The sequence below is a fragment of the Humulus lupulus genome, chromosome 5 (genome assembly GCF_963169125.1).
Source record: "Humulus lupulus chromosome 5, drHumLupu1.1, whole genome shotgun sequence".
NCBI lineage: Eukaryota > Viridiplantae > Streptophyta > Magnoliopsida > Rosales > Cannabaceae > Humulus > Humulus lupulus.
Genome location: NC_084797.1, coordinates 47,084,150 through 47,156,238, shown reverse-complemented (window position 1 = coordinate 47,156,238; position 72,089 = coordinate 47,084,150). Strand labels below are relative to the sequence as shown.

Sequence of the window (72,089 nt, the reverse complement as noted above, 5' to 3'; positions counted from 1 at the left end):
CGGAAATTTCATCCTCAAAATTTTATCTGAACAACTTGGGATACTGAGTCTGCATATCTACCTCCAGCTCCCAAGTCGCTTCCTTGACCTTGCTGTTGCTCCATAATACCTTAACTAAAGGTATAGTCTTGTTCCTTAGGACCTTGTCTTTCCGGTCTAAAATCAAAATCGGTTGCTCCTCATTGGACAAGTTTGCCTCCAGTTCTAGATCCTCATAACTCAGAGCATGAGTCCCATCTGACACATACTTCCTCAGCATGGAAATATGAAATACATTATGCAGACTAGACAATGCAGGGGGTAAGGCCAACTTGTATGCCATCTGACCGATCCTCTCCAGGATCTCAAATGGACCCACAAACCTAGGGCTCAACTTGTCCTTCTTCTTGAACCTCTTCACCTTTCTCAAGGGTGAAACCTTAAAGAAGACATAGTCTCCAACCTAAATCTCCACATTCCTCCGCTTTGGATCTGAATAGCTCTTCGATCTACTCTGAGATGCGAGCAACCAAGCTCTAATCTTCTCAATAGCCTCAGTGGTCCTTTGAACTGCTTCAGGACCCAAATATTTCCTTTCACCCATCTCATCCCAGTGAATGGGCGATTTGCACTTCCTACCATACAACATCTCATAAGGTTCCGTTCCAATAGTAGACTGGTAGCTAATGTTATAGGAAAACTCTATTAGAGGCAAATATTTACTCCAAGACCCTCCAAACTCCAACACACATGCTCTCAGCATGTCCTCCAATATCTGGATAGTCCTCTCAGACTAACCATTGTTCTGAGGATGATAAGTTGTACTGAACTTTAGCTGTGTACCCATCGCTCTTTGTAAACTTCCCCAAAAGTTGGAAGTAAATATAGGGTCCCTATCAGACACGATAGACCTTGGAGTCCCATGAAGGAGAACTATCTCTCTCACATAGAAATCTGCATATTGGTCAACCATGTAATTCTTACTCACTGGTAGAAAATGAGATGATCTCGTATATCGATCCACAATGACTAGAATTGCATCACGCTAGCTCACTTTCCTAGGCAATCCTACAACGAAATCTATCGTGACGTCCTCCCACTTCCACTCTGGGATATCCAGAGGATGTAATAGCCCTGTTGGCCTCTGATGCTTAGCCTTGACCTGCTGACAGGTTAGGCGCCTTGCCACATACTCAATCAAGTCCCTCTTCATCCGAGGCCACCAATATAAAACTTTCAGATCCTGGTGCATCTTCGTGGTGGCCGGATGTGGAGAATAAGGGGTAGTATGAGATTCATCCAAAATCTCCTTTCTTATCCCAGTGTCCATCGGAACGCAAATCTGATCCTTGTATCTCACCAAGCCAATGCTTGACACCGTATAGTCCTTAGCTACTCTAGCTAGGACGTTCCCTCTAATCTGCCCCAACTGTGGATCATCTAATTGCTTTTCCTTAATCCTCTCCAAAACAGTAGACTGTAGGGTGATGTTGGCTAGCTGGCCCACCACTAACTCAATTCCTGCTTTAGCCATATCGTCAGCCAACTTCCTTGATATCTGCCTAGCACTATATAACTATCCCGGACCCTTTTGGCTTAAGGTATCTGTTACCACGTTGAACTTCCCAGGGTGATAGAGAATCTCACAATCATAATCCTTGACCAGCTCAAACCAACGTATTTGCCTCATGTTCAGATCCTTCTGGGTGAAGAAGTATTTTAAACTATTGTGGTCACTGTATATCTCACACATCTCACCATACAAGTAGTGTCGCCACAACTTCAGTGCAAAAACCACCGCTACAAGTTCTAAGTGATGTGTGGGGTATCTCTGCTCATACTCCTTCAACTGATGCGATGCGTAGGAAATTACCTTCCCTGTCCACATAAGAACACAATCCAGACCTTGCCTCAAGGCGTGACAATAAACTACAAACTTGTTCCGATCTTTAAGAAGGCTCAAAACCGGAGCGGTGATCAAACTCTTCTTGAGCTTCTAGAAGTTGTCTTCTCATTTGTTTTACCATATGAACTTCTGATTCTTGCGTGTTAACTCAGTTAGTGATAACGCAATCTTGGAAAACCCCTCCAAAAAGCGTCTGTAATACCCTGCCAATCCCAAGAAACTCATGATCTCTGAAGCGTTCTTTGGTCTTGGCCAATCTCTAACCACCTCAATATTCACTGGATCTACCTTAATTCCATCCTTACTGACTATGTGACCTAAGAAAGTCACTTGTGGCAGCCAGAACTCACATTTCTTGAATTTCGCATACAACCTGTGTACCAATCTGAGGTGCTACTCGTGTTCTATCTCTATTTGAGAGTATATCAATATATCATCAATAAAAACGATCACAAAACGATTCAGGGAATCTTTGAACACCATGTTCATTAGATCCATAATGACATCACCAAAAACTCATAATGCCCGTACCTGGTACGAAAAGCTATCTTTGGTATATCCTTCTCTCTGATCCTCAGCTAGTGATAACCAGAGATAATATCATTCTACCTTGCAACTGGTCAAACAAATCATCAATTCTTGGCAGTGGATATTTGTTCTTGATAGTCAACTTGTTCAGTTCTCTGTAATTGATACACATCCTCAGAGAACCGTCCTTTTTCTTCACAAAGAGAACTGGTGCACCCGATGGCGGAAAACTGAGCCTGATAAAACCCAAGTCTAGCCACTCCTGTAGTTGAACCATTAGTTCCTTCAGCTCAGCTAGAGCCATCCTATAAGGTGCCCTAGATATTGGCTCTGTTCCTGGCGCCAATTCAATCACAAACTCAATTTCCCTATGTGGAGATAACCCTGGGAGATCCTCTGGAAACACGTCCAGAAACTCACAGACTAATCGGGTCTGTTCTGGTCCCACTGGCATGACCTGAGTGGTGTCCACCACACTAGCTAAGAATCCTATGCATCCCCCCTACAATAGGTCTTTAGCTCTAAGTACATATATCATAGGTATTGGCGTCCATACATAGTGCCAAAGAATACTAAGGGGTCCTCATCTTCAGGCTCAAAGGTTACCATGTTCTTCTTGCAATCTATCGTTGCCCCATACTTCTCTAACCAATCCATACCCAGAATTATATCAAAATAATTAATTACCAATTCTACCAAGTCAACTGATAATTCCCTGCCATCCACTGTAACTGGTAATGATCTAACCCATCTCTTGGAAACCACTAACTCCTCATTAGGCAGCATAGTACCGAATCCCACAAGATAGAAGTCACATGGTCTACACAATCCATCTATAATCATACTAGCAACAAAAGAGTGCGTAGCTCCTAAATAAATCAAAACAGTATAGAAGGTTCCAACACTAGAAAGCTGACCTATAACCACCAAGGGATTAGCCTCGGCCTCGGCCTCTGCCTGGGTCATGGTGAACACCCGAGCTGGCGTCAGGCTGTCCACCTTCTTCGGCTTTTCCTTTCTGACTCTCGGGCAGTCATTCTTCAAATACCCCACATTGTCGCAAACAAAGGTCTTTCACCCAACATTCCCCAATATGGAGCCTCTTGCATCAAGTACACTCTGGGAATGCTCTCCAGGTCTCACCGCCACCCTGACGGCCCATTTGTATGCCCCGTGGCCTCCTATCTGCCCTGGAGCTAAAACTGTATCCAAAGTCTTCCTCTTTTTGTCACTGTGGCCTCCGCCCCTAACAAAACCTAAAAATGGAGGTCCCGGCCTCCTAGAATCCCTTCTGGCCGCATTATCATGCCAAATCTTGTTCTCTCCGCTCTCAACTGTAAGCGCCTTCTCCACAGCCTGGGCATAGGTAGTCAATCCTGGCATAGTGGTAATACAAACATCCCTGGCTATCAAAGGTTGTAGCCCCTAAAAAAGCCTCTCTCTTATGGTCCCATCAATGGGCACCAGATTCCCGGCAAACTTTTCCAGTCTGTCTAACTTTAGGGCATAATCAGTCACTATCATGTTACCCTGAAGTAGCTTGGTGAACTCCTCATCCTTCGTAGCTTTAACTGCGTCGTTGTATTATTTCATTAAACAAGTTCTGAACTCCTCCCATTCCATGGTGGTTACTGTTCTTTTCTCCTCGATACCACCTCCCACCGAATTCGGGCATCCTCCCGAAACATATAAGTGGTGCATGCCACTTTCTCATTACCACCTACCCTCATAAAATCCAGGATGGTGGTTATCATGGTCATCCACTGCTCAGCCTTCAATGGATCTGAGCCATCCTCAAAGATTGAGGGTGTTGTTTCCTGAACCTCTCATATAGGGGTTCCCATCTATCTCCCCCTGCCTGGGGCTGCACTACTGCTAGTACCTCTGGCTGTATCATTACTGGTACTGCAGTCTGTGGGTTCCCTGCTGGAACCTGTTGCTGCCTCAAGAGGCGAATCTCCTCTTCTTGCCTCTCTAATCTGGCCTGCATACCTACAAACACCTGTTGCTAGTTTTCTAGAGTTGGCAGTGGGGCCTGGTCCTGTTCATTCCATTTCCTGGCCTGTAACTCTTGGCCAGCCAACCTTTTTGACCTTCGAGGATTCATATAGTTATTCAATCCACTCTGCAGTAACCAAATCAGTTGTTAGGTAAGTAATAACCATACCTCTTGCCGCCTGATGGTCCTGTTATATTATTTTATAATATAATGTAATATTATATTATTTTATAATATAATGTTTTAGATTAAATAAATGTGACATAGAGTGTCACATATTGTAACATATAATAGAGAGTTACATTATTTGGATATATGTGAAATATCCAAACATGTAAAACATTTGGTGTTACAAATTCATCACAAAATTGTAACTCCTAAATATCATCCATTATTGTGTAGATTTGTTGTTACACAATATTGAGATGAATTTCTTAAAGCCATATGAGAAATGGCTTATAGTGATGTGATTTTAACTCCCATATTGTGTATGGAAGTTACAAAATCAAGTGGGAATAAATTGGAACGTTTTGGAAAATACTAAAAAATTGGTTGCTGAAAATGACCAAGGGCCGCGACGCTTGTGGCCCTAGTGGCTGACAGCTTCATACAATTTCGGTTTTTATCCAATTTTGAAAATTTCCAACAGCCAAGTATCTCCCAAATCTCTATTTTAATTCCATAAAACATCAATTAATCATTGGTAACAGCCATGGGGGTTGGTGGAATTTGAAATTCAAAGAGTGTCTCAAAACTCTATAAATAGGAGCCTAATGCTCACTTGTAAGACACAACATTTCTATCCATTAGAGCACTTGGCTAGAAACACCTTGAGGCTTGATTATTCCAGAAAGCATTTCCAATATCTGTGAGAGATCCCTTAGTGCTTGAGTTAGGGGAAATAAGCTTTTGGACAAAGGTTTCAAACCTTGTTCAAGTTGGTGATCCCCAACACTATTCACTTTGGTTGTGTGAGTGAGAGTTCTTAGTTCATTGTTCTTATTCTTGTTCTTCTATTCTATTGCTTTTCATTTCTTCTATTATTCTATATTTACTATTTTATATGTATCTTTTGTTTTAGAGTTGTAATCTCATTTATATCTTTCATTCTACTACTTCTAGTTTATTTGTATCTTTTTGTCTTAGAGTTGTTTCTTCTATTTCTATCATCTTTGACCTCTTTCTCTATATTTACATGTAAATTTTGTCATAGAGTTGTAACACTTTTTAATCAATAATATTTATTTGTAATATTTAGTTTAGAGTTGTAATTATCTTACTTATTTCCATTGAGGCAAATACATATTTTCCTAACAGGTCCAAGATCAAATAGACAAACAACAGATGCAATGATAACAAGCATGCCAACACATAATATGCTCATTCATGGCGCTAATAAGCACTTCCTAATATCCATCAGCAAATAACAATGCACATAAACATATCCAAACATTTACGCAAGTATAACATGGCTAATAAGCATGTTCTTTAATCCATGCCTATGTTAGCAGTGCTAATAAGCATTTCCTGGCTTATATACAAATAATAACGCTAATAAGAAGTTCCCTTCCATTCACAAGTAGTAATGATGCTAATAAGCACGTTCTTTATCATTCATGCAGCAGTCAAGGGCTAGGCCCTATTAGATTATCTCATGCTTCCTAAACAGGCACGCCGATAAGACATTCATATCATGTTTAAAAAGTTAAACACATAACCACATAATAGTTACTGAACCCTAAGTCGAGCTTGTCTTTAGTGGCGAGTGTACATGCCCGGCCAATCTTCAGGAACCCTTAAACCTTGTCAACTCTGATACCAAGTTGTAACGTCCTCCTAATCAAGGACCGTTACACAATGTATTTTTAATTGTGTCAGACTTGCTAATCAAGTCATTTGGTTATAAACATATAACTAAGGTTAATGTCAAGGGTTAGGGTTAAAAATTTTGGTCAAAGGAACTGTTGACTTTTATTTAAAAAGTTTCATACATACATGGGATCCCAAAATATCACAACCAAACTTTTAGAAAATGTGTATATACATCAAAATTACAGCCGGCCGACCTAAGCGACAAAATTACGGCTACAACCCTAGTTCTTCTGAGATATCCTCGGCCGTGGTGGATGAGCAGACACATATGTACATGCCTCCAACAAAGCTCTCCAACTCATGGCTGGTCAAGCTTTCCTTTTCCCTTATCAGCACCACAAAACACTTGTGAGCACAAGGCTTAGCAAGAAAACTTAAACATGTGCATAAACAGGGGTAACAATCTACTCACATCGACATAAAATCATAAATAAACGGTCACTGGATCATTCTGGGCCGCTGCCCTCAAAAATTGACCTTAGAGTCAACCCTGGGGCCTTATCCCCTAGCTATGTGACTATAGAGTCACATGGGGCCCTCGCCCTTAGCTCTGGGTAACTAGCCATAGAGTTAGCAAAACACTTTTTTTTTTCCATCGACCATTGGGTCAGTCTACGTAATAGTACGCTGCTGGTTTAGGACTAAGCCTTTCGACCAGCGCGCTATTTCTGTCCTTGACTAATAAGTTAAGTCTTGATCCAGGTATTCAAATATAATTACAGAAATAGATATGGATGGGCATACCTCAACAAGAAAAAAATGCATACATATTAATCACATAACATCATCAAATAATTGTAATCATAGTAGTAATCATGCTTATTTAACAGAGCCAAGCCCTAGCCACGCAAACCACACGAACAGTCATGAAACACTTAAGCAGGTATAGAGTGTTCAAGTATGTTTAATCAATAAACAGAACGATAACTTAATCCTAATCATTCTCACGGGCCAAGCCCTATTCATAATAATTTTTAACAATCGGGCCAAGCCCTAATCACATATAACACGTATTGGGTGTAGTTTTCTTACCTCAGGTCTGAGTATAGCGTAAATAAGAACGACCCTTGAGCACGATCTCGGTTCTGAGCCCATAGCGAAACCTAGTCACAACCATAATATAGGATTCCATCAATAATAAGCAAATAAAGGATTTCAGACTGAGTACTAGCCTTCGAGACCTTGAATTCTACTAAAATGGGTAGTAGAATCGATCCCGAGCCCTAAGTAAAAGATTCCCATCTCTAGAAACTCACCATGGCCAAAATAGCCAAGGCTGGTTGCGACCTGCCCTTGAGGGTCACAGCGCACGCCTCAAGTCCGAAGCCCTCCTCCGCTGGTTATTGAACATGGGTCGCGACTTGCCCATGAGGGTCGCGGCGAGCCTCCCAAACATAAGCCCCCAAGGTTCGTGGGTTCAATTGGGTCACAGCCCCTCAAGAACAAGGTCGCGACTTGGCCCTGCAAATCCAGATTTCCTCAATTTTTCATCAGCCAAATCCAACAAAAACTAGCCCAATTTTACCCTAAAATAATAATTCAATCCACATAACAGTTTTAATATCTTCCCAACAACAAAACCCAACGGAAACCTAGATGCAAAACTCATCAAAACTTCCAATTCAACTCTTGAGCTATAAGGCTCAAGAACACCTCAAGAACAGCTATGAATTCTAACAAAATTCAGTTAAATAAAGAGATTAACACATTACCTCAGTTGTGAATGGTGATCCCCTAGCCACTAGCTATCCAAATTCTAATCCCGAGCCTTCAATTCCTTAGTTTCTAGCCAAAATCTTCTCAGTTCTTCAAATAGCTCCCTAAGAAAAGTTGAGAGAAAAATAGAGAGGGAGAGAGTCTAATGTGAGAGGTGTTTAAGTGTTTTTTTGTTTCCTTAAGGCTTAAGTCTACTTAAGCTAATCCCGAAGCTCGAGGTACCAAAAACGTCTGATGGACCCAAAATGAGTATGTATTAAAAATTTATAACTCGCAAGCACACGAATCGTATATGAAATATAGTGTTCGTGTAAGCACGAGATCGAACCCAAAGATTAATAAATTCTAACCTAGCTCCAAAGATTGATGAGATTTAATGTCATGAACATAAAATAAAAGATTTAAAATAAAGCTATTTAAGAGAATAAAAGTAAATCAATTATGATTTGAAAATAAGTAGTAAAATAAAGATTATTAAGATACTAGAATCCACAAAATGTAGTTTACTAATATTTATTAGTATATTGATTTCCAAGTTTTGGTGATAGTTAAAATAAATCAAACTATCATTTTCTAAATAGATTTATAATTTTAAGCACAAATTACTTCTAAAAAGATAGGATTTTTCTTCAATTTTCAAAAAGTATAATTTCAAAGTATTTAATGTGAATCAACCTAATGAAACAACAAAAAATCAAATAACATTATTTATAAGGCAAAACATAATATTTTTGTTCTAAGCATTGGATTTGTACAATTTAATGACACATCTTACACAATGAATATTATATTTTTGCATTAATAAAGAACAAAGTGTAAATATGTGCTAACAATCCAAAATACATGATATTTAAGATGAAAGAAGATATTTGAAGAAGAAATCCATAAACTTTATTGCACAAAATGGGAAATCAACATACAACATAAATACTATCTAGTTACATATTGTTTTATCATCACCTTAATAATCTTTAAAAGATTAGAAACTCATAACTAGAATAGAAATTACAAACCAAAAAATTATAAACATAAATAGGAAAATTTGGAGGAGAAACCCCCAAATTTTTCCTCTAAAAACTCATAGAAAAAATGACAAAAAAGAAGAAAAAGATGAAGAAAATTGAGGGTCTTGAAAGTGTAGGAATTTTGTGGTGTAACCTCTCCTAAAATAAGCACTTCAAATGGTCTTGAAAATTCCATATATATAGCCAAAATGAGAGCATTAAAATAATCAATTTCAATTAATTAAAGTGATTAAATTAATAATAATAATAATATGGCAAAAAGGGGTAAATTATAGGGTGTAATGATGATTTTTGGGTAAAATGTGTAGTAAAGTTTTGGTAAAAAATGGTATTTTTGGACAAAGGGGACAAAAGGACAATGTGCTTTTGTTGGGCTCAAAAAGGGGAAAAGAAGCTGGTTATGTGGCAGGTTGGATGGCTGAGGTGAAGAGACAGGCGGCCCAATTGGTCTGGTGGTTTGGCTGAGTGAAGGGGCAGGGACCGTGAAACTGCTTCGAGTTGGCTGGCAGAGAGGAGAGGCATTGGGCCTGGCTGAGGTGAAGGGGCAGGCGGGCCTCTGGTGGCTGGGCAGAGTGGGCTCTGGCGTGGGCCGAAGGGGGCGTGGGCCTGCTGGCTTGGGGAAGGGAGGACTTCGGGCTTGGGAGCAGCAACTTGCTAGCTGAAGAGCAGTTCGGCTCAGAGGCTAGCTAAAGACACAAGAGCTGAACAGGAGGCCAGGCATTAGGCCTGGTGGCTGGCGGGCCTGGCTGGTGGGACAATAGGGGACTTCGGGCCTGGGCAGAGGCGGGCCCAATGGATTGTGTGGGTCAGGCGGATGATGGGCTGCTGAAGGCCTCTATTTGATTTCTCAAAAATACCATTTTTTTTCTTCTCTTCTTTATTTTCAAGTACAAAATTGCAATAAATTCTGTACAAAATAAAAATAAAATAAATCATAATAAAATATTTTCAACTATAAAATAAATCAAGTTAATTCTTTGAAAATATTAGTTATAACATAATTTATATTTAACATTTAAGCTCAATAATACAATATTTTTTTACATCAAATTAAACTACAATAATTCAAATAATTAACTCCAACATTTTACAACAAAATAACTATAAAAACACACAAAAATATATAAAATCAAAATAAACCCAATAAATTCAAAATTACTTTAAAACTTAATAAATCAATCAAAAACTCAAGAATTGAGCAACAATTACCACATAAAAAGTGGTAAAATAACTCTATTTTGTAGAGTTATCAACGTCCCCGAGAGCAAATTGGTCAAACTCTCCAATATTCCCTCCTAATCTCACTAATTCCAAATAAGCCCTCAATTATTTATTCCCATTACTTGATAACCCGATTTAATACCAAATACCTAAAATACCTCTTGACTCACCCCGAGTCGGGTGTTGGGTCCCGTTGTGACTTTCCCGCTAGCTTGCTCCCTAGGATCGTCTCATACTGAGTAACCCAAATAAACTCACATAATAATGTGGTCTCTCACATATATCACATATATGAACATATAACAATTAGGCCCATAACGGACCAAATTACGAAAGTTTCCCTTCTAATAATAAACGGCCGCACATGCACATTTAATATCCATGAACAACATTACTAGTTATATTATCATATAACTCACATAATCACAATCAAATATATCAAGTAAACATATAATTCTATATATTGCCATCCTGGCCCCCTAATCAATGCCCTAAGCCTTGACCCCGACCCCGACCCCGGATTCGGCCACCGATCCCAAACCCTGCTCCCAGACCCGAACCACAACCTCAATCCCAACCCCAACCCCCGACCCTAGCCCCAAACCATAACCCCCCCTGCCCCTGGCCCCGAACCCCAACCTCTACCCCGACCCCTAGCCCTGGACCCTAAACCCTGACTCCGACCCCAACCTCAGCCTCTGACCCCGGCCCCGACCTTGACCCTGACCATGACCCATGCCCCTGACCTCAGACCCTAGCCCTAGAACCCCAACTTCAACGCTCGACCCCTGACCCTGAACCCTTACCCCTGGCCCTGACCTTGACCTTACCACAATACAACTTAGTTTAAAATATATTACAATACGAGCTAACACATACAATTTTTATGTATTGAATAATACGGCTGGTATTGTATTGAAAATTGAAATTGTAATAATTAATACAATACGAAATTCATTGCAAACATAGTGTTGCACTTATTTAATACAAGATGACCTCCTTATACGACATGCCAAACGTGCCCTTTAAATTCTTATAATGTCATTGACTATTAAAATAAAATAATTACCTTGCTTGTCAAGTAGTGCATGTAACTTACGATAGAATACAAGCTAAATAAAGATCATAGCTCATGAGGTAGACCATGTATTTAACTACTTATTCAAAGCTCACACAACATTGTAAAATGCATACAAATGTGAGTGTAATGGTCAAATTTGTTAGACATAATACTGTAGAGAATAATGAAATAAATACACAAATATATTTAATTGAAGAACATAAATGTGAAAATACAATACAAAGAATAAACCAAAGTCGAGGAACGCAATTCACGCTTTCCTTAAAGCAGATTTGCCCCTTCTACCTGAACGATGCTAAAGGATTTGTGAGCAACCACTTCCCAAGATACAACAGCTATCAAGCAGGACGAAAGCACCACTGCCTCTGCTCAAGCGAACTCGAAACAAACCTTCCCTCTATCACCAGAAAATACTACAAAGACTGAAGAGAGAAAGAGACCAAGACTTTTATGTCTGATACTTTGTATCTATGTGTCTTAGAATGAGAGGAAAAACCTCCTTTTATAGGCTTCATGGAGAGTTAAAAATGTGTGTGAATCAAGTGCATTAATGCCCAAATATCCCACAAATGTGGGATCTTAATTTATAAAAATCAATCATAATTAATCACACTTATTCTGGTAAGATCAGTTGTTACCTAGTGTGATTTTCTAAAAATCAGTCATAATTAATCATACAATATTTTGATAATATCAGCCTTGACCAAAGTGATTTGCGAAAAATCAATCAGAATTAATCATACAATATTATGATAATCTCATCTTTGATCAAAGTGATTTGTTGAATCATTACCATTTTAGGCACCAATTTCTCATTCACTCAATTTTTTCCATCAATCCCCCACATGAAGGAAACTGATCCACGTTAAGAAACAATGACTTGACACGACTCGATGCAACAAGGTGATAGAGTTCTATAATTGATACCTGCGCAGGATAGGTGGGTGTTAGCCTTTGAACCTTCCCTTGTGAGAATATATTTACTTCACTAACTCATCAGTGGAAGCAATGTCTTTGAACTGTTTTGTCGTTTGTGTAAATGATGATATATCTCACACATATATCTTTCTGCCATAGTTTCAGTTCTCATGGTTATGTTCATTTTTGGCTGTGAACATCTGTATGAAACTGTGCAAGGTTTTAGATAGTTGATCCCCCACAATTCTCCTTCGAAGAGGCCCCACTTCTCTCTCACAATGCTCATCTACCTTTTATCTATGAGCAATCCCGCATTACTCTGCTCGGACTTTCGACGCGTAAGAGTCATTAAAAGCTTAAGCTTAACCTCTTTTTACAACGGGCATCATTGTTTTACCATTGGAATAGGTAGGGGTCATCCCCCACAGTGATCCTACTTAGTCTCCGTAACTAGGTTGTTCCATTGAACCTAGATCTTGGGATCTCAAGTCAACTAGGTTGGGTTTCCTTTATATCGGCCTTAATTTCCTTGGGGCTTAAGTCCCGTTTCTTTTATTTTCTTCTCAACTTGTTATTTGTTTAACCTTTTGGTTAGCAGATCCACAGTGTTATCTTTTGATTTCACATAATCAATCGAGATAACTCCAGTTGAGATAAGTTGTCAAACGGTATTATGCCATCGATGTATGTGTCCAGACTTACTGTTATACAAAACATTTTGTGCCCCACCAATTTTTGCTTGGTTATCACAATATATGCATATTGCCTACACATGTTTAGGCCATTCTGGAATATCCTCCAAGAAATTATGCAGCCATTTTGCTTTTTCACTACATTTACCCAGAGCTACAAACTCGGATTTCATCGTGGATATAGTGATTACAGTTTGTTTCGAGGATTTCCATGAAATAGCCATGCCACCTAGAGTGAACACATATCCACTAGTACCCTTAGAGTCTTGATTGTAAGATATCCAACTTGTGTCAGTGTTTCCTTCAAAAAAAGCTAGACTCTGGTATAGTTCAACCCATAGTCACGAGTATACCGCAAGTACCTAAGTACTCTTATAATTGCCTTCCAGTGCTCCACACCTTGATTACTCATGAATCGACTTAAAGTACTTATAGTGTAGGAAATATCTTGTCTTGTACAACTCATCAAGTACATTAGATTGCCTATCACTCTAGCATACTCTACTTGAGAGACATTGTCGCCTTTATTCTTGGACAGATGATGAATTATTGCAATTGGTGTTCTAGACACACCAGATGTTGGGAATATATAATTTTATACTTTGCAAATCAACAATTAATAATGGGAATAGTTCATTATTTGAAACCCTAAATAGTAAGCAGGAACCTTGTTCAAATTATAAATATTAATCTTGATAATCAAATAAAGATGTTCATAATACGTATGTCAATATTCATGTATGTCAATCATGAATATTAGAAACTAAATGATTAAATGAAGATATGATGAAATTAGATACATTTAATCATTAATACTAACAATGAAAATACAATAGAATGACAAAATACAAGATTACCGTTAGAGAGATACAACATTTTTATTGAGCAACTTGAATCTTCAAACTTGGGGAACTTCTAAGGGTTATACACAATAAGAATATTGTTGTCCAAAATATCTATTCCAAGCCTTCCCTTATTGCTTGAAGCTTCAACTAAGTAGAATGAGATTTGAGGTTTAGCAAGCTTTCAAACTCATGCAAATCAAGCAAAGCTTGATGAGTTTCTTGGAGAAAACTTTGGTGTTTTAGAGGTAGAGAGAGAGAGAGAGAGGTTTTAGAGAGAGAGGGTAAGAAAGTATGATCAAGACTTTACAACTTCTTTGAATCTAGCAACTAACCGCACAAAATCTAGTGGTGCAACAACAATAAGCATACATGCAAAATCATTTATAACATATATAACACACATACCAAAGCACATCATAAGTGTAGGGTAATACAGGATTATGCCCATCTTCAAACCATTTCAGTCAACGGGGGACGATATGGCCACACCACACAATACACATGCCTAACTTCCTCTTAACGTTACTTGAGACATTTGATCCATTAAATACTTACAAGTTGGCTGTTACTAACCCCAAGCCAAAGACAACAAGTTACCATAACAAGTCTTTTCTTATTGTATATCCTTAATCTACGATACTGAATCACCTTAGATCATTCTACTCAATAATGACCAAACTGGCAGCCTAGTACTTTTTCCTGTCAGTCCTCATGTATATAATCAAGTTTAATCTTATAAACAAGTTAAATCATTATCCTTAGAAGAATCTCGTAAAGTCTAACCACTCATACACTTGTTACCCATAACCATATTATGACAACACGTAATTTTGACACTATACTTCTATCCTTATATTGTTTTGAATTTTGACTTAATTATATCATCTCAATTACAGAACGTAACTTCTTATCTCACCAATTTATACAACATATCTCTAATAAACCATCAAAGCATCGCGATCATGCCTAAAAATAACACACAATGCGACACGTTAAACGTAGTGTAGAGTGTTGAACGTAATGTGACGCGTTAAACACAACGCCACTCTACCCTATTCCATAATAACAACACCCAATCTTCCTCACATGTCACTTCTAATCATACTAACCCAAAGCATCATAAAATAACATACAACTTATTAAGTCTACCCCTACTAGATCTATGTTAACATGCAATAGCAAAGCGTAAAAAAAAAACTAAAGAAAATGATCAAACTTAAGAACTAAAACTTACAATGCAATGAGTCAAGTCTACTCGGTCTTCATGCACATATCGTGAGGGTCTACAGGAATGTTAAAACCTATATCTGATACCAAAATGTAAGGACCCGACTTAAAACCCATTACTAAATACTCCATATTTAATAAATTAATGTTTACATGGATCTATTAAAGAAAACAAAACTTTCACTAAAACAAACATGAATTCAAACCTTTTTCTAAACATGCAACTCGAGATCTCGATATTTAAAATAAATCATGTTTTACATGCATTGCATAAGTAAAAATACATGTTTAAGACACAACATAAAACCAAAGGTTAAAGACCTTTATAACAATAATACATTGGTAGCAACCCCTTGACCCCCTGATCAACCATTCATGACATGCACACATCGGACCAAGCTTGCTCCAATTCATCACCTAATCTACTACTATTTTTCCCTTGCCTGCAACACAGAGTACGCGTGAGCTAACACCCAGCAAGAAGAGCTATGTAAGTCACAACCCCAAAGCCCAAACACAAAGCATAAACTAATTCGTATCATCACATCATAAATTATAAACTACTCAAAATCTATACCTTAACATATAAATAGTTCATTAATAATTCCTATTGTAGCATATCGTTCACATAGCATAACTTAACATACCATAGCGTACTATAAGGTAGCATGCTTATCACATAATCATAGCATATTATATCCTATCACCACATTACATAATTATATCATATTGTATCCTATCACAACATCACATAATTATAGCATATTACGATACAATCATAACACGTAATACTGACATCATTCCAACTATGAGACAGTCTTGATTTGTTCAAGTGTACAACTAAGCACGAGAAACGTAAGTATGAATTTTACAATAATGTACACGTGAATTTTCATCACATAAGCATGTCACGTAAGTATAGAGCAAACAAACAACATAAGCAAGTGTTGACAATTTATAGTATAGAGCAAACAAACAACATAAGTGAGTGTCATCCCACCCTAAACCTCCACGACCTCAAACACTTACATGTTCAGATAACTACCTTGCCGAACATCATACCAAACACCAAACAATGTCATAACATAAACATAGGTCATAGCAACTCTGCTCATGTGTATTCACTCCCATATCAATGTAAGAATTCAACAATGTACATAAACATGCAATATTCACAAAGTCATAACATACATAAAAAAATCATAATCATAACCATAACATACATAAACTTAATTAGATCACATATACATAGATCAGATCGCTCCAAAATACGTTCATTGCTCCATTCAAGTATCCTTTAGCATGTCCTAAGCCAATCAACATACAAGCTTGAACTTAGAGACCATACATCATATTAGACTTTATGCAAACTCCCTTTGACTTTCTAGGACTCCTAACAACCTTAAGAAAGTCTTAAAACCCTACTGCATCAAAACCCTACCAAAAGGTGCCAATTCATAATAAAAAGGGTGGACCGAATCCAAAAATCTCATTTTTGGGCAGCCAGCGCGATAGTGCCAGTGTCTGGGCGCAATCGCACCCACAGAGAATTTGCACTTTCCAAGAAAGCAACGCGGCCGTGCCAGGGCATGGGCACAATCGCGCTCAACTCAATTTCCAGAAACACAAGTGTGATTCTAACCTCAATTCCCAGCCCTGAATCTCAAGGTCTCGACCTAAATCCCCCAATCAATTAACCAAGCATGTTTCCAACACTTGAAACCCAAATAAAATCAATCATAAACATCTATTAATCAATAACACAAATCTTAACCATATTCACCATCAAACCCTAGGTCTATCATCAAAATTGAATAGCACCGTTCAAAGAGTTTACCTATTAATATATCTGCCACAATCCTTAATACCTTGTTCCATTTCGGTAACTCATAGCTCGACAACAGATAAACTGACGTCCTTCTCAAATTCCTTAAGCCTCAAAGGTTCAAATCAAGAACAAGATAATTGTTCTTGCTCCTTTACTCTATCGTGTCTCGTGAATGAAATGTTTGACAATCGTGAAAATTCTAACCTTAATTTCTCTTTTTATTATTATAATAAAAAAATTGTAATACATAAGTACCATCTTACCCCCAAATATATATTTCCTCAAGCATTAACTTAAGCCCTCTTTTGTAAATTACCCTTAAACAATAGTTTTGACATATAAATATTACAATCTCACCCACAAGATTCATAATTATACTTAAGCCCATGGTACTTGACGGAACCGTGTTTTGTCGTCGTCATACATATACATATCATAATCTGTAATGACCCAACTATTTCTATGACATTGGACCATTAGATCTACTATACATAACTACTATTTTGGGAAAGATACATAAGAAATAATATAACTTTATTAAATCTCAAAACATTGTTTCAAATACATAATAATATAAAATATGGCATGGGTACCCATTGTTTAAAAGAAAAACATAAACTTTAATTCAATTGTTTAAAAAAACTAAATGCGGAAAAACATGATCTAAAAGACTAAATATAAATAACTTCATCCTTGATCGACACGCAGTCCACTCAGTCTGTTCATCCTCAACACACATGTCAAGCTTCCAAGAATCCTTCTGCCTCCGTATCTAGTTTCTTGCATCACACTAAAAAATAAAGAAATGAGCCTAATGCCCAGCAAGGAAAACCTAACACATAACTCATATACATAAAATTCATAACGTAACATATAATAAAACATATCATAAACATATGTCACACATACTATAATGGCCATTATTACTTGGGGTACCATAACTAAAAAAGTCATATGCCCATTAGACTTGTGGGGCTTGCTAGCTAAGCAAGTCATATGCCCATAAATTTATTGGGGCTTGTTAGTGTACAGGTCATATGCCCAAGTCTACAAACATACACAATATAACATTTCATAACACAACATAACATAAGATAACATATCACATATCATATAACATATAAAATCCTATCCTATTTTCCTTACCAATATTCAGGGATGATGAGAACAAAGTCAGGATTTTGGAATACCCCTAAAAACCATAATATAGAGGTGAGTATACTATAGAAAAGAGATGGAAAGAATAAACTACACCATCGAAACGATATTTACCAATGAAAACCTTAAGTTCGAAGAACTTAGATGCCTAACCAAGAATAGAAAAGACTGACTTAGGATTTGAGTAGAGAAGAACTATAAGAATCAATACAGAAAGGAACTAGAATTAGGAATACCTTGAATGCTTCTATGACCGAACTATACCTCGAAACTGAAATACACTATAACCTTACTTCCCAAGTGTTTATTAAGCTTATAATGATTAAGCTTATAACCCCAATCCAAGTGTTTATCACTCTATAGTCTCACTAACACATGGAAGGCTCTGATCAACGCTTGAAGAATGTATAAAAAGGCTTGGTGCTAGGTCCTATTTATAGAGTTCTAGTAATAAAAATCTTTTTTTTGGCTTTGAATAAAAATAATAAATTTAATTGAAAATATTTGAATATCCTTCAGCCAAAGGCCTAGGAATTGGTCAAATTTTTCAAAGAGATTTAAGGATTCAAAGCTTGATTTTTAAAATAATAAAAACAAATAGAATCCTAACTTCTAACTCCCTAAATCTCGTAACTCTAAACTTCCCTTCAGTAAAATCAATATATTTGGAGTTGTAGAACTCCGATTTGGACTCTCTTTATACCGTTAGAAAGCTAATTAAATTATCTACAACTTTCTAGAAATTCATAACATAACTGGGTCAAAACCAGGTCGGAAGTTACAGTACCCTAAAGTTACGAAAAATCTATTTGCATCCTAATCCACAAATAAATAAAATTGTGACAAATATCATGCTCCTATCAGATTTTGGTGAAGACTAAGTCTTATATTTCTCTTATTTTATCATTAAAATAGTAACTCCTTAATAATCATAACCTTAGGAATAACCATGCTCATGACAAGTGTCATATTCTTATTAGCTCTATCTAAACCTTAGGTTATAATAATTATCATATTAATAACCAGCAATATTAATCAAACCTTATGTTATAATTAATATTTTTAAACTATAGGTTAAACTTATAAAATCCATAACTATTGCTAGGAGTTTCCAACTAAGTCCAGGCTTGAACCAAAATCCATAGTAATGAACATACTATAACTAATACTAGATATTACTACTACTACTACTACTACTACTACTGCTGTTGCTACTACTTCTACTACTACTACTACTACTATCTAACTAGCTAAGTAAATTCTGGGACTCTACAATTCTCCCCTACTACAAGGAATTTCGTCCTCGAAATTTACTTATTAAACAATTCCGGATATCGATCTAACATTTCCTCCTCCAACTCCCACGTTGCCTCCCGTTCAGAATTATTACTCCATAGGACCTTGACTATCGGAAAACTCTTAGACCGTAATTCTTTCGTCCCTCTATCTAGGATGCTAACTGGCCGTTCCTCGTAACTCAAGTCTTTCTGGAGTGCTATCATATCGTACCTGAGGACGTGAGATGGGTCTGACACATATCCACGCAGCATCGAGATGTGGAACACATTATGGCTATCTACTAGAGCTGGCGGTAGGGCTAATCTATATGCAACTGCCCCCACTTTGTCCAATATCTCAAAAGGACCTATAAATCGGGTACTAAGTTTGCCTTTCTTCCCAAACCGCTTCACACCTTTCATAGGAGATATCCTTAAGAAGACTTGATCTCCGACTTTGAATTCCACATCACGCCGCTTGGCATCTGCATAACTTTTCTAACGGCTTTGAGCAGTGAGCATACACTTTCTAATCAGGGCTACTACATCCTGAGCTCCTCTAGCAGCTTCAGTTCCAAGTAGTTGCCTTTCTCCTACCTCGTCCTAATGCAACGACGATCGACCCTTCTTCCATAAAGTAGCTTGTAGGGTGCCATCCCGATTGTTGATTGGTAGCTATTGTTGTGGGAGAATTCTATCAGCGGCAAATACTTACTCCAAGATCTCGATGTAAACACCGATCCTCTATCGAATACTATTGTCTTAGAGATTCTATGCAGTCGTACTATTTCTTGGACTTAAACGTCTCCGTAAAGATCTGCTGTGTACGAATTCTTAACAGACAGGAGATGAACTGACTTGGTTAATCTATCTATTACTATCCAAGCCGAATCATGCTGCTTACTTGTTCGTGGCAAACCCGTCACGAAATCTATGGCTATATCATCCCATTTCCATTTTGGAATGCTAAGTGGTTGCAATAAGCCTGCAGGCCGCTGATGTTCTGCTTTCACTTGCTGGCATACTAGACACTTAGACACAAATTCTGCTATGTCCCTCTTCATCCCTGGCCACCAATTTATTGCCTTGATGTCATGTGCCATCTTGGTCGACCCTGGGTGAACTGAGTACGGGGTATTGTGCGCTTATTCTACAATCTTCACCTTAATCCCTTGATCGCTTAGCACGCATACCCGATCCTTATATCTTAATAACCCTTGACTTGATATTGAGAAATTTGTGGCCTTCCCTTCTCTAACTGCATCTATATGTGTTCCTAACGTGTCATCATGCACTTGCCCATTCCGTATATCTTCTAACAGACTTGACTAAATGGACAAGTTAGCCAGTTTACCAATGACTACTTCTATTCCAGCATTGATCAACTCCTATTGTAGCAGCTTTTCTATTCCAGCTAACGTTGCTAGACTTCCATAATTCTTCCTACTTAGCACATCAGCAACTACATTTGCCTTGAGGCGTAGGCTATCACCTTATCATTCTGCATCAGCACACAACGCCATCCTTACTTCGATGCATCGTAATAGACTACAAACTTATCATTGGGTGTCGGTACACAAAGTACTGGTGCTGAGTATATCCTTAAGCAACTGGAAACTCTCTTCACACTTATCCGTCCAGTTGAACCTTTGCTGCTTCTGGGTCAGGTTGGTAAGTGGAGTGGCTATCCTAGAAAAGCTTTCTACGAACCTCCTATAATAACCTGCCAATCCCATAAAACTCCTTACTTCGGATGCGTTCTTTGGTTTTGGTCAATCCTTCAGAGCCTCTACCTTTAATGGGTCTACTGCAACTCCGTCCTTGGATATAATGTGCCCGAGGAGCGCCACTTGCGAAAGCCAAAACTCGCATTTCTTGAACTTGGCATAGAGTTGATGCTCCTTTAGTCGTGACAAAATCAATCTCAAATGTTCCTTGTGCTCTTCTTCATCCTTGGAGTATACTAAGATGTCGTCGATGAACACTACGACGAATTTATCTAAGTAGTCCTTGAAGACCCTATTCATCAAGTCCATAAACGCGGCTGGAGCATTGGTAAGACCAAAAGACATAACTAAAACTCGTAATGCCCATAACAAGTTCTAAAAGTCATCTTGGGATTATCCTCTTCCCGTACTTTGAGCCGTGATACCCAGTCCGTAGATTAATCTTTGAAAACACGGTTGCCCCTCGGAGTTGATCAAAAAAGTCGTCAAGTCGGGGTAGCGGGTACTTATTGTTAATTGTCACCTTATTCAGCTCGTGATAATCTATAAACATATGCATACTTTCATCCTTCTTCTTCACAAATAGAACCGGTGCTCCCCATAGTGAATGGCTCGGTGCCCGGTACTAGTTCGATTGTGAAGTCTATCTTCCGAGTCGGCGACAATCCTACTAGTTGCCAGGAAATACCTCTAGGAATTCCTTTTCATTGAGGAAGTCTCCAACTTTTTGTGGTGTTTCCTTTACCACATACGTAACGCTAGCTAAGAATGCTTGACACCCTTTTTCTATCATTCTTTGGGCTTTAAGAGTTGATATTAGCGATGTACGTAGTCCTAAAACTTTTTCCATATAGCATCGTTTCTGACCGTCAGGAGTCTCGAACATCACTTTCTTACGTCTGCTATCGATGGTTATGCCATGCCTTGCTAGCCCGTCCATGCCTAATATCATGTCGAAGTCTTTGATTTCCAGCTCTATCAGGTCTCCTTCTAGTTCTACGTCCTCAATTTTGATTGGTACACCTCGTACTATCCGTAATGATAAGACTATTTTACCCAAAGGCAACTATGTCACAAACCTAGTTCTACAAGGTTTGTCTAATTTCTCTATTATTCCTAACGAGATATACGAGTATATTGCTCGCAAATCAAGCGATACTAGAACATATATTACCGAGGATAGGAATCTGACCTGTAACTGCTAGTTACTAGCATTGGCTCCTTCCTGGGTCAAGGCATAGACTTTGGTCTGGAACCATCATTTAATCCCTTTTCTCCTTCTGCTTGAGCTGTGGACATTCCTTCTTTAGATGACTTTCCTAACCACAGTTGAAACATCCCTTGATGTTTCTTTTGGCCCTTAGAGCATTGCAGATATTCTACATAACCCGACTTATTGCCTCCATTGCTTGTCCGTGCTCTTTTATCACCATTGGCCTACTTATCATTAGGATGCCTTCTCTTCTGACCATTACTATTACTATTGCTATGCTGACAGGTGTTGTTTTTTTTGACCATTTTGAGGTTGACCCTACTGTTTAGGCTCAAGCCTACTAGCCTTCTCCTTACTAACATTCGCCTGAAGCCTTTCTACTTCTATTGTCGTTTCTAGAACATCGACATAGGTAGTATTTCCCGAGTTTGCTAGCTTAACCCCTAATTCAATCTTTGGTCTAAGTCCTCTAACGAACTTGGTCACCCTCATAAAGTCAGTTAGAACCAACTCTAGTGAAAACTTGGCTAATCTGTCTAACTGCCGAGCATATTCTACTACTGTTAAGTTGCCCTGCTTCAAACTAGCGAACTCCTCGACCCTTGTAACGATGACTGCCGAGTTGTAATACTTCTTGTGGAACAGCTCCACAATTCTCGTCCATATCATGGTGGCGACATCGTTAGTCTGCTGAACTAAGTCCCACCATATTCTAGCATCCTTCTTAAGTAGAGACAAAACGCAGGATATGCGGTTCGCATTGCCGAGATTCATATGTGCTAGGATCAGCTCCACATTTCTAAGCCATTCTTCTGCCTTAAAGGGTTCTGTTGTCCCTTCAAAGTTTGGAGCATGTTGCTTACGAAACCGCTCATAGATTGGCTTCATGTGTTGAGCTGGGTACGGCGCGTAGTTCGCCACTGGCCATCCCCCATATGGAACAACTTGTTGGGGGTGATGAGGCCATTTGCTGTGGCTGCGGCTGCGGCTGAGGCGGAGGCTGAGTCTGGGTCTGAGCCTGTTGTCGTTGCTGCTGCAAAAGTTCATCGACTTGTTGTCGCAGTCTGGCGATCTCCGTAGTGTTGTCAGCTGACGGTGCCGGCGCGTTGCGGCTAGCAATAGCACACACTCCCCTTTTGCGAACTGGAGGGGCTTCATTGTTCACTGGAACAGCGTTGGAGGCGATAGCGTTTGTTGCGAGCAGATCTTCTGAGCGACATCTTCACCAAAAGTTCTAACAGTCGAGAACATGTTAGAACTTACCCTAATAGGCTCTAAGGCAAAACTTAATCTAAGAAAGCATAACTCGGACCTATTAATTATGACTTCTTATGAAAAAATTATGTAAGCCTTCTTTATGATTAGGGTTTGTTTCTAAACTTAGAAAAATAAGCCATCTTGATAATTTACTAAGTTTGTTTCTAATCATCCTATATGACTTAATTCTTAGGATCGAAACTCGTCGTTGTTCCAAAGTTAACCATACTGAGGGAGGGCTAGGATAAGTAAAATCGTTCCCACTACTATGGCCCCCTAACTCTCAATATATAAACTTGGTTCATTGATTTGTATCCACCCTCACCGAACTTAGTCATTAATTATTTTATTTATTATTTATTATGATTGCAAAAGAAAAATCAAACTCATATATGATAACAAAATAACCATGATATTTATTTGGAGAAAAAAGTTTTCACTGTGTACAATCATAAATGCAAAGAAAATAAACTAATTTACAGGTATTCTTAACTAAAAACATAAGGGCTAAAACGTTTTACTAACACATAATCATAACAACTATAACATAATCACTTACATTGGTGGTTAGATTCGGAGCTTGAGCATGTGTACCAAGGAGAACTTCATGCAAATGGACCGTTGCTCTGATACCAACTATAATGACCCAACTATTTCTATGACCTTGGACCATTAGATCTACTATACATAACTACTATTTTGGGAAAGATACATAAGAAATAATATAACTTTATTAAATCTCAAAATATTGTATCAAATACATAATAATATAAAATATGGCATGGGTACCCATTGTTTAAAAGAAAAATATAAACTTTAATTCAATTGTTTAAAAAAACTAAATGCAGAAAAACATGATCTAAAAGACTAAATATAAATAACTTCATCCTCGATCGACACGCAGTCCACTCAGTCCGTTCATCCTCAACACACATGCCAAGCTTCCAAGAATCCTTCTGCCTCCGTATCTAGTTTCCTGCATCACACTAAAAAATAAAGAAATGAGCCTAATGTCCAGCAAGAAAAACCTAACACATAACTCATATACATAAAATTCATAACGTAGCATATAATAAAACATATCATAAACATATGTCACACATACTATAATGGCCATTATTACTTGGGGTCCCATAACTAAACAAGTCATATGCCCATTAGATTTGTGGGGCTTGCTAGCTAAGCAAGTCATATGTCCATAAATTTATTGGGGCTTGTTAGTGTACAGGTCATATGCCCAAGTCTACAAACATGCACAATATATCATTTCATAACACAACATAACATAAGATAACATATCACATATCATATAACATATAAAATCCTATCCTATTTTCCTTACCAATATACCGGGATGATGAGAACAAAGTCGAGATTTTGGAACACTCCTAAAAACCATAATATAGAGGTGAGTATACTAAAGAAAAGAGATGGAAAGAATAAACTACACCATCGAAATGATATTTACCAATGAAAACCTTAAGTTCGAAGAACTTAGATGCCTAACCAAGAATAGAAAAGACTGACTTAGGATTTGAGTAAAGAAGAATTATAAGAATCAATACAGAATGGAACTAGAATTAGGAATACCTTGAATGCTTCTATGATCGAACTATACCTCGAAACCGAAATACACTATAACCTTACTTCCCAAGTGTTTATTAAGCTTATAATGATTAAGCTTATAACCCCAATCCAAGTGTTTATCACTCTATAGTCGCACTAGCACATGGGAGGCTCTAATCAATGCTTGAAGAATGAATGAAAATGCTTGGTGCACTACTACAAAATTGGGCTTTCCCGACACCCAACCACGACAGTCAACTCTGTTGACTGTCGTAGTTGCTTAGCGGGACTCTACACCGACAGTTAAAAACTGTAGGCATAGAGACCAACGCTGACAGCTAATAACTGTCATCGTTGCTTTTGACTGTCTCTATTGACCCCAACGCCGACAGTTAATTCGAGACCAATGCCGACAGGTAAAATGTGTCGCTATTGACCCCAACGCCGACAATTAATTCGAAACCAATGCCGACAGTTAAAATGTGTCGCTATTGACCCAAACGCTGACAGTTAATTCTAGACCAACGCCAACAGTTAAAATGTGTCGCTATTGAGCTCAACGCCGACAGTTAATTCGAGACCAATGCCGACAGTTAATAGGTGTCGCTATTGACCCCAACGCCGACAGTTAATAAAATACCAATGCCGACAGTCATAAAATGTCGCCAAAATTCAAATAAAAAATTATAATTAATGAAAAGTATAATTTAAAAAATATAACTAAATTATGTAAATATATATATATATAAAAAAAAATATTAAAAACTTTTAAAACTAGATTTTTTTGTTTATAAATTTTTCATATTGTTATTTTTAAATAATTTTTATATCAAAATTTAAATTTATTATTCTTTAACATATTTATAAAATTAATTATATTATTTTTTAACACATTTATAAAATTTGTATTAGTTAAAAAGAGTTGTTTTTTATTAATTGGAAAAATATTGTAAAAAATTTAATGAAAAGTATAATTTTAAAAATAAACTAAATTATGTAAATATAAATTATTAAAAACTTTTAAAACTAGATTTTTTTGTTTATAAATTTTTCATATTATTATTTTTTGTATTGATATAATAATTTTTATATCAAATTTAAATTTATTATTCTTTAACATATTTATAAAATTAATTATATTATTAACTATATTATTCTTTAACACATTTATAAAATTTGTATTAGTTAGAAAAGAGTTGTTTTTTATTAATTGGAAAAATATTGTAAAAAATTTAATGAATAGTATAATTATAAAAAACTAAATTATGTAAATATATATTTATAAAAATTATTAAAAACTTTTAAAACTAGATTTTTTTGTTTCTAAATTTTTCATATTATTATTTTTTGTATTTATGTAATCATTTTTATATCAAAATTTAAATTTATTATTCTTTAACATATTTATAAATTAAATTAACTATATTATTCTTTAACACATTTATAAAATTTGTATTAATTAAAAAAGATTTTTTTTATTAATTGGAAAAATATTGTAAAAAAATTAATATATAAATTTATTAGTTATGATTTTTTTTATTAATATTTATATATGTTTAAATATTTTTTTATTAAAACGTATTGGAGCAATGCCGACAGTTAAAATGTGTCATTGTTGGGAAAGATAATTTTTTATAAGGGGCAATGCCGACACCTATAAGTTGTCACTATTGGAGGCAATAACGACAGCTTATAGGTGTCGGCATTGCCCATTAAAAAAAATTGGCTGGTAAAAATTTTTCCCCCCAAATAACCTTAATTTTTCCCTCTTCCTTCTTTCTTTCTTTTCCCTCTTCTTCTTTCTTTCTTCCAGCCGAAATAGTTCCTCTAGCTTCCAGCCGAAAGGTCCCTCCACCAGCCAGCCCACCACGACGTCGTCGACGTCGAACCAGCCTCTCACCCGCCGGCACCGCCTCACTGGCTCTCACCCACCAGCCGAAAGGTTCCGTCTGTGCAGCCAGAAACCAGCCACACCTCACGGTCTCTCTCTCACTCTCTCTCTCTCTCTATATATATATCTTGTCTTCTAGTTTGGGTTGTATTCGTGGGTATAGCTTTGTTTGTTATTACTACTTTTTTTTCTTTGCTTGCCCTTAAAATATATCGAATATGCTTGTAAATTAAGGGCGTAGCACCATTCCATTTTAGTTTATTTTATAATATATTAACATTGTTGTTGATTGTGGTTTTTATAATTCTGATAGCATGAATGCAAATTTTGTATTATTTAGACATGCTTTATTTGTGAAGTTATAGGAATTTGTTATATGGTTTTATTAGTTTATTTTTAATTATTTACTGTACAGCAGGAATCCAAGCCGGGGCATACAAATGTGGCTATATTAATAACATGATGACTAAGGCCATGTATTTGATCGTCTAAATTAAGAAATGATATAATCCTGTTAGCATTTGACATCACAAATATTGTTTTCCTTGACAAAACAAGGCAATTCTAATGGTTATATATGCATAAGATGTCTCTTTATGCAACTTTTACTTAATTTTTTTTTTTAAAAAAAAACAACTATTGTTCAATAATTAAAAGTATGAAAAATTGGATGGGAGACATTTTCATGTAATTGAATTATTTTATCATTAGCTCTCCATCTTCAAGTCTTCATGTCCATTATTTTATCATCTTTAGTTTTTGCTCCTGGAGTAGTTTCTAGGTGGTTAGTATACCTTTGATGTTGTTTGCTGTCTGATCTAGCTGCTTGTTGCTGAAAAATCCCTTACCTGCAGAAAGATTTTAATATAAAAGATATCATTTGAATTTGAATATCTATAAACTGTACGAGTCAGGTGAAGCATGAGTGATATGGTTAAAAAATAAGAATTAAGCACTTGTATAATTTATTGGATTTACCAAAACACATACTCACCATGAAATACATGAAAGGGAAAAGAGTTGCAATCGGCAAGTCTGTAAAATTTAACCAAAAATATAAACAAAAAGAAACAAAGATAGAGCATTATATTATAACCAGCCTACTCAGGTACACAATTGTAGATAATCAAAAGAAAGATACACTTATCAAACTTAGTGTTAATGAATTGAATAGTGTGAAAACTGATCCAAAAGACACATCAATGATTGGCTCTTCAACTTTAATATATAAGAGAACCCAAAAAACTCACTTTTATGTACAGACAAATAAGTAAAGGTAGCATAGTAGTAGTAGTAGTAGTACCTTCAACAAGGGCAACAATGAAAACATAGAACAAATGCTTGAAAGGAATATCAAACAAAAACAAAAAACAGAGCATAGGGGCGTGCGATGAAGAAAATATAGTTACACAAATAGAGTGTGAGACATGGAAAAGAAACAGAGAAACATTTTACCAGTAGAGCCATATTCCCATCTTCTGGACTTCTCATCTGGTGTAGCCAGCCTGGTGAAATAGACAAAGCATTTGAATCTTTTTTTTTACTTCTTATTGTGGCTCTAGTACCATAAATAAATAAAGAAAGAGAGAGAAGACTGAATTAGAGTAATATCGTCATACATTGCGTGAGCTCATATATAATAGTACATGTTAGGATTAGTTAGCATTAGTTAGTTAACACTGTTCTAACAACCATTCTGTTATTGTACAGTTCTTGTAACTGATTTGTACAGCTAGCATCTAACTAACCCTTGTATATAATTGCTCTGTAATTTACTGTTTAATTCAATGAGAATTACATCATTTTACTCATTCAATCATATTCCTTACATGGTTTCAGAGCCGATCTGATTCTCTCAATTTTCTTCTCGTTTTTTTTTCTTTCCGTTTCCGCGAACTCTGATTTCTCAATTTGTTCTCTAATTCATGGCGAATCCTACTGGTTCTTCGACTCCATCGTTTTCTCCAGTCGTGTTTTCACACAATCTCTCTGTCAAACTTGATCTTCATAATTTTTTGCTTTGGCGACCTCAAGTGTATGCAGCAATTCGTGGCCATTCTCTTCAAGATTTTATTGATCCAGACTTCCCTGTGCCAGAAAAGTACATGACTGAGATTGATCGATTTGCAAGCAAGGTCAATCCAGAGTATCTCAAATGGGAGCAGCAAGATCAGCTCCTATACTCGTGGTTATTGTCTTCAATGACGGAAGGGATTCTTACTCGTGTAATTGGTGGCAAGACATCTGCACAAGTTTGGGCGATTCTTGATACATACTATACAACTCAAACCTCAGCTAAGGTAGATCAATATCAAACTCAACTCAAAAACATCAAGAAAGGTTCGCTGTCTTTGAATGAGTATCTTCTTCGTATCAAAACTCTAGTTGATAAACTGGAATCTGTTGGCCAGTCTATTTCTCCAAAAGAACATATAAGTGCAATTTTCAATGGTCTACCAGCTGACTATGATGTGTTCATCATATCGATTCAATCTCGGACACAAGCGTACACGGTTGCTGAAATCGAATCTCTGTTGCTTGCTCAAGAGACGCGACTGGAGAAGCACAATCTTGAGCTTGATTCTGCACCAGCCATGGCGAATCTTGTGAATAGTAACAATTTAAAGAAGAGATCGATGTTTCATAATCCATTTGCAAATTCTCAGTCGTTTATCCCTTCATCTGGATCTGGCCGTTCTCATGTTCCTACTGCTCCAAATCGACCTTTCTGGAATCCCTATGCTACCGGAGGTCGAGGGTTGATTCCCAGCATGCCTTCTCAATCTGGTGGTTCCTCACGAGGAGGCTTCCATACATCAGGCGCATCACGACCTATTTGTCAACTTTGTTCTAAGCAGGGTCATTTTGCTTCTAAATGCTACATGCGATTTAATCCTGATTTCCCTGGATTTGGTGCTGGTCCTACTGATAGACAACAGTCTCAGATGTCAGCTATGGTGGCCACGGCTGATATGGTGAATGATCCATGCTGGTACCCTGATTCTGGAGCAACAAATCACTGCACCAATGATGATTCGCATTTGGCTCAGAAACAGGAATATCTTGGACCTGACAAATTACATGTGGGTGATGGTAATGGTCTGATGGTGTCTAATGTTGGTAAGGCTTTTATACAATCTCCTTCATCTCCTAAATTTTTTGTCCTCAATAATGTTCTTCATGTCCCATATATCACCAAGAATCTAATTTCAGTATCTCAATTCACAAAAGAAAACAAAGTATTCTTTGAATTTCATCCTGACTTTTGTCTTGTGAAAGATCAGGATTCCAAGGAGGTCCTGATGCAAGGCAACCTCAGTAATGGCCTCTATGCTTTCCCTACAACATCAAAATTGTTTGGTTCCACTGCTTCTTCAACTTCTTGTCGTTCTAATGTGTCTTTTTCTACTGTTTTGTCTGTTCAAAATAATGCTTCTGCTTCTGCTTCTACCTCTTGTAATGTTGATTGTGTTTCTTCCAAGTCTGAATTTCATTTGTGGCATAGCAGGCTGGGTCATCCTGCAGCCAAAACTGTAAGAACTGTTTTGTCATTGTGCAATTTGCCATCTTCTAATAAAACAGTCTCTGATTTTTGCAATGCATGCTGTTTGGGTAAAATACATAAGTTTCCATTTCCAATTTCAGAAACTGTATATGATTCTCCCCTGCAGCTCATTCACTCGGACCTTTGGGGTCCTGCTCCCATCACCTCTTCAAATGGATATAAATACTATATTCATTTCATTGATGCCTACTCCCGGTACACTTGGGTTTATCTTTTAAAAACCAAATCTGAAGCCTTACAAACATTTATCAATTTTAAAACTCAAGTTGAAAATGAGTTTAATTGTAAACTAAAATCGTTTCAATCCGACTGGGGAGGTGAGTATCGTGCATTCTCGTCATATCTAACTCAGCAGGGCATTAGTCATAGACTCTCATGTCCAACTACACACCAACAAAATGGTGTTGCTGAGAGGAAGCATAGACATCTTGTAGAAACAGCCTTGACACTTTTAGCAAATGCATCCATGCCTATGAAATATTGGGATGAAGCTGTAAGGACTTCTGCTTTTCTTATTAATCGATTACCTTCTCATGTCTTAGCTAATCACAGTCCTTTTCAAATGTTGTTTAACAAACTCCCAGATTACACTCAACTAAAAGTGTTTGGCTGCTCATGTTTTCCTAACACTAGACCATATAATGCACATAAGCTACAATATAGATCTATTGAATGCACTTTTTTGGGTTACTCTTTGAAGCATAAGGGATTTAAATGTCTTGCACCTACTGGTCAAATCTTTATTTCTAGAGATGTCATCTTCAATGAACATCTTTTTCCTTTTGCCTCGGCCAGTTCTACTCCTCATGCTTCTTCTACTCCTAACTCTTCAAAATCAACTTCGGGATCCATCCCTACAACTAATAAAGTGCACTCTACTCCATCTTCTACTACGACTATATTACTTCCTGAGACAGTGTCTCAATCTCTCCCTTTACATACTTCTTCCATTACTCCATCTTCTATTCACCCGACTCCCACTTCCTCTCCTACTCTATCTCAAAACTCCACTCCGCATGTCCCATCCAGCTCACTTCCTCCTCCATCTAACTCTAATCTCAATTCTGTGAATGACATTGTATCTGCAGCCATACCAACTTTACCTACCACAGAAACTACCAACATCCACAAAATGGTTACAAGGTCCAAGGTAGGTGTTTTTAAACCCAAGGCTTATATTGTTTCTAGAGAACCTCTTACTGTTAATGCAGCATTGCAGGATCCTCTTTGGCATTCAGCTATGAATGAAGAGTTCTCAGCCTTGATGAAGAATAATACTTGGGAGTTGGTTGATCTTCCACCTAATAGAAAGCCAGTGGGATGCAGATGGTTGTTCAAGATAAAAGAAAAGCCAGATGGTTCAATACTGAAGCATAAAGCTCGCCTAGTTGCTCAAGGTTTCACTCAGCAGTTTGGATTTGATTTTACAGAAACCTTTAGCCCTGTGGTAAAGCCTACAACCATCCGAGTTCTATTGACTATTGCTCTATCTAAGGGCTGGAGAATAAGGCAACTAGATGTTAATAATGCATTCCTTAATGGATTGCTCAAGGAAGAGGTATATATGAAGCAACCACCAGGCTTCATTGATAAGGACTATCCATCACGGGTATGCAGACTTCATAAGGCTCTTTATGGTTTAAAACAGGCACCTAGGGCCTGGTTTGATAGGCTCAAACATACATTGCTTACCTTTGGATTCACGGGTGCCAAGTCAGACCAATCTCTGTTCATTCGTGTTACTCCATTTCATACAACTTTCATCCTTGTTTATGTGGATGATATTTTGCTTCTTGGAAGTTCCTTTACTGAGATTGACATAATTGATGCTGAGCTTAATGCAGCCTTTTCTCTCAAAGATCTTGGAGAAGCTCAATACTTCCTTGGCATTGAACTCCTCAAGACTCCTACTGGTATTCATCTCTCTCAGCGAAAATATCTCATTGATATACTTCATCGGGCCAAAATGGAACATGCCAATCCTTTACCAACTCCTATGACAGCTGGAGAAAAGTTAACTGCTCAAGGCAGTGAGATTTTTGATGATGTCTCTACTTACAGGAGTTTGGTTGGTGCCTTGCAGTATGCTACTATAACTCGTCCTGAGTTATCTTTTGCTGTTAACAAGGTGTCTCAATTCATGCAGGCGCCCTTGCTATCTCACTGGAAAGCTCTAAGAAAAATACTTAGATATATTCGGGGCACTTTGGATCATGGTCTCACCTTTCACTCCAGCACTTGCCTTGATCTTGTTGGGTTTTGTGATGCTGATTGGGCATCAGATCTGGATGACAGGCGATCTACATCTGGGTATTGTGTATTTTTTGGTCAGAATTTGGTGTCGTGGGCTTCTAAGAAACAGCATACAGTATCACGTTCTAGCACGGAGGCTGAATATAGAAGTCTTGCTCATCTTACTGCTGAGATGCTCTGGCTTCAGTCCTTACTTTCTGAGTTGCAGTTTCCTCTTCCAACAACACCACTTGTTTGGTGTGACAATTTAAGCACGGTTCTCATGGCTGCAAATCCAATACAGCATGCTCGGACTAAACACATTGAGTTGGATCTCTATTTTGTTCGTGAAAGGGTGTCCAACAAACAACTCATTATCAAGCATATCTCTTCATCTGACCAAGTTGCTGATGTGCTCACAAAGCCTCTTACCGCTGCTCGTTTTGAATCTCTTCGGCACAAACTTAGAGTGTCTATTCTATCCCCTCTAAGTTTGAGGGGGGATGTTAGGATTAGTTAGCATTAGTTAGTTAACACTGTTCTAACAACCATTCTGTTATTGTACAGTTCTTGTAACTGATTTGTACAGCTAGCATCTAACTAACCCTTGTATATAATTGCTCTGTAATTTACTGTTTAATTCAATGAGAATTACATCATTTTACTCATTCAATCATATTCCTTACAGTACAAGAGATCACATGTGCTAATACCAAAGCTAACATAATAATTTGCAGGAAAGGTCCTGATCTGCCTTGGTGCATCATAATATTACAGGAAGTTGGAAGTAAGAAAAATCTGACCTTACCTTTGGCATCGGGAAAAGATAGAACTTGATTCACTGAGCTCATCTATGGTGGCCATGGTTGGCCGTAGATGATGAAGACAAGAGAGAGAGAGAGAGAGAGAGAAAGAGAAAGAGAAAGAGAGAGAGAGAGAGAGAGAGGGAGATAGGGTGAAACGGTATCGGGTTTTGATTATTTTATAGTAACTTTTGATATATTTTAAGCTTAAGAAACCCAACTATTTATTACCCTCTTTCAATTTTTCTTTCTTTAATATAGTAATTAATTAAAGTACCCTACCTAACACTCAACTAACACTTACACTAAAGCTAATGAATGACCAGTTGATATTTAACTGATTGTAACGTGTTCTAATTGTAAACATTGTAAACCTAAAATATAACACTTTATTATGAAAGAAAAAGAGAAAAGAAAAGTTATAATAATAATAATAATAATAAGGTTGAAAAATAAAAGTATAATGAAATTACTTGAGGCGTGGTGGTGGTGGGAGTTGAGTGAATAAGGTGATCACGAAGTAGTGAAAGCAAGAGAAATAGGGCCCCAAACCATTGAAATATAGTACTTCTTCTTCTTATATCCATATTTGTGTTTTGGAATGAAGAAGCACATGGTTCTCTGGCTCTTAAATATATATATATATTCTGATTATTATTATTGTTTTGTAGCTATTATATAAATACATCATCATCTCACTTAGCTTGGTAGCTATTATATAAATATATCATCTCACTTAGCTTGGTAGCTTAGTATTATTATTCTAGAAAGTTAATGTTGACAGGGATTTAAACATAAACTTATTACTCTGTTATTTATTTTATTTCATGTTTTTAAAAAGGCTCTTCGGGATAAAACTCTTGATCTCAGATTTTTGCTTCAGAAAGCAATCTAAAGTTCAAATAGATCATCTCAGGTATGTTTTAATTGTTAAAACTTATTAATTTGGATTCTAATTGTTTAAACATATTCAAATGTATATTATTTTATTCTTTTTAAAATTATACAAGTGTATGTTAGGGGAGTTTGAATATCTTAAATATTCATCCATAGTGAAGTAGGTTCTGGGATTATAATTGTGTGCTGCGGTGATAACGGAAGATTGAGAACTTGCATGTCTTAGTGAAGCAGGTTCTGTGATATCTATATAATTGCGTGATGGGGGAGATATAAGGAAGAAAAATTGTTTGTTGTTTGAATTGATTGAATTATTTGTATTGATATTGACAGATGGTTAGGTTACAAATATAGGGGAAGTGCTGTCCGTTTTAAATCATAAAAAATTGTATGAATGATTTAGATTATGAAAGATCAATGTTTCAATTTCATTTATATTCAAAGCTCAAGTAGTCATATATTTTGACTACTTCAAGCTTTCAAACCTCTGCAATGAATCTTCAAACTGATTTACTTACTCTTTAGTCCTTAAATATATATTTTTTAATTTTTACACAAAAAATTAAACTTTTGTTTTTCTTGAATATTTATATCTATTACAGATTCTCTGTACACTTTTTTTTAGGATTGAACATAGTTCTGAAAATAGATTTTTTTGTGTGTGCATTTTTAGACAAAATAATGGCAATCGATAAAGAATGGATGTCAGCGGATAGATTATCAGTGAAATATAAGGATGGAGTTGAGCATTTCTTAGAGTTTTGCGCAAGAAATGCTAAAGATCCTAATAACATATGTTGCCCTTGTATTAAGTGTGGTAATATTCAAAGAATGAAAATTACTGAGATAAAGGGTCACTTATTTAAGTATGGAATAGATCAAAGTTATAAGATGTGGTTTATGCATGGAGAAAAAATCACATTTAGTAGAGAATCTCCATCTAAGAAGAATAATTGTGATTATGTGAATGATGATGAGAGAGATGACATTGCAGAAATGATAGGTGACGCACAATTTGAATCAGATTTTGATCCAATGAAATTTCAATCCCTGTTAGAGGATGCTGAGAAACCCATTTACCCTGGTTGTAATAAGTTCACTAAACTGTCAACACTTCTTAGGTTGTATAATATAAAAATCATACATGGGTTGAGTGATAAGAGCTTTACGGATATACTTTCCTTTCTAGGAAAGTTATTACCCGAAAATAATGAAATGTCATTGTCGTTTTATGAGGCAAAGAAGACATTGCGTTCGTTAGGCATGCAATACGAAAAAATTCATGCTTGTCCTAACGATTGCATCCTATATCGAAAAATATTGGTTGATGCAAATGCATGTCCCACTTGTGTGAGTTAAGATGGCAGAAGAAAAAGAATTCTGGTGAGGTTAGGGTAGGAGTTCCTGCAAAAGTTTTATGGTACTTATCGCCTGTACCTCGTTTGATTCGACTTTAACGAAATGCTGATCATGCTAAAAACTTAACATGGCATGCCAATGATAGAATACAGGATGGTAAACTTAGAAATCCAGCTGACTCACCTGCTTGGAAGAGAGTCGATTGGAAATGGCCTGAGTTTGGTAACGAACCTAGAAGTATTCGTTTAGGCCTTTCTGCTGATGGAATTAATCCACATACTTCCCTAAGTAGTAAATATAGTTGTTGGCCTGTTATGCTTGCCATTTACAATCTACCACCATGGTTGTGTATGAAGAGGAAGTTTACTATGTTGACATTGTTGATATCAGGTTCTAAACAACCCGGAAATGATATTGATGTATATCTAGCTCCTCTTATTGACGATTTAAGCACTCTATGGTATGAAGGTGTTGATGCTTATGATGCATATAGGAAGGAAGAGTTCAAACTTAGAGCTGTGTTGTTATGGACCATTAATGATTTTCCTGTGTTAGGCAATTTATCCGGGTTTAGTGTGAAAGGGTACAAGGCATGTCCTATCTGTGAAGAGAACACATGTTCTCAATATTTGAAGCACTCTAGAAAGATTTGTTACATGGGACACAGAAAGTTCTTACCCCGCAATCATGTCTTCCGAACATGGGAAAAACCATTCAATGGTTCACAAGAGTTTGCAATGGCTCCACAACCATTATTTGGAAGACAATTGGTTGAAAAGTTGAATAAAGTCCAATTCAAACTAGGAAAGCACAAACAGAGCATGAAAAGAAAGAGAGGACGTGAAAATGGTGAGGAGGTTCAAATTGATCCTAAGGTTTGTTGGAAGAAGAAGTCTATATTCTTTGAGCTTGAATACTGGGAGCATTTGGTCCTACGTCATAACTTGGATGTCATGCATATTGAGAAAAATGTGTCTGATAGCCTTATTAGTACATTGTTGAATATTCCTGGACGGAGTAAGGATGGAATTAATGCTCGACTAGATTTAAAAGATATGGGTGTGCGTACAAATTTAGCACCAAAGGTTGGTGAGAAATGAACATATTTACCACCAGCTTGTTATACCTTGAATAAAGAAGAGAAACGAGGAATGTGTCATTGTTTGGCCAATGTGAAAGTTCCAGAAGGTTATTCCTCCAATATTTCGACATTGTTAGATATGAAAAACTTGAATTTAGTTGGGTTGAAATCTCACGATCATCATACACTTTTACAACATATTCTACCAATTGCTATTCGTTCTGTTTTACCCAAAAAGGTTCGGAATGCCATCACAAGATTTTGCTTGTTTTTTAAATCTCTTTGTTGTAAAGTGGTAGATGTTTCTAAGTTGGACAAACATGAATCAGAAATCATATACACTTTGTGCTTGTTGGAGCAATTCTTTCCACCTTCTTTTTTTGATATTATGGTTCACCTAACAGTTCATTTGGTGAGAGAAGTGAGATTGTGTGGACCAGTGTATTTAAGATGGATGTACCCTTTTGAAAGGTATATGAAGATTTTAAAAGGTTATGTTAGAAATAGAAGCAGGTCTGAGGGTTGTATTGTTGAGTCTTATATCGTTGAAGAAGCAATGGAGTTTTGTTCAGATTACTTGTCAGGTGTTTCAAGTGTTGGGGCATATCCATCTCGAATTGAGATTGAAATTAGTAAAGGTGGAAGAGGTGGTGTAGTTTCAGAAATAAATCAAGTTGATCGAGATGAAGCTCATCGCTTAGTCTTACAAAATATTAACGACGTTCAACCTTACATCGAGTAAGATACTTTTAATTCTAATTCTTTTGAACAATTTAACGATATAAGTAGTTAACTTTGAAAACAATAATGAAGTTTGGATCGCTCTATTTTCAAGGGAGCATTTCATTTGGATCAAAAGTTCCTATCCAACTAAGTCGAAGAATCAAAAATGGCTACAAGATGAACATTATCGAAATTTTAGCACATGGTTAGAAAATCAGGTAAAAAATTATTATTTTGTGTTTCATGGGCCTAGTTTTAAGTTAGGATGATATTTTTATATTTTATATATCTGATTTGTTTTTAATTTTTTTTTGTAGGTCCTAATTGAATTACGTAAAACACCTAATACAGTGTCAGAATCATTAAAATGGATATCACGAGGCCCTACATTTAATGTGATTAAATATCAATCTTATTATATAAATGGTACTAAATTTAACACAATGGATCGTGATAATAGTAGAAAGACACAAAATTATGGTGTTAGCATTGTTGCCAAAACTTTTCAAGTATCTAGTTCCAAAGATAAAAATCCCATAGAATGTGATATGACATTCTATGGAGTTATCAAAGAAATTTGGGATTTATATTATATAAATGTTCGAATTCCTCTTTTTTTATGTGATTGGGTGAAAAGTGATAGTGGGGTTAAACAAGAGAACTTCAGATTTACATTGGTTGACTTGAATCGAATGGGGCACAAATCTGACCGATTTATAATGGCGTCCCAAGCCAAGCAAGTTTTCTATGTCACTGATCCTTTAGATTCTCGTTGGTCAGTTGTGTTAACAAGCCAACCAAAAGACTATCACCTAAAAGAATCTCACAACAGCGAAGTTTTACTCGAACAAGAAACTTTTGTGCTTGACGCACCACTTCCTGATGTCACCATTGAGGATGCAAACATTCGTTTACGTGAGGATGGTGAAGGTTTATGGTTTGAAAATTAAGTGTTACTTGACAAATTAAGTGGTTTTTACATGAAAACACTCTTAGAACAAGGTACTTTGCATTTTGTTTTATCAACCTTTGGTGGGAAACCAATGCAATACTTTGTGAGCTAACTTTTATTATTATTCAAATGTAGGTACACAAGTATGGATCCCCCTTTATCTGATGATGATGTTGACCCATTTGGCGATGGCAATGATTAGATGGGTGAAATCCCACAAGAAGTTAAAATTTCGGAGATATATAGGGGCAAAACAGTTTGTGCTGACGTCATAAAGGCTAGAAGTGAGGGTCAAAAATTAGTGGTAGAGTATAATCAATTGGGGATATCAATTGGAAAGGGGGCAACAAAGATGGCAAGTCGTATTGGAGTGTTGGCACGTTGTCACATTCCTTTGAATATCGATGACTGGAGGTTGGTCTCAAATGAAACTAAAGAGCTAATTTGGAAGGAAATTAATGTAAGTTTTTAAATTTTATTAACTTGTATATGAATGAACATATATAGTTGTTTATTAATTGATTAATTATTTTTTTATTTATGTAGGAGTCATTCGATGTACAGGCCACATCTAAAGCTAAAGTTTTGAGTGAAGTCAGGGACCGATGGAGAGATTGGAAGAGTTGGCTAACAAAAAATAAAGTTGAAAAGTACAAAGAAAAAGCTCCTGAACTCCTTGCCCATCCACCAAATGCATGGAGTAACTGGATCAAAAAAGATGATTGGGAAGGATTCGTTGCTAAGAGATTATCTCCTCAGTGGGCTGAGCTAAGAAAAAAGAAACAAGGTGCACGGGCACAGAACAAATACAATCACCGCACAGGACGGGGTGGTTACAAACAGATAGAGCAACAACTTGAAGCAGAATTAGGCCACGAACTAATAGATTTTGATAGAGTTGATATGTGGTTAAGGATAAGAAAGGATAAAAAAGGAGAGTCAACTGAGGATGTAGCATCAATTAAGGAGAAGATTGTGAGTATAATTTTACTTCTTTACTAATTAACATTTTTAAATGGAAGTTCGTATTAATTATTAACTAATTTGATTTTGTATATAGGTTGACTACAAACAAAAGGTAGCAGAAGGAACTTTGGTGGTGGAAGGATCCAAATATGTCCTAACATTGGCTTTGGGCACCCCTGAGCATTCTGGACGTGTTAGGGGGATGCCTAAAGGTGTCACCCCTACACAATTTTTTAAGACACCAAAGCCTAAGAGAAAAAGTCAGCTCGAAGTATCTACTTCAGAAGATAGTCGCATTAATAGGCTGGAAGAGCAACTTCGACAATCTAATGAGAGGAACTGTCGAACTGAGGAGAAATTAAATCAATTGATGGAGCAATTTAGATCGACACATAGCAATATCGGTGAGTCATCGCATGCATCTGGTTCTTGTGTGGGAAGAGCAGCCTCTAATGTATCACCACCACCACCACCACTAGCACCATATGTTGAACAAGAGGTTGTTCCACCAGTACTAGCACCACCACCACCACCACTAGCACCACATGTTCAACAAGTGCTTATTCCACCAATACTAGCACCACCACCACCACATGTTCAACCAATGATTACTCCACCAGAACCATAAGTTCCACCAACTATGCATGAGGTATTCTTATTACCATAATCAACTTAGCAAATGTTAATGCTTAATAATTTCACTATTGTACTATATTAATTATTTCTTTCTAACGCAACATATTAAATGCAAGTTTGCTATCAAAACGAGAGACAACATAGTTGCATCGGGATACATCCTTAAGACTGATAGTACAGATATCCATGGAAAAAAGATGCCTAAAGAAGTTGCTTGTGTAGTCGTTGAGGTAGCCCACGATGAGATGGCTAGGCTACAATTTCCTAATTTGAATGTAGGGATCACTTTGGTAGGTCAAGCAGTTGGGGTACCAGTAGCATGGCATAAACATCTTATTATCGACGAAAGTGAGCAGGGACAGGTAATGTCTATAAGTTTTTTCGCCTAACTTCTTTTATTTTGAAATTTATTTTATTTTAAATTTTCCTTGGGTCATAAGCAGAAGAGAAAGCAAGAAGATATTGAGGCAATGATACCTTCCACTCAACATCCACAGCCCCCAAAGCTTCCGCGTGTAGAGCCATTGACACAGGAGGTAGTGTCAATCTCTCACAATGATTCGGCATCCATGTCAAGCAATTTGACCTCTTTATTGAAGTTTGTATCACTATGGGATAATGACTACCACAAGAAGATTAATATCCCATCGCATGTTTTTGGATACAACACGATTGCTACGCTTTTCAAGGATGATGTGACGCAATTTTGCAATATGGACAAGATTGGGCAAACTCCAATGATATTGTATTTGAGGTATATATTCATGTCTTTTATAATTTAAAGTTTGAATTATATGCATGTCTTTTATAATTAAATATGATTAATTTCTAGGTTGTTGGATGATATACTACATACTAATGGGTTGGATCATTTGTACGCATTTAAGCATCCAGGTGAAGTTAGTGTAGGTCATGAGAATAGCGTGCCCAAGCACTTAAAGACCGATTCATTCAAATGGGCGAGAAGCAGTTCCTTATTTGTCCCTGGAATAACAAGTAAGTTTATATTGAGTTTCGAAATGTTAAGTTCATATAGTCATCTTCTAAATATTTGATTGTTTGTTTTCTAGTGAACATTGGATGTTATTGCTATTTCAACCTCACTCACATTCAGTGGCGTTCTTGGATCCCATTAACCTTCAATTACGCATTGAGATTAAAAATATAGTTAGGCTGTAAGTTTATATAAGTTTCATTCCTTAAAGTATATTATCTTTTTAATAGTACTTGTTTGCTAATTAAAAAACTTTTATTATGATAGTGCTTTCACGCTATATGATACAGAAAAAGGAAAAAGAGTTGTAAGTCTAAAGTATTATAGTCCAAAAGTAAGTAACATTCAACTTTATAAAACATAAGATTTAAATTATAAGTATACTAACAAGTATATGTAATATATTTTTACATTTGTCTATGTTAACAGTGCCGACAACAACCAAAAACCACAGAGTGCGGTATCTACTGCATGAAGTATGCTAGGGATCTCATTTCACAACGAAGAACCAGAGCATATCTATCGAATAATGTAATAATTAAATGTGTTTACCTTTTAACTTTAATAAAGTTATATTTTAATTTCATATATATTTGACATGTAACTTATAATTTAAATTATTTGCAGTTCAATTCAGATTTACCATATACTGACGCAGAACTTAATGAAGTTCAAGAAGAGTGGGCAAAATATATTCTACTGCAACTCGCTAAATGATGGCATCCTTGCTTAGTACCTATGAGAGGGGATTTAATCATTTTTTGATCTTTTTATTTCTTTTATTAGAAATTGTTAGAACTAATCAAATACAGAATCAATCTAACAAATTATATGTAGTTAATTTAGCTTTTTGAGGTGTATATTGCGCTAAATATTCATTTTATGACAAACTTTTTTGGAACTATGTATTTCTTTTACTTAGAAAGTGTTATAACTAATCAAATGTAAAGTTAATGTTACTAATGTTAATTTAATTTAATCTTTGATGTGCATTCTTTTACTGCAATTGCTACGTTGATTTTGAAACCAGGGGGCATTGACAACATATTTGCAATGTCCTCTGGTGTGGAAACTTTGCGATAGTTCAAAACTATCACCATAGACAACCAATCCCAACACATAATAACTGTCGGCATTTCCAGCAACGGTGACACCTATTAACTGTTGGCGTAGCCAGCAACAGCGACACTTATTAACTGTCGGCATAGCCAGTAACGACGACACCTAATAACTGTTGGTGTAGCCAGCAACGGCGACACCTAATAACTGTCGGCGTAGCCAGCAACAGTGACACCTAACAACTGTCAGCATAGCCAGCAACGGCGACACCTAATAATTGTCGGCGTAGCCAGCAACAACGACACCTAATAACTGTCGGCGTAGCCAGCAACGACGACACCTAATAACTGTCGGCGTAGCTACCATATGCCGGCATAGGCAAATACGACAGTTATTCGACTGTCGTCGTTGCTCAATAGCGACAGTTAAAAACTATCGGGAAATCCCATTTTTGTAGTAGTGGTGCTAGGTCTTATTTATAGAGTTCTAGCAATAAAAATCTTCTTTTTGGCTTTGAATAAAAATAATAAATTTAATTGAAAATATTTTAATATCCTTCAACCAAAGGCCTAGGAATTGGTCAAATTTTTCAGAGAGATTTAAGGATTCAAAGCTTGATTTTTAAAATAATAAAAACAAATAAAATCCTAACTTCTAACTTCCTAAATCTCGTAACTCTAAACTTCTCTTCAGTAAAATCAATATATCTGGAGCTGTAGAACTCTGATTTAGACTCTCTTTATACCGTTAGAAAGATAATTAAATTATCTACAACTTTCTAGAAATTCTATTTTTCGAAATTCATAACATAACTGGGTCAAAAATAGGTTGGAAGTTACAGTACCCTAAAGTTACGAAAAATCTATTTGCATCCTAATCCACAAATAAATAAAATTGTGACAAATATCATGCTCCTATCAGATTTTGGTGAAGACTAAGTCTTATATTTCTCTTATTTTATCATTAAAATAATAATTCCTTAATAATCATAACCTTAGGAATAACCATGCTCATGACAAGTGTCATATTCTTATTAGCACTATCTAAACCTTAGGTTATAATAATTATCATATTAATAACCAGCAATATTAATCAAACCTTATGTTATAATTAATATTCTTAAACTATAGGTTAAACTTATAAAATCCATAACTATTGCGAGTAGTTTCCAACTAAGTCCCGGCTTGAACCAAAATCCATAGTAATGAACATACTATAACTAATATTAGCTATTACTACTACTACTACTACTACTACTACTACTACTACTACTACTACTATCTAACTAGCTAAGTAAATTCTGGGACTCTACATAACCATGAAACGAATCACATCTTATCATGAATTTTTTAAACAAAACAATTTCACATATGCATCAACATAAATGACCAAATTACCCTCACATGCCAAATTACCAATATACTCATGAAATGCAAAGGCGGATATTATAGAAATATATGTTTGCTTCTTTTGGTCCTAAGAAACCACTCCTCTTTTGAGCATAAACACCCAACCACTTATTGATAGATTATCTCCTACACTTGATATACAACTCACATCGTAATATCCTTCAAGTATCTTTGGGAACTTTGAATATTGGAGGCCTAGCTGCTTGGTCCTTTTAAGGTACCCTATAACTTTCTCAATCACTTTTCAATGTTCCATACTTGGATTGCTAAAGAATCCACTTAGTTTACTAACTGTTTAACCATTGTTCTTTTCAAGTTTTATGCTTGAATCAAATGGTGTATTCGCCTCTTTGATTTTGAGATTACTAAACTTGTCAAGCACTTTCTCAATAAAGTTAGCTTGACTTAAGGCATAACCCCCACTATTTCTTATCACTTTTATACCAAAGAAGGTATCGACCTCTCAAAGGTCCTTTATCTAGAAAGTGGAAGATAGAAACCTTTTCGTTTCTATTATGCCTCTAATATCATTGCTAAAAATCAACAATCATCAATATATAGACACACCAAGATGACATAGCCATCACAAGTCTTAGAGCATAAGCACTTGACGGGTGTCGTGTGCCGTGTCAAATTTAATTATTGATTCTATTAATTCCTTATACCAACTACTTCAGTATAGCGATAAATAAGGGTTGAACCTACGAGGACTATGTTCAAATTATTATTCAATAATTAACAACAAAAATTAAAGAAGGGATTTTTTTTCTCAAGTTGAAATTTAAATAACATAAACATAAAAGCAATAATGAGTAGATATTACGATTTAAAGAAATGGTTAAAAGTCATTCTCCACCGTCCACTGTCATTTAAGACCAACAATAATAAACATTATTCTTATTTTCCAATTAAATTATTAACCCTGTAGATAACGCTAAAGTAGTCAATTATCTCAATCTCGCAATTACAATTAATCAAGGTGAAGCGCTCAATAATTAAATCATTATACCAAGCAATAGATCCATGAAACATGTAATCTAATTAACCTATGAATAAAATTAATTTATGTGGAGATAGGTTAATATAAGCAACAAATCAATTTAGCATATAATTCATTGAACCTAGGTTCTAAACTTCATCACAATCAATATACCTATGACAATACTATCAATTGAAAATTATCGCATACACTTAGAACCCTAAACTAATAGGTGAATAGTAATTCTAAGATGATAGTAGAACAATGAAACATTCTAATTGGTTGGAAATCTAACAAGATATCACATAATCCATAACATTAATCATAGAAGAATAGAAGCAATTTAACATTGGAGAAATCAAGAAATAACATTCATTATTGAAAATAAAAAACTCATGACTTGGGTTTTGAAATAACCCTTAACCTAAGAGAATATTACTTCATAATCACAGACATAACAAATAACATAATCATAATTGAAATTAAAGAGTTTTAAAGAGAAGAAGAAAAAAACTAGTTTGATGTAGGAAAGATTGTTGTCCTCTCCTCTCCTCTGTTCTTCTAATCTCCAGATTTCACAATTAAAAACTTATGAAAACCGTAATGACCCAAAATTGCTAATAAGGCTTAGGGCCTTGATTAGTGTGCCAGGATGGCATAATTGGTTTATATGTATTTTTAATTGCTTAAATGCATGATTAGGTGGCATGCATGATTAATATGATTATACGAGTATGTTATATGCACGTTTATTAGTACTAAATATGCATGTGGGCCCTTTATAGCTTATAAGGACATATTTGTAATTTTGGCTCATTCAGGGCATAAATCTAATTATATGTGATAAATTGTTGATACCACATAATTATGTGGATATATTTGCAGTATATAGCTCGAGACAATCCTAGTGAGCGGATTAGCGAAATAGTCACAATGGGGTTTAATATCCGGCTCGGGGGAGCCTAGGGTTATTTTTTGGGGAATTTAGAGAATATTTTGGGATTTATTAAGTATTGAATAAGTATTTGGTGATTAATTGGACATGACAGGATTAATTGGTAGATATTAGGAATACTTGAGGAGTTAGCGGGTTTTGGGGAAACATGACTGTTTTACCCTTAGAGCAATTAAATGGCTAAGTAAATTCAAGGGGGCATTTTGTATTAGAGATATTTGTGTTGTCTCAATGGAAAATAAGAAATACTATTATAACTCTATGCAAAAATACAATAGAAAAGGTAATTGATTAAATAAGATTATAACTCAATAATCAAAATACAAGTAAATGTAGAAATAAGAAGAAGAAGAAAATTATAAGAACAACAACTCTAAAACAAATGATACAAATAAATATGTAAATAAATAATAGAAGGAAAGAAGACAAAAGCAATAGTACAAAAAATAACAAGAACAAAAAAGTAAAATACTCTCACTCACACAACCAAAGTGAAGAGCGTTGAGGATCACCAACATGAACAAGGTTTACAACTTTTACCCAAAAGCTTATTTCCCCCTATCTCAGGCACTAAGGGATTCTCTCAATATTAGACATAGCTCTCTAGAATAATAAAGCCTTTTGGTGTATTTCTAGCCAAGTGCTCTAGTGGATAGAAATAGAGTTGTCTTACAAGTGAGCATTAGACTCCTATTTATAGAGTTAAAATGGAGATTTGGGAGTTACTTGGGATGTTAGAACTGTTCAAATTGGAAAAAACTGAAAAAACAATTTGGTTGTCAGCCTCACTGGCCGTGGCCAGGACTATCAAAGGTCGCGGCCACTAGCCTCTGTCCCCCAGGCTGCGGCCAGGGAAAGTCAGTGGCCATGGCCACAAGCCATTTTCCGCACAAAATGTTTCAAAACATCCCAAATCCTTTCCCACATGATTTTGTAACCTCCAAACACCTAATGGGAGTTAAAAACATGTCTCCAACAACCATATTTCATAATGGCTTTGTGAAATCCATTCTCAAATGTGTAACATACAATATACACATTATTGGGTAATATTTGAGAGTTACAAATTTGTAACTAATTTTTGTAACTCCAAATTATGTCACATTTTGGCGCAATCATGTGTCCAATTTTTGTGACTCTCAACAATACGTTACAAGGTGTGACAAATCACATCTTGTCACATTATTTAATCTAACATTATATTATATGAAATAATATAACATTTAACATTTTGGTCATTGTGTTTATTGAGGATATGATCAGTTAAGGGCCTAGAGGTACTTGAGAATTCACTATATACAATAGGAAGACCCCAAACTCACTCTCTCTTTCTCCCTCTTCTCTTACACAATTTTTCCCCATATCTCTCTATTACTCTTAAAGAACTTTGAGGAATTAAGGCTTTGAAACCAGGAGAATTAGCTGGGAATTTTGGAAGAAATTAAGCTGGATCTAACCAGAAGGGTGCTGGAGAGTTAAGTTGTAATTGAGGTAAGGTTTCAGACTTTTGAATTGAAGGTTCATCTTGTTCTTATGCTTGGAATTTAGGATGTTAAGATTTGAAATTTGACTGGTTTTTGGGTAATGAATTGTTGTTGAATTGGGGTGGTAGCTTCAGTATTATTGCTGTGATTTTGTGTTTAAATTGGGTGATTAAAAGTCCTAAACTCATAGCTGAGTTTGGTCTTGGTTGGGGGGTTTGTCTAGTTTGAAGTGTTGAGGTTTTTGGCTGGAAAGAGGTGGAGCAAACCTAGAATTTATGGGTTCGTAGGGGCACGCTGCGCCCCACCTCTGGGGTGCCGCAGCTCGCATGGCCAGATGGCCCTGGGTGGCTCTCTGACTTGAAGGCGCCCCACGACCCTAGGGGGAAAGTCGCGGCCCGCCTCCCTCTAAAGCTTTAGGATTTGGACTCTGGCTTAAGGGCGCACTGTGACCCTTAGAGTAAAGTCTTGGCCTGCCTAGGGGTTTTTGCCTTAAGATGGTTTCTTGAATTGGTAAGGCTCGGGGTTCGGACCTAAGTGCTCAGGATGATTTCTACTACCCGGTTTAGTAGAAATCAAGGTCCCGGAGGCTAGTTTTTGTCTCTTAAGTATTTATTTAGATTAGAAATTGATGATTACCCATTGGCCATAGTGACTAGGTTTATTTCCAAGGCTCGGGACTGAGAATCGTGCTCGAGACCGTTCTGTATCCTCCACTCAGAACTCAAGGTAAGAAAACTGCACCCTTGTTTGGTTGTGTTGGGGTTGAGATTCCCTATATCTGGATGCATGTGTTGTGTAACTGTGATATGGTTATGTGAAATAGGAAGTGATTGGCATAAGAGGGCTGAAGATGATACTTGTGCACAAGACGCGGCTCGGCCACTGTGAGCCGGGGTCAGCTGAATAAACAACAGACTTGGCCTAAGCGAGCCGGAGTCAGATGAGTAAACAGAGGGCTCGGCCTAAGGGCCCTAACCCTAAGTATTTATTTATTGATTAATATATATCCTTGAAAGAACATGCTTAATATTAATTGTTTGGTGCTTATGATTTGTTGAGCTTCTGAATGGCTGTCTTATGTTTGATTGGATGCTATTATGGGTTGTGTATATGCTGTAATAGTTTTCTTGTTGGGCCTTGGCTCACGGGTGCTACGTGGTGCAGGTAAAGACAAGGGAAAGATGGACCAACCATGAGTTGGAGAGCTCTGGGGGCGAGGTGTACATTGTCAACTGCTCGTCTGCCACGGTCAAGGGAAAGTACAGGGACAGAGCCTAAAATTTGTATTTTTCCATTAGAGTGGCCACCAGTTGTATATAACTTTTGAGAATTGTAAATTGTTTCTTAAACCCTGTTTTTGGGATCCCATGTACCAAACATCTATTTGAATGAGAATTAACTATTTACGATCAAAGTCTTTTATCCCTAACCTGATTGTTGACTTTAGAATCACATTTTTATTCAAATGACTTGATTAGCAAGTCCTGCACTATTTTAAATACACAATGTAACGGTCTTGGTTATGCAGGGCATTACAGACCTTGGCCCTAAAACTTTTTATAATTTTCTTAAAAATCTATTAAAAATAACATAAAAAACTGAAATCGCGTTGACTGGCCGCGACCTAGAAAAGTGGTGGTTGCGGCCAGTGTGACTAATTTAGCCTTGAGTCGCGGCCGCGGACAGGGCACTGTTTCTCTTAAAAAATCGTATTTTGGCCACTACTTGAAGAAGTACTTGCCGCGGCCAAAACTTGTTGTTTCCAAAATCTTAATTCCTTGTACTTAGGTTGTAGCCACCATTTCTTTGAGCCACAACCAACACTCCAAATTCCATTTCACTTGAATTTGTAAGTTACTACTCAAGCTTCATTCACCGCAACATCACCATATATGCTTAGAGACTTCAAAACACATTAGAATTACATCTCAACTTCATCTTGCAACTCCTTTTTGTAGCCTATAAAATTATTAAACCAAAATTGTATCAAATATATCAGTATTATCAACAAAAATTACAGCTTAGTTTAAATATTGAAAACTTACAAAATTTCTTCAAACACAAAATTAGCATCATCCAAATACGAATGAACTTGCATAATATATATATATAACAATGAACTTATAAGCACTTGTCTGCATTATTGTGTCTAAACCCATCCAAAATAATAGCTTTATCAAACTTCTCATGTCATTGTTTAGGTGCTTGTTTTAAACCATATAATGATTTAACAAGTCTACATACTTTATCTTCATTTCTCCTTAGAACAAGACCCTCCGGTTGTTCCATATAAATCTCCTCATTGAGATCTCCATTTAGGAATGTCGTTTGGACATCCATTTGATGAACATAAAAGCTATATATTTATGATAAGGCAAATAAAATTCCTTTTGTGGTTGTCCTAGACACTGGTGCATACGTGTCAAAATAATCGATTCCTTCCTTTTATTTAACCCTTTAGCTACTCATCTAGCTTTGAAGGATTGTATGTGCCATCGGTGTGATATTTCCTCCGAAATACCCACTTGCACCCAATTGGTTTTGAACCTTGTGAAAGGTCTACCAATTCCCATGAGTGGTCTTGCATAATTTAATCCATCCCATCATTTTTTGCCTCCTTCCAAAATACATATATCTCGAAGACATTGCTTCTTGGTAGATTTTGGGATCATCCTCAACTTGAAGAATCATTGGAAATTTTCATGTGTCTTCTTCAAGTCTACCATTGAGTATCTCTACTTGAGAACATTTATCAATTGACCCCAACTCTTTAAGCCTTTTGCTTCTCCGAGGCAGTATAGGTTGCTCATCAACCATTGGATTTTTCTCTTTAAGAGATTCTCCAACACCCGTGGGTTCTTGAGAGTTCCTATCACAATATAACATATTATCAAAGAACTCCACTTCTCTTGATTCAATTATCACATTATACTCCAAGTCTAATAGCCTATAGGTCTTACTATTTTAGGCATAGCCAACTAATGCACACTTTATGGCCCTTGGACCCAAATTGGTCCTTTTACGCTTCGTGCTCTTGCAATAAGCAAGGCACCCCTACACTTTAAGATAGCCAAGGTTAGGCTTCTTTCCTCTCCATAACTCATATGAAGATACATTGTTCTTTTTCATAGGAATTCGATTCAATATATGACACGCAACAAACAAAGCTTCACCCCAAAAATTATAACACAATTTAGCTTGTAAAATCATAGAGTTAATCATCTTAAGATAAGTTCTATAATTTCTTTCAGCTATTCCATTTTGTTGTGGAGTCTATGGTGCAGTGCATTCATGTGTAATAACATGTTGTTCACAAAACACATTGAAATCATTTGAAAAGTGTTCACCACCTCTATCACATCTACGAGTCTTTATTTTCTTTTCCAATTGATTTTCTAGTTCAGCTTTATAGATTTTAAATGCATTAAATGCCTCATCCTTTCTCTTAAGCAAATACACATAAGTATACCTAGAGCAATCATCTATAAAATCATGAAGTATCTATTTCCTCCTATAGTCAACATGTCATTCAATTCACATAAATCACTTTATGTATTAAATCTAGCATGTTTGAACATCTATCAATACTTGGAAAATGTTTCTTTACTATTTTAGTTTAACACATAATTCTCATTTATCATTATCATTCACATCATATTTAATTAATCCACATTTAACAACTCTTTTAATTTGTGCTATAACCTATATGAGCAAGTCTATAATGCCACAAAATAATAGAATTGGAAATAACAACATTGCAAGATTTAAATGTCATATCATTATTGTTATTATCAAGAGTACAATGTTTGATTATTCCATCACACGAATAACCCTTTCCCACAAAAGTACCCAATTTAGTCAAAGTGAGTTTACTTAATTCAAACTCCATTTTGATACCGGATTTACTCAATAGACTTCCACTCACAATATTTCTAGTCATATCGGGAACATAGAAAACATTAATTAGGATCACTTTCTTTCCATTAGTGAAGAACACATCAATGCAGCCCCTTCCAAGTACCTTGGATCTCTTTTCATCTTTCATTTGGACTTCAAGTCCCACCTTTGCACTTTCAAAGGTTTTGAAAAGAGTTTTATCATAGGTTGCATGAATGGTGGTACAAGTATCATACTACCATCCTTGCACCTTTCCTTGGGTTGCATTGACTTTACTCAATGTTGCAATGATCTCAACATCAAATGCATTGACCTTGGTATCTTTACTTAGGTTTACAATGATCTCAACATGAAATGCATTGACTTTGGTATCTTTACTTAGGTTTACAATGATCTTAGCATCAAATGCATTGACCTTAGTATCTTCACTTTCTTTTGCAATGATCTAATCATCAATTGCATTGACATGTTCACCTTCTCTTCAAGTTGCATTAGTCTCATCACTATGTGCATGAACCATGCCAATTCTCTTTAGGGTTATCATACATTCCTCGTCGAATGCATTATTCTCAATTAGGATTACAATGCATTTCTCATTAAATGCATTAAATTTAAGAAAATTCACAAAGATCTCATCATTAATTAAAGTGACCCAATTAAATTTATTTAGAAGTGTAATGATCTCAACATCAATTGCCTTAACCCTAATCTCATTATGGTTAATTTTACAATTACCATATCTCATATGATGATCAATAACTTTACAAACAAAACAAGTATGACAATAACCCTTGAATTGTTTATTAACATTCACCATTATACTCTTAGTATAAACAATAATCTCAAACTCACAAAAATATGGCAGTAAACACATTTCATTCAAATTCTTGAAATCTACACATTTAGAAATAAAGAATTTTATGATACCAATCTCCTTAAGCATGTAATCTCATTGAGTTGTCTCATCCTTTGTTGATGAAGACATTGAATACATATCCTCATTCTTGTAGAACATTTCCAAATAGAACTTTCTTTGATGTTTCATGGTTATGTGTCCAAGACAAACCAAATTTTGAAACAAGAATTTGAAAGTTGTAGAAGATGAACCAATTTCCCTCATTGTTGATTATACAAAAAACAAAAATGAAAATAATTAGAATTAGAGATTTTATTGTTGGGAATATATGGCTTTATAATTTGCAAATAAACAATTAATAATGGGAATAGTTCAATATTTGAAACCCTAAATGCTGAGCAAGAACCTTGTTCAAAGTATGAATATTAATCTTGATATTCAAATAAACATGTTAATAATATGAATGCCAATCTTGATTATTAGAAACTAAATGATTAAATGATTATAAGATGAACTTATATACAATTAATCATCAATACTAACAATGAAAACACAATAGAATGAGAAAATACAATATTACGGTTAGAGAGATACAACATTTGTATTGAGAAACTTGAATTTTCAAACTTGGGGAACTTCTAAGGCTTATACACAATAAAAATATTGTTGTCCAAAATCCCTATTCAAAGCGTTACCTTATTGCTTGAAGCTTCAACTAAGTAGAATGAGATTTGAGATTTAACAAGCCTTAAAAATCATGCAACTCAAGCAAAGCTTAATGAGTTTCTTGGAGAAAACTTCGGTCTTTTACAGCTTGAGAGAGAGAGAGAGAGAGAGAGAGAGAGGTTAGAGAGAGAGTTGGAAAGTGTGATATGAAAACTTTATAGCTATAATAACCCATATATATAGCATAGGCATCATCATTAGTCTAACCAATAGGATAAAAGCATTTAAAACTAATCATTTGGAGCATTTTATATAAACTGTACAACCCTAAAAGACTGCCCAGGCAATACGTCCTCTACTAGTAGGCAATGCATCAACTACTAGGACTTTTGAAGCTCTTCATATTTTGGTGATGCTATGCCACTTAAGGGGGGGGGGGGGGGGGGCATTGCCACCCTCTATGACTTTGGACCCCTCCAATGGTCCTAAAATTGCTCCAAATGCTACCCAAATTTTTGGGAATATTTGGATACCTCATTGTATCACTTTAGACCCATACAAGTCACTTTTAGATGCCTTCTACACAATCACATATTTTTACTTCTCTTTAAGTGAATACCATCAAGTATGTTGCACCTCAACATGTAAACATCTTAACCATTTTATTTAACCAATCTCAACACCAGCATAATTTTTGCTAAATTTGTCAAGAATCTTGTCCACATAGCGTGACTGACTAAAATTAAGTCTAGTTGACATCCTTGTAATTTTTATTCCTAAAATTACATCAGTCAGTCCCATGTCCTTCATGTCAAGCCTTGAGTTCAACATATCTTTGGTAGATTTTACCATTCGTTGGGTGCTTCTGACAATGAGTATATCATCTACATACAAACAAAGAATAATGTATCCATCATTTGTATTTTTGCTATAAACACATTTGTCACACTCATTGATTTTGAAGCCACTTATCATAATGACACTGTCAAATTTTTCATGCCATTTCTTTGGAGCTGGCTTAAGTCCATATAAGGACTTTACTAATTTGCACACTTTCCTTTCTTTTCCTAGAGCGACAAAACCCTTGGGTTGTTCCATGTAGATTTCTTCCTCAAGGTCTCCATTTAGAAAGAAAATTTTTACATCCATGTGGAGGACTTCAAGATTTAACAATGCAATGATTTCCAAAATCATCCTTATGAAATTTATTCCATATACATATCAATTGTTCCATCTATTTTCATTTTTCGTTTGAAAATCAACTTAGACCCTAGAGGTTTACATCCGGGAGGGCGGTCAACAAGTTCCCAAGTGTGATTTTTCATGATGGAATCAATTTTGCTTCTTATGGCTTCCTTCCATATAGGACCCTCAGCAGAGCTCGCAACTTCTTTATATGTTCGAGGTTCTGCCTTTACCATATAAATTAGAAAATTGGGTCCAATAGAATTTTCTATCCTTGCCCTTTTGCTTCATCTTGACTTTACTTGGACTTCTTCACTCTCCTCTTCTTGTTCTTGTTCATGGATATTCTCATCCATAGTCTCAAATATTCATTTAGAAGAGCTTGCTCCAACCCCATTAGGTTTTCAAGGAAATTCATGTTCAAAGAATGATCCAATTTTGGATTCCATTATCGTGTTCTTGTGGGTGTCAGGGTTTTTAGACTCGTGTACAAGAAATCGACATACGTTGCTATTTTGCGCATAGCCAATGAAAATACAGTCAATTTTTTTTTAACCTATTTTCATTTTCTTAGGCAATTGTACTACCACATTTGCAAGACACCCCCACACTTTTATGTATTTGTAAGAAGGTAGCCTGCCTTTCCAAATTCATAGGGCGTCTTTTGTTCTTTCTTGTTGGGAATCTTATTTAAAAGATAGTTAGCCAAAAAAATAGCTTCACCCCACATGTTCTATAGCAATCCATAACTTATTAACAGACCATTCATCATGTCCTTTAGAGTGTGGTTTTATGTTCTGCCACTCCATTGGATTGAGGAGAATAAGGTGGTGTGACCTTGTGAATAATTCCATCTTTTGCACAGAATTCACCAAAAGGTTGTACGTATTCACCACCACAGTCACTTCTTATCATCTTAATTTTCTTATTTAGTTGATTTTCAACCTCTTGCTTATTAGAGAGTAAATTTCTCTATAGCTTCATCCTTGCTTTTTAGCAAGTATACATAACAATACCGCGTACTATCATTAATGAAAGTGATAAAGTACTTGTTACCTCCTCTTGTTTGAGAAAACTTTCAATCACAAATGTCATTGTCAATTAAATCAAGGGGTTTGGTGTTTCTTTCAACCGTTTGGAACGATGACCTAGTTAGTTTTTCCTCTACACAAGTTTCACACTTATGTTTGGAATCAATATTAAACATAAGTATGTATAACATCTCAAATTTGCTAATAAGACTTAGTGCCTTGATTAGTGTGTCAGGAGGGCATACGTGGATTTTTTATGTGTTAATATGATTTAATTGTGATTATATATGTGATTATATGAATTATATGGTTACATTATGATTTGACTACTTATGCACGTTTAAGTGTATTAAATGTGCTTATAGGCTCGTTTCTATTAAAAATGACATTTTCATAATTTTGACTTGTTGAGGATATATCTATAATTATATATGATTTATGAGTGAGACTACATTATTATGTGGATATATTTGAGATATTCGGCATGAGGCGATCCTTTTGAGCCAAGTAGCAGAAAAGTCACAACGGGGGATAATACCCGGCTCGGGATAAGCCTAAGGGTATTTTGGTAATTTGGTGAATTACCGAGAATTATTGGGGTATGAGAGGTATTTGGAGAAAATAGGTGTATTTGTAAGATTAGTGGATTTAATTGGGAATTATAAAGCGTTATGTGGGATTATAGTGTATAATGGGGTTTGAGAGAGAGACTTATGCGCAGAGGCAGGATGGTCTTTTTGCCCTTATGCAATTAAGGTTAACCAAGTTAGTAATTGTTTCCTTACACTCACATTTTCAACTGTAGTTTCCTTCCCTCTCTCTTCAAATATTTCTCTCAAGGGGATAATTCTAGAACTTTAAGTCTAAAGGAAATCTTTGTTGGAGTTGGAGTAGTTTCTTGTGGGATTGGAGGCTATCAAGCTAGGTATACAATTGGGAAGCTTGAATTTTCAAAGGTAAGATCCTTACTCTTGGTAGTTTTTGTGCTACTCTTGGTGAGTCTTTGAATTATGAGTTTTGGGTTTGGGTACGTTTTGGAAGTCCTTGGTGGCTGTTTTCTGTGTTGGTGAAATTAATCCTGTGGTCAATTCTGGTTAAATTCATGTTTTGGAGCAATTTTAGGAGGGTTGCGATTCTTAAAAATCACAGGTTTCCTAGGCTTGCAGGGTAGCACTGTAGTGCTTGGTTATGAGGGTCACGACCTGCATGAACTCAGTCAAGGCAGGGGTACCTCGTATCGCCTTAGTGCCATGTCGCTTGGCGGGCTACGTCGCTGTGCAAGTACATTAGATTTTTGGGTCAGGCTCTCTTCCTAGTCAGGCACCGCGACTATTTTGTGGGGGCATCGTGACTCAAATGGGAAAAAGGTCAAAAATCAGGTTTTGCGATATAGGAACCCAGACCTAAGGGCTCGGGAATGATTCCACTATTTGCTTTAGTGGAATCTGGGGTCCCGAGGGTTACGACTCAATCTTGAAGCTCTTAATTGGTTTAGTTCTTGATGGATATTCCTTGATATGTTATGATAGCGGTATACCGTTAGGCTTGAGAGGAAATGATCACACTCGGGGTCTCCATACGCTATCTTCTCGAGATTTGAAGTAAGAAAACTGACACTTGCACCAAGTGTAGGGCATACGCCCCAATTATAGGACACAAGGATGGTGGTGTCATGAATCTTTGCTCTGTATAAACCTTTGTTGTTATAAATGTTTGTACTGATTGATTGTTATTGCGATCGCTTGGTCGTGAGGCCGTTATCGACATTACATGCGTAATGACGGGGCCATTACAGGGTTATGATATCTGCCGTAGTGGTGGGACCATTGTGGGGGTGTGATATCCATCTACTCGGCATGAGTCATATGCTGATTGGAAAATCTATGTGAATTTGTTGTGGTTATAAAGTATGTAGGACATGTTAATGTCTATCTAGATATCTCTTTTATTTTTTGGGGTTTTCTTGTTAAACCTTGGCTCATGAGTGCTTCGTGGTGCATGTGAGGGGAAAGGAAAGCTGGACCAACCATGAGTTGAAGAGCTTCGGGGGTGTTGTGTATATATGCGGTCTGCTTGATTGCCACGGTCAAGATTTCTTTTGGGGATCAAGGGTTTTGGTTGATTTTGCCTCTTAAGTCAGCCATTTTGTACCTTTTTTACAGTTGCAACTACTTATAAACTCTTTTTTGTATATACTGAAACTTTTTAATGAACAATATTATTCTTTTGGCCAAAATTTTTAATACCTAATCCTTTAATTAACTTTAATTACACGTTTAAGTCCAAATGACTCACTTAACAAGTTAAGCACTATTTTTAAACACATAGTGTAACGATTCTAGATTAGTAGGGCGTTACAGTATGTGATTCAAGTTAATCATTCTATTCAAAGTATCATAATTAACATGACCTAGTCTACCATGCCTTAAATTTGAAGACTCAAGCAAGTAAATGGAAGAAGTAGAGCATTATGATTATTAATAGTCTTTGGCTTAACAGTCATTATGTTCATCTTCCATATTCCCTCATTTACATAACCCTGCTAAATAGGAACACCAGCTTTAGACAGTACAATTTTCTGGGACTAAAGAAAACCATCTTGAATCCATGTATGCTCAACAGCGTTCTAGAGATTATATTCCTGCAAATTTTAGGCACATACAACACATTATGCAGCTCCACACTCTTTCCAGATGTAATCTTCAAGTACATAGTACCTTGCCCCTTTATCTTAGAGGTTGTCGAGTTGCCCATCTAGATCTTCTCCATATTTTTCACCGAAGTAAGATCAAAGAAGGCAAACTTGTTCACACAGACATGACAAGTAGCTTTAGTATTGAGCCACCACTCCTTTGGATTAGTATCCAACAAGTTTATTTCATAGACCACAACAAATAGGTCTAGGTCAATGACCACTTGGGACATGGTTTCCACATCATTGGCCTCATTGCCTTTCTTTTTCGGTAGTCTACATTTTGATGATTTATGTCAAATCTTGTTGCAATTAAAGCACTTCCCTTGGAATTTCAGCTTCTTTGAAAATTCCACCTTTTGGTCCTAGTTTGGACCCTGGCTTGGGCTTAGGCTTCCTCCCCTTGGAGCCTTTGTAATGCTCCACCATATTTTCCTTGGCAGCATTTGGATTTGAGGATCGCTTCTCAACACCTTTGTTGTCCTCTTTAATGCATAGTATGCGAATGAGATCTTCAACACTCATTTTCTTTCGCTTGTGCTTTAGATAGTTTTTGAAGTCTAGCCATGTAGGGGGTAGATTCTCTATAATAACAGCTACATGGAAAGACTCACTCAAGACCACCCCTTCCGCATGTATTCAATGGATAATCAACTGAAGGCCATCCCTTGGCTTATCACATCTTTGGAATCCACCATCTTGAAGTTCAAGAATCGACCAACCAAGAATTTCCTGGCTCCAGCATCTTCGGCTTTGTACATGTGGTCCAAGGAGTCCCACAATTCCTTATTTGTTTTCTTCACACTATACAACATCCAGACAAGTCATTCAGAATATAATTCCTACAAAGGATATTCAACGTGCTTCCATGCCTCAATTGCATGTTGAGTTTACACATCTACTTCATCCTCTCCAACACTGGGAGGATCCTCTTTCAAGAATCTCGCAAGACTCAACGTAGTTAAGTATAATAACATTTTCTGCTGCCATGGTTTAAAATTCACACCAGTAAATTTTGTTTCAGTTTCTCATTATGGCTCACAGGAACCATTGGAACTTAAACTTGCAAAGACTGGTCCCTTGAGGACTGGTTCTTTGTGGTCGAAGTCAGAGTTCAGGGAGATCCACCAGTGCTTTCAGTAGGAATAACATCCATGTGTTTCAGCCATATATGAACTGTGCAAAAAAAATTACACTTTTAGCAATTACATTTTAAGATCAGAAATTGAAACTAGCAATCACATCATACTTGAATAGTAAGTATACACATTAAAGAAAACATTAACAATGAGGCATTTAAATATATTTTCCATGTATATATATATATTTATATTTAAAATTAATCACAATTTAAAATAAAATAGAGAAAAAAAAACATGAAACGTCTATATATATCTCTTATATATAAAAAGTGTGTAGATAATAGAAATTCTTGGTTTTAACAGTTTTTTTTTTTTTTTTTTCTGTTAACTATAACATAATATTCTTATATTTAACATAATATTATTATGTTTAACGATAGATTGTAAACATGACTTAACCTTAAATAAAATTAAATAAATGAATAATTAAAAAAATTAAAATATGATATTTTTGAGATATTTTACAATGATAATTATTTAAAAATAATAAAACCATATATTTTATAACTTAAATAAAATTTAATTAAACTTAATCTTAATATTATATTAAACATATAATATATAATCTTTTGTTGTCGCTGCCAAATTCAAAAACTAGAACAAACATAAACTTAAACAAACAAAAAAATAATTAAAATATAATATTTTTAAGATATTTTATGATAATTTAAATAATTAAATCATATTTATTTAAAAATAATAAAGGCAAGTATATCGTTTTTTTATACTACTACGAGCCCTAAAAAAGTTTTTAGGACTCGCGGGGCGCGAGTCCACTATTTGAGAGCCTTAAAAGCTGAAAATTTTAATTTCTTGTTTTTAAAAAATTAATTGGTGGGTTTTGAAGCCCAAAGCACAGAGGTGGTCAGCGGCGGCGGGGCTCAGGTGACGGCTGCGGCGCCACCATTCAAAGGTCGTGGTTCGGAAAACAAACTACTGTGTTTTAAAGCCCAAGCCAAGGGAAATATCGTGGGGGTGGTGGTTTAGTTTGAAATGGCTTAAAAAAGCTCGGATCTACGCTTGACGGTTCGAAAATCACCATGGATTTCGATGAGCATTGACTTCCAACTCTAGTGACCAATGAGTTTGATTTTTTAGTGGGTTTTGAACCCCAAGAAGCAAGGAGTATGGTGGTGGTGGTGGTGGTGGTGGTTTAGATCGTGGTGGCTCGAAGTGACCGGAAAGTGCTCGAAAAGTTTTGGAGAAACCCATGAACAATAGAACTTCGAGTGCCCTGTTCAGGGCCTTAGGCCACGCGTAAGGTGTCAATCTTCGGGGGTTGGGGGTTTCGGGGGACGGCGCATCGACTGGTGTGGTGCATGGCAGTGTTCGGCGACGGGAGGGCGGCCATTCGACCCTGGCAGAGGCGGCGCAAGGAGAGAGAGAAAGGGAACTTTGGGAGAGAGAGAGGGATCCGAGGAGAGAGAGAGAGAGAGTAAAAGGGGCTGGGTGATTTTTTTTAATAAATAATAATAAAACTTTTGTTAAAAAAAATTATTCAAACTTTTAGGATACACATAAGTTTTTAGGGCTCGCATTGTGTATCCTAAAATAATTATTTAAGGATACTCAATGAGTGTCCTAAAAAGTCGAGGAACTTTTGTTAAAAAAATTCAAACTTTTAGCAAACACATCAGTTTTTAGGGCTTGCACTACGTGTCCTAAAAGAAATTCTTTAAGGACTCTCAATGAGTGTCCTAAAAAATTTCGAAGCTGTTTTTAGGGCTCGCATCTAGCTGAGTGCCTTAAAAAAATGTCCTAAGTTTGTAGTAGTTATCTTATAAATTTGTATGATAGTTTGTTTTTATATCAAGTGATTGAAGATTTTTTTTTTTCATCGAATTCACCAAAGAACATTGTGAGATACATTAGAAACTAATTATAGTTGATGAGATACATTAGAAACTAATTATAGTTTGTTTTTGTATACTACTATCTATACTATGACTTTTTCTATTATTAATTTTTTTTAGATATTATTATATTTTATATATATGTCATATAGTCATGTAAATATATATATATCTATGTCAAAGATGTGTTTAAATGTCATATATGTTGAGATAATTGATATAAATATTTGTATATATTATAGAACTATAATTCATTTTATTATATATCAGTTTTTATTAAAATATAGATAATATTTACAACTTCAAAACTAAACAAGCGTGCTATGTATAAGAATATGTTAGTATATAAATATATGTATATATATATAAATATATGTATATATATACATATATTTATAGGACAATTCTTCTATAGGAGCTTCACTTTAAGCTCTACCGGTAGGGCTCTCAGTGTTTCTCGACCTGTGAACAGTTTTCGGCGCGACTTTTTTTTATGATCGTGTATATTGTAGCTATTTATAGCATCCTGCAAATTTTCAGAAAATTCTGAATAGTTTACAGTATCGAAAACTAGGTTCAAACATGTTGTTTTCTATGCGCATAAAAAAAATTAGTCACACGTGCAACAACATGTTTGAACCTAGTTTTCGGTATTGTAAACTATTCGGAATTTTCTAAAAATTTGCAGGATGCTCTAAATAGTTACAATATACACGGTCATAAAAAAAACTCGCGCCGAAAATTGTTCAAGGATTGAGAATACTGAGAGCCCTACTGGTAGGACTTAAAATGAAATCCCTATAGGAGAATTCCACTATATTTATATATAGGACAACAAAAACAAAAAGATAGCAACTTAATAAGATTAAGAACTTATATATACGTGTACAAATAATGCATATATAAATATATATATATATAATTGTTACCACTCATTATATAAAAAAATTGAAAGAAAAAAAAAAACGTTAAAGACAAAAAAGGCTAACGTGAACCAAAGAAAAATGGTAAAAAAAAAAAGATTAGTTCACATATAATATATATGTTTATAATTTATTGGCACCCATTAAACTGCAAAAAAAAAAAAATTAAAAAAATTGAATTAAAAGAAAATTTCTAAAATTTCTTTCCGTCATTCAACCTGTTCATCTTCTCACAGGGAGTTAGAATGTGCTTTAAAATTGTTAGAAATAATATAATATAAAAGAACGAAATGTATAAACAAATATATTTAGTTGAAGAATAGAAATGTGAAAATACAATACAAAGAATAAATCAAAGCCAAGACACGCAAAATGCGTTTTCTTTAAAGTAGATTTTCCCCCTCTATCTGAATGGTGCCAGAGAATTCGTGAGGAACCACTTTCCATAATACATCAACTATCAAGCAAGACGAAAAAACAATTGTGTCTACTCGGACGAACTCAAAAGAAACATTCTCTCTATTACCAGAAAATACTACAAAGATTGAAGAGAGAAAGAGACTAAGACTTTTGTGTATGATACTCTATATCTATGCGTCTTAGAATTAGAGGAGAAACCTCATTTTATAAGCTTCATGAAGAGTTAAAAATGTGTGTGAATAAATGCATTAATGCCTAAATATTCCACAAATCTGGGATCTTAATTTTTAAAAATCAATCAGAATTAATCACACTTATTATGGTAATATCAACTGTTATCCAAAGTGATTGTCTGAAAATCAATAAGAATTAATCACACAATATTATCATAATCTCAGCTTTGACAAAAGTAATTTGCTAAGAATCAATCAGAATTAATCACACAGTATTATGATAATTTCATTTTTGATCAAAGTAATTTGTTGAATAATTACCATTTTAGATATCAATTTCTCGTTCACCCAATTTTTTTTCAACAAAAGTGACCAAGGAAGAAAAATACACGAATTCCAAGAAAGAAATATGTGCAAATAATATTATATATATATATATAGTTATCATCAAAAGTTACTTTTTAGTATATTATATAATAACTTTTTTTAATGAAAATTTTTAATTCACTTTTTAATTACAAAAGTAATTTACACGTAAATAATAGTGTTTTTTTTATTAATCAAACAAAAAGAGACTTAGAAGTTACTTTAAAATTATAATAAAAAAATACACATTTTGGATTTTTATTATGATTTTTTATTTAACCAAATTAAGAAATAATTATGTTATTACTTATTACAATAATTGAAAATGCATTTCTGTTTTTTTATAAACAAAGCAGAAAATAACTTTTTTAGTTAACTAAATATTAAAGAAACTAAAATGTTACTTTTAATTCCAATTATTTTCTTCGGTGTTGATGAAAAATTAGAAAGAGAAAAAATAATATAATATTATATATATAGTTATCCATTTATAAAAATATGGTAGTTTTGTAAATAAAAAAAGTGACATTATTATTGTAAATAAAATTTATAAAACCTTGTCAACTGTAAACTTCTAAAAAAATATATAGATCTACCATAATGACCATAAAAAAACCACCAATAATCATAAATATTCCCTATATTCCATCGAACAAAAATTACAACATATTACACTATAAACAAAACCTAGGAACACATAAACACAATTACATCATATAGATAGAATACATAAAAAATTACACCATATTTCAAAACACATATTTAAGAACCCAATTATTGAGGGGGATGGGTATGGCTCACTTTCACTCTCACTGTCTCTTTTTTACATTATGTTGGTAGAGAGGGGAAAAAAAGTTAGAGCAAAAGAAAATATTTAAGATGGAAAAAAAAAGATAGTTTATACTCTGGTTGTTTAGCATAAGGGAAGGAAAGAAAATTATATTATTTTATAATTATTTCTATATCCCTAAAATTGTTAATAGGAAATTTAAAGAATAAGGATACATTACTAATTTTATATTGTATATTGTCTTCTATTTGAAAAAAATTTCCACTAAATTTTATTTTAAATTTGGAGAGGAATAAAAATGGTGAGACTAACTTCAATTTTTTCGACTCACTTTTTCTCTTATGAAATATACATTTTTCTTTTCTTTTTCTCCACTTTTCTTAACAAAATTTTCTTTCCTCTCTTTCTTTCCTTGTACCAAACATAGACTTAGGAATGGCCACGGCTTTGTAGGGATGTCTATGGCTTGAACAGTGTGGACTATATGGTGGTGGCGGGTTCGACTTCCACGATGGTTGCAGAAATGCTTTTTTCTTGTGTATTTTAATTTTTTTTAAAATATATTATATTTATTATTGTAATCCAAATTAGTGATTTTGGTATTTTGTTTGTAAAAATAATTGATTATCTTTATGGGTAGATCTGAGTATAGTTTTAGATTTGGTCATATTTGAACTTCTATATTCAATTTTGATTTATGTATTGCTTTGAAGTAGAATTTTGGTCATCAATATTTTTTTATAAGCCATGGTTACATGCATGAATACTTGTAATATTTGACTTGAGTACTCGCTATATCCTATGTTGTAACCAAAAACTTCCAAACAAGTAATATTGATGTTCACTTTTTTATGCGCGCTACGTAGCTCCTAAAATTTAAAAATAAAATATTTGATTTAGACTTTAAATTTAATTGATTTTAATGTTCACGATCAAAGTCCAAAATTCTAGTTACATCGCTCCAATTAACTTCTTTATGTCTTTTATAGTTGTATTAAGAACCCATTTGAACAAGGAAAGCGTTACTATGTAATACCAATTACAAAGACCATCAGAAGTCCAGTTAATGTGAATTTAGTCCGTAATATTCATTCATCCATAAACTTATAAACTTAGTTATTCAATAATTAAGGAATTAATTTACAAATTGTTGGGCCAAAAATGTTCGGCTTAAATATTTTGCTATTTTGGGAATAAGTAAAACAGAACGTTTTAACCAGACACAAAAGGAGTCGTCAGAGGCCACGGGTCGAAGGTGAATTTCCCTTCTGTCTTCTCCAGATTGAATATACAAGAAGACATTTTGGCGGGAAATTCTGTTACATCAGTAGCCAATTAGGGAGTGGATCATATAACTACTTTTCCAGTGTTTTGTTCCATAAATACTACTTTTCGGTAAAAGGAAAGGGGGATGACTTAAGCATCGGAGTGTCTTTCTTGTAGGTACCCCCAGGCGATTCAACGGTCATCAAAGCCTTCTGTGTCACTGGAGAAGATCGGAGAATCAATAGTTGATACTGTGTACCTTCCGAAATAGAAAGATCAAAATAGTTGCATCAACAATTTGGCGCCGTCTGTGGTAATTCTGAATAAAGAAAGTTTCGCAAGATCAAGATTCATTCGAACATGAAAGCCATGCCGCTGAAAACTAACGGAGCATCGAACGCAATCGTTCTTCCCGCTACAACGGTTGATGTCAGTGAGCAACTCGACAAGATGTGCCAACTGTTGGAGGCTAGCCAACAGAAGTCCGATGAGGCCATAAAAACATTGACAGATGCCCAAGAAAAAATGGAGGCCGAGATTGCCGAATTAATAAAGGAAAATGAAGGCCTGAGCAGAACCCAGGACAAGGGTAAATCCATTCTAGGAGAGTCTGGGACCCAAGTTTTTCAGGTTGATCCATCTGAGGATGGCACCCCTCGTGCCAGGGATGGATCTAAGGCCCCGATGCCGCCATCACCAGCACGTCAACAGCGTAAAATTGCTGAGCAACAGGTCGAGCCATATTAAGTACAAAAAGACACTAACACAGAGGTACCACGAACGAGTCGAGCCACCACAGAGCATGGTCGCCCATGAACCCATACCTGGGCCAGGCCCAAGGAAACCACTGAAGATCAAACTCCCTCCGCTCGATTCTTGGAAAGTTAGAAGGAGGAAATGTTTCGAGAGGTCATGCATAGATTCTCTGAGGTTCGACCTGCGCACGACTTTGACTTCGCTGAATTGGTGTCAAGAACTACTTACAAATCACCCTTCACTGAATGGATCCAGAATGAGCCGAAACCGAGAGACTTCGTGATCCCTCCTCTGCCAGCCTTTAAAGGTAAGGAAAATATGCTTAGTCACTTGTTTCAGTTTCAACAGAAGATGGCCTTAGAAGTAAACAATGAAGTTATACACTGCAAAGTGTACTCCACAACCTTTTCCGAACCGACCATGTTATGGTTCAGGCAACTCAAACCTGGTTTCGTCAATAGCTTATGTGACCTTCGTAGAGCCTTCTTACAACAATACAATGCTAACTGTGAGGCTCCAAGAACTATGGCAGACCTCTATCGAATTGAGCAAGGAGAAAATGAACACCCGAAGCCGTACCTACAATGCTTTATCGACTTGGTACACCAAATTCATTATGTAGAACCAACGACCGCAACCAATCTCTTTGTTAAAAGTTTGCAAGTGGGATCTCTCTTACATGAAAATCTCACTATGACCCCACCATACGACATGGCAGAAATACAGGTCCGTGCCGAAGGAGTCTTTCGAGTTTTGGAGTGTCACGAGCGCGCCCAGAAGAAAACTGCTCTCATCTCCAAACCACCACCAAACAATCCCTCTTCTCCACCAAAGAGGGAGGACAAGAGAAATAAACTTGAGTCAGAACCTTCGAAGGGGGGAAAGAGATCAAGAAACAACTGTGATTCCCCAAGATTTTCTTCTTTCGAGTTCACTGTCCCACAGAAGGTCATTTACGAAGAGATTAAAGATCGCCCAATCTGGCGAGAACCCTACAAGATCACAACTCCTCTGGAGAGAAAAGACAAAAACAAGTTCTGCATCTTCCACAAAGATCATGGACATACAATCTCTGAATGCCAAAACCTCCACAACCAAGTTCAGGCTCTTATGAGAAACAGAAGATTGACCTAGTACATCAAAGGATCCGATAGAGCAAACACCACACAACCCAGTGTCGCTCTAGCTCCAGCTTTGATGATAGCACCTACCTCGACAAACGTGGCTTCTTCAAGTTTGCAAGAACCCTTGAAGTGAATCCCAATTATACATGGTACAGTTGAGTTGACAATAGAGGATGAACGAAAGACCAAACATCAGAGGTGAATGGAGGAGAGAGTGAAACAATACAGGTCGCTAAGACACACCGTCAACTTTATTATCGCAGAGGAGCAGTGCTATCCCACCACTCCAATAACTTTCACTGAAGCAGACCTGCGAGGAATCCACTTTCCTCACGATGATCCATTAGTCATAAAGCTCCAAGTAGATCGTTGCCAGCTGGGAAGAGTTTTAGTCGATGGGGGCTGTAGCGTCGATATCCACTTCTGGGAAGCTTTCCTGAAAATGGGTCTTGAGGAGAGCCTACTAAAACCTTCTGTCGCTCCAGTCCTATGATTCAATAGCCTACGAGTCTACCCAAAGGGAGCAGTCAAAATGAACGTTGCCACCGTAGAATGCAATTTAGAAGTCAACTTCCTAGTTATAGATTTCGTTATAAGCTACAACACAATCATAGGGCGAAGTTGGATCCATAGAATGCACAGGATCCTCTCCACTTTACACCAATTCATGTGATGTCAATCTCTTGATGGACGTTACACTTATGACATCAAGGGATGCCAGAAACAGGCAAAGAAGTGCTACTTAACTCTGAAAGAAATAAACAACGTGGACTCATCAGCCTCTGTCAATGATAACACCAAATAGCAATTAGCGGGCAAGTTACCAGCATATCTCAAGAGTATAGAAGATGAGGAAGAGTACGAGAAACCGTAGTCAACTCTCGATGATTTAGAAGAGGTTTGCATAGACCCGAACGACCCATCTAAAAAATTGCTGGTAAATGCCCGATTTCCAGATGCTGAAAGGTAAGAGCTAATCAAATACCTCAAGACAACAATCAGAACTTTTGCCTGGTCCCCACATGACATTCTTGGCATCAACCCAGAAATCATGTGTCATAGCCTCAACATCTCAGAAGGCTTTCCAGCTATCAAACAGAAGCAGAGAAGGTTTGCTCCCGAAGTTAATCAAGCAATACAAGATGAAGTGGAACGCTTGTTAAGCATAGGTGCAATCGAGGAGTGCTTATACCCTAGATGGCTAGCAAACCCTGTGGTGGTCTCGAAAAAGAATGGGAAGAAGCGAGTATATGTCGATTATACCAACCTGAATAAAGCATGTCCAAAAGACAACTACCCGCTCCCAAAAATTGATCAGATGATAGATGCTACCGTGGGTTATGAAAGAATAAGCTTCCTCGATGCTTACTCTTGCTATAACTAGATCCCAATGAAGAAGGAGGATCAGATCCACATCGCATTCAAAACAGAGCGTGGCTTGTACTGCTACAAGGTCATGTCTTTTGGCCAAAAGAAGGCTTGGGCAACATATCAGAGGATAATGAACAAGCTCTTCTTTGCACAACTAGGAAAAAACATGGAAGTTCATATTGACAACATGGTAGTAAATTCCAGACAAAGTACCACGCACGTGGAAGACCTAACAGAGTGCTTCGACATACTTGATACGTATCAGATGAAGTTGAACCCAACAAAGTGTGTTTTAAGAGTATCTTCAGGACAGTTTTTGGGGTATGTGGTCAGCAAAAGAGGCATCGAGGCCAACCCAACTAAGATCGTCTCATTGTCAGAAGTCAAGGAACCGAGAATTGTTCGTGATGTCCAAACTATAACAGGCAAAGTAGCGGCCCTGGGTAGGTTTATATCCCGCATGTTAGACCGCTGCCAACCCTTCTTTCAATGTACTAAGAAATCCACCAGTGCAGCATTGGGAGCTGAACAAAAGAAAGCTTTCGAAGAACTGAAGGTTTACCTAAGTACTCCGCCTATACTGAGCTCTCGGATCCCCAATGAAGATCTCTTCCTATACTTGTCAATTTCTAACTTTGCCGTAAGTTCTGTGCTCTTCAGGGAGGAAGAGGGAAAGCAGAAGCCAGTATTCTACTGTAGCAGAATGCTGATAGACGTAGAAACACATTACAACATGATGGAAAAGATGGTATTAGCACTGGTTATAGCTAAAAAGAAACTGAGACAGTACTTTGAAGGATATGTGAACGTAGTATATACTGATTATCCATTGAAACAGGTTTTGAGCAAACCAGATCTCTTTGGAAGATTGTCCAAGTGGGCAATTGAACTTGGCACTATGATATACGCTTCCAGCCCCGAAAAGCAAAGAAAGGACAAGTGTTGGCCAATTTCCTAGTCGAAATTCAATCATTGACACCCGAGACCGCTCTAGCGCTGACAAATTAAGAGGGTAATGGATATGGACAATGAATACTGATGGAGCCTCAAACTCGCAAGGAGCTAGAATAGGCATCATCCTAGAGGCACCCTCGAGATTGAAATCAAGGAAGCCATACAGTTAAAGCAACACACAACGAATAATGAAGTTGAATATGAGGCTCTGATTTATGGCTTGCAATTGGCACGAAGCATGGGAGTTTAAGTGAATATGAGTAAGAGGAGATTCTAAATTGATGACAGAACAAGTGGCAGGTAACTTCGATACAAGGGCACCCCATCTAACAGACCTATTCAAAAAAGTAATCATCCTGAAATCCCATTTCCAACAACTTGAGCTCATCCAGATTCCAAGGGAATTAAATCAGAAGGCGGACACTCTTGCAAAGAAAGCCTCTGCAGGAGAATATATGAGTCACTCATAAATTTCTACGACTCTTACACATGAAAATCCACAAGTTTGTTCCATTACAGTGGAAATCGAATGTTGGATGGACCCGATTATGCGGTACCTAACCACATCCGAACTACCTACCAACAAGAAAGAAGCCAAGCTTCTCCGCCTTAAAGCTCAACGCTACTCCCTGATCAATGCCACACTATACCGTAAATCTTTTAATGGGTCGTACTTGAGAGTCTACACCCAACAGAAGTGAAAAAACTATTAGAAGAAATTCAAGAAGGAGCATGCAGAAACCACACTGGGCGACCCAGCTTAGAACACAAAGCATTAATGGAGGCTACTATTGGTTGTACATGATGACAAAAGCCCGTGACTACGCGAAAAAGTGCGACCGATGCCAGAGATATGCACCCACCATACATCAACTAGCTCAAATCCTGCATTCAGTTGTTGCCCCCATGGCCATTTGCAAAATGGGGAAAGAATGTGGTTGGTGAACTCCCAAGGGCAATCAGAGGGAAGTGATATGCTTTGTTGGCCACTGATTACTTCACAAAATGGGTAGTGGCAGAAGTCTACACAATCGTAAGCAAAACCGACACCGTGAGTTTTATATGGAAGCACACCATTTTTCAATTTGGAATCCCCTGGGAAATAGTCATTGCCAATGGGACACCATTCCATAATGCCAAAGTCCAAGAATTGTGATACCTTACACATAAACCTGAGTTTCACTTCCGTCACTTATCCCCAAGGCACTGAACAAGCAGAAGCCTCCAATAAGGTTATCTTCGCCAACATCAAAAAGAATTAGAAGACAAAAAGGGTGCATGGGTGGATGAATTACCAAAGGTACTCTGAGCATAAAGAACAACCAAGAGAGCCTCTATAGGCGAATCATCTTACGCGATGGTGTACGGAACAAAAGTCGTTATCCCAACAGAAGTGGGCCTGTTAATTCTCCGTACTGAAATCACCTCTGATTAGATCACTTACGACGAACATTTATCCCACAACCTTGACCTTTTAGACAAATTCTGCATGATCCCACATATCAGGCACGAAAAATATCAGAAGGCAGCAAAGCGCTATTACAATAAAAGGGTAAACTCACGTTCATTCAAAAAAGGGGACAGGGTTCTGCGTAAAGTTATTGGCAATCAGAATAAGCTAGAACCAAACTGGGAATGGCCCTTCGAAATCACAAAAGCCTTAGGGTGAGCTTCTTACACCTTGAAAAATAAACAGACTGGCAAAATTGTTCCTCGAACATGGAATTTGATGTCTTTAAAGCATTACTATTGTTAATACTATGTATACTCAAATACAAAAAGCAATATAACAACATTCCTTTTTCGAACACTCTTAAATGCTTTATTTTATTAATATACACCATCACAAATATGCGCATAGAATCTCCCCTGACACAACACAAACAATACACCCACGTGAACGCAAATCAAATCTCTTAGTTTACACTAAACATTATCACCATTGATCGTGTATACTTTATTTTTTTGTACGCTTTAAATCATTTTTAACATGGGTTGAAACTCACCTACCACCCCTAATATAAATACCACCCGCGTGATATTCACTAAACACACAAACTACATTGAATACTTCCTATGTAATACTACGCCATTTCTGATTGATCCATTATGGAGACAACCACTCAACTCCGCCAAACCTGCACTGTGACAAAAAACCCCCCACGCTTAAACGCAAAGTCTTCATCAAGTAGTTCTACAAGGAGACTACTTCTCCCTTCCTTTGAACTACTAAACTAAGCATAGTTTAATCTGACCTGACTAGAACGGCGGGGAGCTAGGGCCAGGCATTTCGCGGTCTAATCTGACCTGACTATGCGAACTTGGCTGTTCGATCGGGGTGATATTTGCACATTTTCCACATCCTTCTATTTTTCCAAAGACTGTTCGTGTGGGCTTCCATGAAGTCTAACCACCACCAAGTAAGCAAAAGGTCTCGCTAAATCGTGCAAACCACGGAACCCTGCTTATGCGGTCTAACCTGCCCTGAATACCACAACAGAACCCTTGGGTATCCCACTTCGGCACTGCCTCAATTCCAGTAGAACTGGTGTTGCAATCCAATAATGGGAGGAACTTTTCCGGCACTCCAAACTACGCCTCCTCTGTTGGCCACATCTGTTGGGTTCGACGTCGCACCCCTTCCTTCGGGTTGCTTACCCCAACAAGAGGCATCTAGTGAACCAAGGTATGGATGCAAAGGAAAGACAACCAACCCATGGCTTTGCCCCTACCGGCTCTACTCCTATGCTTAGCCTCACACGCTGTGCCCTGATCTCGTGCATGACCAAGTCGCCCCCTCTCGCAAATGATAAAGCATCCAATCTGCCTTTTTTTATACTCAAGGGACGAATTAGTTCTAGAGCTCTCATGCGAGGCTCTCATGCTCTTGATTTTTTGTGTTTTCCCAAATTCGCAAGGAAAAAGAGCACTGAACTCTCTCAAGTTTCAAGGAAAATTCACACATATTGTATCTTTTGTAAACAAATAAATTATCGAACGATACACATCAATCAATAAAATATACTATGTTATTTACTACTTGATGGTTATTTACATAGTTAGAAGTGTGATTGTTTGTCATTTTTGCTTAATTCAAACATTACAGAACCCGTCACATACATATTTTATGGGGCAGACCCTAATCCTATTCAATACGATGCAAAGTACTCAGCCATCGCACTCTCTAACTTTAGATGCCCTATCCCATATCGCTCACATGATATGTAATATGGAACCCCACTTCTCACGAGCTCTGTTAACGCCCATGTCGAATATAACCATTCTGGCCTATCAAAGATACGACTCAAAAACTGTACTTTTACCCAATCCTGGTGTTCACCTAAAACGTAAGCATCGTCAGAAGCAGCTGATTACAATAACTCAAAACTTCTTACGCACATTTAACTTATCACTTAACTGGGCATTCTCTCCCACCATCTGTATGGACTCCCACTATACCTCTCGCGCAGTGGCCTAAAGGGCTTATAAAGCCTCCTATCAAAACATGACCAACGTGCCCCACGAGCTGCAATTTTGACACTTCACAAAATTAAACGCACGCATTCGACAATATGCAGAACCAGAACCCTTCACAGCCTACATA

The 72,089-nt window shown here is 36.4% G+C and overlaps 2 protein-coding genes and 1 long non-coding RNA gene across 5 annotated transcripts; 2 read left to right on the top strand and 1 right to left on the bottom strand.

Annotated features, from left to right (window-relative positions):
* Window positions 1–27,373: 27,373 nt before the first annotated feature.
* On the bottom strand, window positions 27,374–28,570 carry LOC133834806 (uncharacterized). Its single transcript, XR_009893453.1, has 4 exons — window positions 28,546–28,570; window positions 28,382–28,431; window positions 27,921–27,961; window positions 27,374–27,774 (listed from the first exon to the last, which is right to left on the bottom strand). It is a non-coding gene; the product is annotated as an uncharacterized LOC133834806 (long non-coding RNA).
* Window positions 28,571–34,256: 5,686 nt separating this feature from the next.
* On the top strand, window positions 34,257–42,113 carry LOC133780385 (uncharacterized). 3 transcript variants are annotated; one of them, XR_009869276.1, is made up of 5 exons: window positions 34,257–34,442; window positions 40,420–40,488; window positions 40,584–40,894; window positions 41,564–41,665; window positions 41,762–42,113. XR_009869276.1 is itself a non-coding variant. In XM_062220162.1 (5 exons), exons 1-4 carry the CDS (start codon window positions 40,145–40,147, stop codon window positions 41,607–41,609), a joined length of 612 nt encoding a protein of 203 aa, XP_062076146.1. In that variant the 5' UTR covers window positions 39,605–40,144; the 3' UTR covers window positions 41,610–41,665; window positions 41,762–42,113. The 3 variants fall into 3 exon arrangements, 2 of the variants coding, with proteins under 2 accessions (XP_062076146.1, XP_062076147.1); XM_062220162.1 differs by lacking the exon at window positions 34,257–34,442 and adding an exon at window positions 39,605–40,153 and having other exon boundaries at window positions 40,257–40,502; XM_062220163.1 differs by lacking the exons at window positions 34,257–34,442; window positions 40,420–40,488; window positions 40,584–40,894 and adding exons at window positions 41,067–41,136; window positions 41,211–41,315; window positions 41,402–41,468.
* A 23,079-nt stretch (window positions 42,114–65,192) lies between these two features.
* On the top strand, window positions 65,193–66,170 carry LOC133779115 (uncharacterized). The gene has a single exon (XM_062219111.1). It carries the CDS (start codon window positions 65,193–65,195, stop codon window positions 66,168–66,170), a length of 978 nt encoding a protein of 325 aa, XP_062075095.1.
* Window positions 66,171–72,089: the final 5,919 nt, after the last annotated feature.

Coding starts and splice junctions, on each gene's coding strand:
- LOC133779115 (XM_062219111.1), top strand. CDS start 65,193: ATGCATAGATTCTCTGAGGTTCGACCTGCGCACGACTTTGACTTCGCT.
- LOC133780385 (XM_062220162.1), top strand. Junction 40,503..40,583: donor ACGAAAGTGAGCAGGGACAG/GTAATGTCTATA, acceptor GGTCATAAGCAG/AAGAGAAAGCAAGAAGATAT. Junction 40,895..41,563: donor CCAATGATATTGTATTTGAG/GTATATATTCAT, acceptor CTATGTTAACAG/TGCCGACAACAACCAAAAAC.